Below are 72,089 nucleotides of genomic sequence, written 5' to 3' on the forward strand. Positions count from 1 at the left end.
TGCCTATTTCTCTAAGCAGCTAGATGCAGCAGCCAAAGGATGGACTGGGTGCTTCAGAGCTGTTGCAGCAGTCGTGCTAAACATCCAGGAAGCACGCAAATTCACCTTGGGCCAGAGAATGACTGTGCTGGTGTCCCACACGGTGTCCACGGTGCTGGAAGTGAAAGGTGGGCACTGGCTCTCCCCACAAAGGTTCCTGAAATATCAAATCATCATGGTAGAACAAGATGATGTAGAAATAGTGGTAACTTAAATTGTCAACCCAGCTTCCTTTCTCAGCGGAAATCAAGGGGAACCGGTACGCCATGATTGCCTGGAGACTATCGAAGCTACCTACTCCAGCCGCCCGGACCTAAAGGATACCCCTTTAAGCAACACAGAGACCTGGTTTACTGATGGGAGCAGCTACATCATCAGTGGAAAGCGGCATGCTGGGTATGCAGTTACCACCTGCCGCGAGGTGATAGAATCTGGACCACTGCCAACAAACACCTCCCCGCAGAAGGCTGAAATAATCACCCTAACCCGTGCCTTAGAGATGGCAAAAGGAAAGAAAATAAACATCTATACAGACTCAAGGTATGCCTTTGGAGTTGTGCACGCACACGGGGCCATTTGGAAAGAAAGAGGACTGTTAAATTCGCATGGAAAGAACATCAAACATGCACAAGAAATAATGCAGCTATTAGAAGCAGTCCAGCTACCTGAGAAGGTAGCAATCATGTACATAAGGGTGCATCAAAAGGTGAGCTCAGAATTGGAAGAAGGAAATGAACTGGCAGACAGAGAGGCAAAAGAAGCAACAAAACGTGAGGTAACAATAACTGGAGCCTTGATCCCAGATGGACAACTTTCCCTAGAGGGTAAGCCAACATATAATAAAAGAGACAAGAAATTGATTAAAGGGAAACATTTAACCAAGAGGGATGGGCTATCAATGCAGAAGGAAAAGTAGTTATTCCCTCTCATTTGCTATGGGCCGTAGTTAGAGAGGAACACCAGAAAACACACTGGGGAACAAATGCCTTATATAACTACTTAATTGGGAAAATTATCGCCAGAAACTTATATGAAACTGTTGTGCAAGTAACTCGACAGTGTAACCTTTGCCTCCAGACTAATCCCAAAAACACCCCCAAACCAAAAATGGGCCAGATTGGGAGAGGTCATGGGCCTGGACAGCAGAGGCAAATTGATTTCACAGAACTTCCAAGAAAAGGCGGGTACCAATATTTATTAGTGCTAACAGATACTTTTTCAGGATGGCCCGAAGCTTTTCCTATTAGGACCGCTAAGGCTCGAGAAGTAACCAAGGTGTTACTACAAGAAATAATACCGCACTTTGGAGTTCCGGCCACGATATCCTCAGATAGGGGACCACATTTTATTTCAAGGGTGGTACAACAAACTAGCCGACATTTAGGCATAGACTGGGAACTCCACACTCCATACCATCCCCAGTCGAGTGGCCAAGTAGAGAAAATGAACTATTTGATTAAACAGCAAATTGTGAGATTAGGGCAAGAAGCTAACCTACCCTGGCCCCAATCTCTTCCACTTGCATTGTTACGAACGCGGACCAAGCCCAGAATTAAGGAAAAGTTAAGTCCCTTTGAAATACTCTATGGGAGACCATATGGGGTACAGAAAGGCATATCTACCCAAATAGGGGAAGAGATGCTAACCACCTACATGATTGCCTTAGATAAACAGCTTAGAGAAATTGGAAAACATGTGGCTGGAACTCGAAGTCGAGGCTTGGACGGTCCTGTACATGACATTCAGCCTGGAGATTATGTATATGTTAAGTCTCTTACAGAAAAGACTCTGGAACCACAGTGGGAAGGACCATTCCAGGTGCTTCTCACCACTTACACCGCAATTAAGATCAGAGAACAGAGTGCCTGGATTCACCACACCCGAGTAAAGAAGGCTCCAGAGACCCCTTGGAAAGTGACCCCTGGGGATGATGAACTGAAATTGAAGTTTACCCGAACAAAATGAAAATGTCAGGGTGGCACGCAAGTATAACCCAGAAAATTGTTTTTCTCACAGTTATAATTGTAACCTTCAGCTGGGTAGTTATTCATAGGAGAGAAGACATATGGTCCCAAGCCTTTATGCGGGTTACTGGACTCATGGGGAAATATTCTGATATAAAAAATTTAAACCTGTTGACTGTAGTCATGCACGGAAACCAAGTGTATACAAAGCAAGAATGAGAAAAACAAAGAACTTGGCAGCTCCAGGGGACTGTAGGAGAAAAAATCAAGATAGGATGCCAAATGATTAACAGGACTACTCATAGAAAAGCAACCCAAATCAGTGTCTCAACTACTCCTACAGACAGACACTGTGAAATCTGTAGTTATTCAAGTGAAGCAGATTGTTGGTATAATTTTACATTAGTACAGACTGTTGAAGTGGTTTGTCTTTGGGGCCAAGACAGCAATGGACTCTCATTCAAATTCCAGATAAATGCCATGGCTAGGCCTACTACCTACTCTGACAATCAGATCCAAACCCAGGTCACATTACTTAAATCTGAGCCAAAGGTTTATGAGATTGGCCCTTATGTAGTGAGGAACATAGGCCAGCAATTACTGCTGTTTAATCCAGAATGGTCTCTTAAGCGTGTAGAACTACTAATGCAAATTAACATCTCTGAAATCCAACCAGCCTGTTCCCTTTAATTCAAACATCCCTTGAAGGGTGGACAGCCTGGCTGCAGAAGCAAACACCCCTCAAAGGCAGAATGCGGAGAGACCTGACTGGCATGCTGGGAACAGGACTGGGAGTTATAAATGGGATTGATTCAGAGATACTGATGAACAAATTGGCCACAGCGACCAGTGACCTGACCAAATTAAAACAGCCCCTACAATCCTCCCTATTAGCATTAGGAAACAACTAGTGGCAAGTCTCAAAAATACTCCCAGACCTAGCAAAATTCAGCAACCTGGACCACGAACTAATATTAAACACACTTGGCACAGCTCAAGACAACGTCTCATTAGCCCTTAGCTGCATACAAGCTCAATTATGGATGCAGTCCACAGCTTCCTTAATCATAAGAGAAGGTAATAAAGGTGTATTTCCTATTGAAATCCGAGAGGCGGTTTGGAACAATGCTACTAAATTAGAAAGAAAGCTCCAATCATGGTGGACCTTGGTAAATTTCACCTATGACCCAATGATTAACATAGCTACTGCCTTTATGCTTACTATACGTAATGCCACAGTTTATGTAATTCATCCTATTGTTGCATTGGGATTAAACCATAAAGGGACAGTTTTTTACCCCTCTGAACATAGAGTATGGGCTCGGATGGTAGGAGAAAAATGGCAAACGGTGAATTTAGAATCTTGCATCACACGGGAACAACAAGGATTTATCTGTGAAAGTAATACACTTGATGCTGAAGACATATGTCTTGATGCAGAACAAGGCATTTGTCACTTCGAGATCCACCCAGACACTTCACCAAAACCTGTACTTGTATATATTGACCAAGGCTGTGTGTGCTTAAGAACTACCTGCACTTCTATGATGATAGATAACAATGTTATTAATGTAACTGCCAGGAATCACTCTAATTTTTGTATTTGTAATTTTGCCAAGATTGTTGGGTGTGACTTTTCGTATTTAGCGCCAGTCGTATCTCATCAGTTAATAAGGTCTAACTACACCATTTACCATAAATTGCTACCCACACCTATTGGGATGGACCTAACATTAGTAAAGCAATTAGTGAAACATCAGGACCTAATGGAGATTTTGAGAGAAATCCAAAGAAACGGAGAAAAAACCTTAGTCACCGTCCATTATGACACACAAAAAGTCAGCAGAATCTTGCAAAGAGTAAAACAAGACGCAAGCCATAACTGGTGGGACTCGCTTTTCGGGTGGTCACCTACTGCAACTGGTATCCTAAATACGTTATGTCACCCCATCATTGTCTTATTAACCTTGGTTAGTACCTGCCTCGTGCTGTCTATCACGTTACTTATTTGGAACTATAGAGTACTAAAAAGGTTATCAGTTCTAACTACTTTGTCAAACGCACACGGAAAAACATTAAGGGATGCCTACCAAAAAATTCATTAGAAAAAGAATTCAAGTATTAGTAAAAGAATTTACTAACTCTTTAGAAAAGGGGGGACTGAATCATGGGGATGGGAAGCAGGAGAATTAGTTTGTCAGGAACAATGCATCCAGCTTGGTCAGCATACCAGGGCAGGAAGAAAAGATAAGAGACCTCTGATAAAACCAGGGGGAGTCTCAGACAGCTATCCTGCGAACTAGCTCAAACCAGTCTCAAAGGCCAGGGGTACAAAAGAGCATGCGCAGGAGAGAAAGGTGAAAAGTTCAGGACGAGGAAGACCTCCTAACTTCATCAAAAAGACCCTCGGAGACCCCTACCAAAAAACACCAAACAACACTGCGCAAGCGCAACGCAGATGCAAATGACTTTTGGGTTCATTATAATACGAAGTGAGGCTGGGCGGGGCTAGGTGATGAATATGTATAGTTGTGTTGCGAAACTTAATGAATATGGAACTTGTAACCCGATAAATACCGAGCTGAATGCAGCTGTCGGCACGCATGATTTTGGAGGAGTGATCCCCCGTGCGTCCCAGCGCTGGAATAAAACATACCTACTTTACTACTTCTTTAGTAGTGGAGTTCTTTCCGCTCTTCAGCCTGGTTTACAAACTGACCCCCCTACACATGGGCTTACCCATAGCCAATGTCTTGAGGTGCTCCAGCATGACCTCATGCACAGACACTGATGCTTTAAGGTGCACCTGCTGCAGTGTGGCTTTATCCACAGCCACCTATGCCTGATGTGTATGTTACCCTCTCCAGCGTGGGCTTATTCTTGGCCTACAATCCCTGCAGAGGTGTGCCTGCAGTGGCACAGACATAGCCCCAGATGCTTTGAGATGTACCAGTGAAGGGTTTTTGCAGCTTAGGGTAAGCTGAAGGGGGTTCTCCCTTCATGTGCTGACAAAAGGAAGCCTGGAGGTCAAAGCTGCAACCCCTCTGGAAGGTGGCAATCCCTGCTGAGACACACAAAAGGAAGGAGTAGAGCTCCTCACCCAAGGGAGCTTTCCTCCTGTTGCTGGAATGAAGGCACGAAGGCGAAGGCAAAGAAGAAAGAGAGGGGACTCTCTGTATGTGTTCCACGCAGGTTTATTCCACTGAAAAGACAGGGACGAAAAGCCAAATTTTTGACACGGTCCGGGGATTTTATAGTGAGCACGGAACAGGCGGGGAAAGGGATCTCAGCCAATGGGGTAAAGGCAAGTAGGTGGGAAGTAGCAAGGGAACCAATGAGGACAACACATAGGAGGGACTTAGGGAAGGATCCAATGGAGCGTCGAGGAACAAAGAACTTTCTAGAACTGGTACATATTAAACAAGGGATATGAATATACATAACTTCATACATAAAACAGGGAGGGGAAAACATGCGAACAGCAGAACAAAGGAATTACGGATTCTCACCATGACTGCGAAGTTATATGCTAAAATTGGGTTGCTGAGCACCACAGCTGGTTGTCTAAGTTCTCCTCAGAAAACAGAGTGGCTGGAGCCACTTGCACCACCACATACCAGCTCTGGTGTGGACTTATTCATAGCCACAGATGCTTTGGGGTGTCCTGCTCCTGCATGGACTCATCCACAGCTCACAGTCCTGTGGACTTGACTTCACAGTGGAGTTCCAGCCTGCCCAGTACGGAACCACAGGAATGCAGTGATGCCCTGGCCCTCTGCCACCTCAGGCATGTGGCCATGGCTGTTATCAAAATGTTCTCAGATGTAGCAGAGTAAGATGATGATAAGCAGTACAGTACTACAAGCAGTGAAACCAAAAAGCAGCTACTACTAAGCATTAGACTCTAATTAACATAAAGGCAAGTGAAAGGAATAAGATTAATTTGTCTTTACAAACAGACCATGTGAATCTGCTTGTAGATAGAGCTAGCAACTTATAGATAGGGAAGTAATAGAAGAAATTCTTAGTTCTAGAAAATGTTACTAATCAACATGGACTGTTGCTCAGCAAAGGCCATGTTACATTCCTGAACTTAGAGAAAAAGAACAAAGACAGAATAATGAATAGATTTTTTCTTTCTTTTATATAACAAAAGGGGGGTGCATATTAGAGGGGGGCATAGAGTAGGCGATTTGGGAAGTCTGTACCTTCCGAGTACCTCAGCCAATGGGGAAAAGGAAGAGGGAGATGCAGCCAGGAACTTAGGATAAAAAGGAGGCTGTGTCCCTGAACAATTTGAGAGACCCCATGGGAAATGCCCATGGTCTCTCCCTTTATTCAAATAAAGTTACAGGACTCCTCTGTCTGCTTTTTGGACATAAACCTCTGCCATCGTGGATTAATTTTCCTGACACAAGCAAGCCCCATGGTGTCCGTTTCTTGCGCTTCACGTGTCGGAGGAAAATAACTTTAAGGGATGGGACTATGCAATTACACGAATTTATTGTTTAAAATAACAAACGCATCAGTCGAGGCATGAGATTTTACAACACCTCCGAGTAATGGCGACTATTCACAAGATTTAGGGTTACATCATAATTTATAACTTTCTAATCCAATAGATACTTAAATCGACACTTTGTTTTAGATTAATGACCTATCACCTGTGGCACTTCTCACTGCAATGCAGCTATGTCTTGACCAATAACTTCTCATGTCACGTACACACAGTTGTCTCTCTTATACCATCTACATTGTTAACTTAAACTATATAAAATCACACTATTATATTTTAAAACCCTTCACCAAAACACCCAGTGTACAATTTTACTTTTAATGATAGGAACACAAGTTTGTAATCCTTTTGCTTAAAGTCCACAAATCTCTGTCAATTAAGCCAGACCTAGTCTCTTCCAGGGTTGTAAATCAAAGCCTCCTTTAATTGCAGGAGTTTCTACTCCCCTGTCTCCCACACCATGGCAAGTACAGGAGCCTGCTGATTAATAGTTAAACAGCAATAGCTATATATTTGATCTAGAACATTCCAATCAAATATGTTACCTTGAACCCTTTGAGCCCCACATTAGGGCCAAAAAGGACTGTCATGATTTAACCCCAATTGTCACCTAAGTACCACACAGCTGCTTGCTCAGCCTCCTGGTGTGGCGTGAGAAGCAGGAAAGGCCTTGGCTCTGTGCAAGCACTGCTCAGCAAGAAAAAAACATCCCTGCGTTATCAGCACCAGTTCCAGCAGAAATCCAAAACATAGCCCCATGCTAGGTACTGTGAAGAAAAGTAACTCTCTTCCACCCAAAACTTCATAGGTCTTAAAACGGACAACATGCCCCAGAAAACACTATTTCTGGTTTATTGCTGCACAAGGTCCCTGCAAGGTGAGCGTAGTTAAGAAGTACTGCTGAGAGCTGCCCCTTTCCTGGTGCCTTTTTCCCCTCTTACCAATTGTGGGTTGAAAATTAGTTAGTTAAAGTTCTCAGGTTTGGAATTGTATGTGTGGTAGGAAGGGTCAATTGAGTGAATGCTGTGGCACGTGAACATACAAGGGAGAGAGAGTTTTCAGTAAGACAAGTCCCTAGTACCACAAGACACACTTCACTGTTAGCGTGTCTGGAGGGCTTCTCCCGGGATGCTTGTTCGTTATGTTAATCTGTCCAGTTTGGATTCCCTGGTTGGCTGTTAGCCTCTACCCCTTGTCACTCCCTCAGAGCTTCTTCATTGGTCCCTGTTCCCTAGTCCTGCCTTTTCCCTGCCCCTGTCAAAACTGTGAACTCGTGATCATCGTTCGCAATTTGCCTCTGCACCTTTGACGGTGTAGAAGCAATAAATGCTCCTGCCGGAACGCATGCAAATGCCCTTCTCGACTCTTTGTTACCGACTATAATACTGAGCCCACCCATGCTTCTGTGGCGGCACACGAGACCCCACGGAGCCGGGCAGGGACATTATAGGTGAACTTCATGCAATGGAGGTAGAATTGGATGTTGCCACACCAACAGTGAGAGGATGTTGTCCCTGGGATCATGTGGGATGGCTGTGGAAGGATCCAGAGACCTTGGCAACAGCTTCTGGGGAGCTTTGGTGCCAGGCTGTGATAAATCAGGAGCAGAGGGGAAAGGGTACATCTGATAGCTCTCGCTGTGAATAGCACAGAGCGCTAAAGGAGCCGGGGTAAGTAGGCAACAAGTGCTCTGTACCGAGCCCTGGGATGCGTAGGTGGCGGAAGGGATGCGGGGGGATGATGAGACCCTGGCAGGTGGGGTTGTGTGCCGCAGTGTTAGACGAGTGGCTAGCTCAGAGGCCAAGCACTGGGCAGCTGATTTGCCTGCTGTAGCGGCAGAGGACGAGCACAGGCAGGGAGCGGGAGGCTAGGCGGGATCCTGAGTGAGACTCGCCTCAACCACCAATGGGTAAAGCGCCAGGAGAAGTGAAGCAACAAGGAGACTCTTCTTGGAGGAAGCAGGAACAGGTTTATTGGAGCTGAGGGGAGCAGGGCCAAGAGAGCACCTGAAAGCCCCTGACAGGGGATTTTATACCCCACTGCTCAGGGCAGAGCATACATAGAACAACCAATAACCACACAGTTTGGGGGTGTAACACAGGCGGAGACAAATACGTCATAACCAATGGGGACTGAGAGGGGCAGGGAGGGTGAACGAGGACCAATAACTAAACAGTGAGGTAACTAGGGGAGGAGAGTTCAGTGGCCATTGCAGACATACAAGGTGGCACGTCTTTCCCGCCTTGATCAACAACTTTTCCTGCCAAGCTGCCCGAGGGCAACCGTGTTGAGGCGGGCGGCCATCTTATGGTTCCTGGGCCTCAGGGGTGTTAAACCACTGGACCTTTTGTCCAACAGGGTCCAGTACACCATGCTGGGAGCCATGGCTCACCACAACAGTTGTGTGGCTGCAGCAGCCGTGACTGCGAATGGAGCTGCGAGGGGGAGCCTCGGCTGCAGGGCGGGACAGGGACGCAGGAGCGCCCTGCGATCCCTGCTGGGGCCAGGGTGCAGCGGCAGTGCTGGGCAGGATTGGTACCTGCAGGCGCTGCAGCATTAGGCTCTGTCTTTCTGGGACTACACCAGTCCATGTGTGACACGGATCCCAGAGAGACAGAGAGCTTTCCTTGATCCGGAATGTAGAGCCTTGTCTTCCCACAAGGCAAGGCCTGACCCTTTCTTCAAAATGCAAGCAGACGTTTCCCTGTAAGCGATGCCAGTGTGATGGCTGAACAGCCACTGAGGAGACCTTTTCATGCCTGTTACTTTTTTCTCCACTGCTGCTCAAATTTCATCTGACGTCTGAGCAAGATGCTGTATTAGTCTTCTGTAAATAGCCAGCTGGGATGCTGAATGTTAGTGGGCTTGAGCAAAAATCCCTGGAAATAGTAATTTTGCCCAAAGTGTTTTTCCCAGCTGCAGTGTGCATGTGCACCTCAGAAGGTGGAGAGGAGATGGGCCATCCCTCAGTGGAGCGCAGGGGAGACCGGGCAGAGCTGGGGGCATGAAGTGCAAGTCTTCCCTTTCTTTCCTCTCTGGTAGACTCTGGGCTGTCTACAGAGACACAGCCCAAATGCGTGCCTGACCCTGCAGCAAGGGATGTTCCTGGGACTGTTGCAGGGAAATCCCAACTGCAGGGCCCTGGGAGCCCTTAGCTCTGCAGGGCAAACATGCAGTTCTCCCAGCCTGTGGGGTGAATAGATATAATGGCCAGTCTCCGTTCTAAAGTGGCCTGGGAGGTGCGAGCTGTCCATGTGTGAAAAAGGTGCCTGCGGGGGCCTGAGAAGCAGCACTGAAAACTTCTTCTCAGCAAGGACACGGAGGTGACTCCATGTGCTGCTGAACCATCAGGTTTGAGAGGGACCGGCTGTGGCACAGGTCAGATCGCAGCAGGCACAGACACCACCTCTGCTGGGATGTTCCCATCTGGGAACATCTGCTTTCAGCAGATCTATTTCCTAAGTGGGATGTTTTTCTTTGGCTGTTGTTCCAGTGCAGGTTCTTCAAAGTCTTTATGACTCAGTTTTGGAATGAGAACAAAACCCAGAAAAAAACAAGCTTAAATCAGCTATTATTTTACTTCAGTTCTCTGTAAGCCATGTGACAAAAACCTTTCCAGCTTCAAGAATCAATAAATTAACATGTTTAACTAACTTGTCATCTTCTTCTTTAATTAAATGTAAGGTGCTGCTGGATTTATTAGTTCTGAGGATTTTGCACTTCATTCAGCATGATACAACCTCCTTTTAAAAATACAATTGACCCCGACTGGGTTTCTGTACCTGCTACTTGTGGAAACTCCAGGCAGGAGAAACAAGTTGTGATTCTCCCTGATGGATTCTTCTTATTTTCAGGGAATATTCTGGGAATATTCTTATTTTCAGGGAAGTTCTCTTCACCTAAATACATCCAGTAGCAAACAGCTCTTTTCTCTGAACTTCTTCTGAGCTTGAAAGTTTTGTCCATAATGTTTTCTTCCTAAGGCTGTTTAGGTGTTGTCTAGTCCTTGCCTATCACATTCCTTCTTAAATAATACACAACCTCTGAGAACTGTTTTTAGCAGCTGTGTGATCCTTTGCTTGGAGTAGAGCTTGTTATGTTTCCTTCCCTGGATTTTGTGAAGGAGGTTATAAATTTTTTTAAGGCATTTTAAATTGTCAGTTTAAGAGTCCCATTATTATGAAACCAAGACTTCTAGTTCCAAAGCTGACTTACAAAACTTTGCTGTGTAAACTAGTTTACAAAACTTCATTTTGGAAATGCAATTCCCCCTGCTTCCAGGAGCCTGCTGACCTCTCGAAGCATGAGTTAGAGAAAAAAGCCAAAATGAAAATGAGAATCGGAGCATTCCTGTGGAAGCCTTGATTCCAGCAGCACAGCACTTTTCTAAGAATGATTATTCCACTAGAAGATAATTAAAACTTGCAAGTTGCAACTAGGTTCCGGATTTTGCTTTTTACCTTCTACCCACTCTTGCTCCAGCCTTTTTTTTTTGTTCAGATAAGAAGTTCTCAACAGTTTCTTTCAAGGATTAAAAAGTTTCTTCTGAAGTGCTTTCTTCTGTGCATAGCTTCCCATGCCTTAGTCTGAGATTCTTTTGAAACCAGGAAGGATCTGGAAATGCTTTGCATTGAAATCTAGTTGCTTTGAGGAAGCTTATGTTCTTCTTCAGTTGTGCCTTGGTTCCCCCACATGGTGTGTGTGACCATGCTCTGATTCTTAAGTCTTTTGCTACAGTGATTTGATGCTTTGCAGAAGATTATTATCAAGAAGAGAAGACAGGCGAGGGTCTTTTGAACCCAGCCAATTATGTCTGTCCTCCAAATTTTTTTTCGGTTGGGATTAGCATCCTAGTTTTCTGATTAACACAGAGAGCAAAACGTCATTTGTCTTCCTAATATCTTCAACAGCATGTTTGAAACAGAGGACAGCATATTAGGAACTGGATGCTTCACCTGTGGAACAGCTAATCTTTTAGGTATTCTACCCTGTTTAGGAACCTGAAAAATTTGTGGGGGATTTGTTATCCATGTAGGGTCTCAGTGCTTGTATGACTGTCCAGGCTTAAGGGCCAAATGTTCCTGGCACTTCAACCAGGAGCGCAACATTTTTGTGTGGTGGGGAATACTGTCCAGTATCTAGAGTTTCATTTTCAACTCTGCCTGTGTGACTTCAGTACCTAGGTTCTATTTATAGGTGTAATTTTTGTGCCTGGAGGTACACCTAAAAAAGGACTGGGGCTTCTTTTGGATGTATCCCCAAAATGCAAATCCTCGGAATTCCTGCCATAATGCTGCTGAGCTGCGGTGGCACTGGTGGCTTATGGCTCTTCTGTTTGCTGCAGATGAATTCTCTGATAAACATCTGTTTCTAGGCAAGCAGCTAAAATCTCTATGCCTAAGCTAAGATGCTCCTTGGCCTCCTTGTTCTGTGGAGGCTGATGTGACTGTTTCCAGAGCAGTTTCATCTCATGTAGGATGCGGGCAGAGTGGGATGGCAGCTGAGGAGGAAGTGTTGATGTTTCTATTTCCAACAGCAAATACTTAAATGAGTGAGCAAGAAGCCAAGGTTCAAATTCCCTGATGCTTGAGGGGACTTGCAATCCTACTCACAGCTGAGCTGTTCTGCAGGACTCTTTTCAGCTTCTCCTGAGTGGAACTGCACAGGAGGCCTTGGTGTGTGTGCCTGGGCAGGGACGGGAGGGGAAGGGCTGGTGGCTTGGTGGTTGGGGTTGCAAGGAGAAGAAAGACTGGTTAGCAGATAGCCTCTGGATGGATAAAATCTTCCCTCCTTTGGGTTGGAGAAGAGGGGTCTCGTTTTCTCCCTGTTCCTGTCCTGCTGATGCTTTCTGCTCTCAGGCTCACTCACTCTTGGTTCTGGGTGCCTGGCTCCATGTCTGTGGCTGGGTGTCTGCAGTGGAAGGGGTTGATGTTTGCTGTCCCTCTTGCTCAGGGCTGACTCACTTCCTGCCTTAGTAACTCATTTGAAACCTTCCTGTTTTCTAACTTCTGACTGCAAAGTGAAGCCATTTATGAAGCTTGTGGCAGAAATTGTACCATGCTGCCTGCTGCTATTTTGCAGCACTTTCTTTTCACTTGAGCTGGCTGACAGGCAGCAGTGGAATATTTTTACCTGTTGAAATTCTGCATTCATCTCAGGGAGAACTGTTTGTCTCAAGGGCAGGGTGCAGGCAAGCCAAAGACTTGTCCCGGGGAGGGAGGCATGAGAGGAGATGGGGGCCACGATGCAGGTGTAGGGGCAGATCTCTGCGTGCACTGTGGTTCGTGTGGGGTCTGACTCTGTTGCACTAGCTCTCAGACTTGTTTTCACAGATGTTAAAGCCAGTCACAGGAAAGTAATTAAGAGAATGACAAACCTGAGTAGAACAACTCTGGCAAGGTTTCAAGGCACTGGGACAAGCAATCTGACCGTCACGAAGGACACAGAGCAAAGCTGCAGGGGCTGTGGGCTGTTCTGGCAATAATCCAGCCCTCTGTGCAACTGCGGAGCAAAAATCCCCCTTTAGGATAAGAAATATGTGCATGTACATGCACTTATGTACACAAACAGGCTCTGGGGGGAAGGTTAATGCCTCTGTATGAATCTCTGCAGGCATTTCCTACTGGGAACATTTCCCAGTTTAGAAAAACATGTAATGGAGGGTAGCTGCACCTCTCCTGTCTTGGCATGTTACTCCCTTTTTGTGAGCCCTGTCCACGAGCAGACCTCTGGTTTCTGGAGGCTGCACAGGTCATCAGGAGTACACAGAAGAGCTATTTCTACCATCCCCTCTCCTCTCTGCTACCTGGGCATGCCTGACAGCTCTTCAATGCTTGCATAAGAGGTAGGAGCACAGTGTCATAATTTATATGCCTGTCACAATGGGCTGTGAAATGGCTAATCAAATACGACCTGGCTTGTGATATGACCATAGCCTTTGTAAATGTGCAAAATGATCTATGAAAGGTGCATGCTTTATAAAGTATTTCCTCGGTTTCTCTGTCAGCCCAAGCTCTTTTCAATGTATTGGCTATTAAAGCAATAAGACAGAAATCAGAATTGTAAGTCAATTCAGCTTAAAGAAAACAGAAAATTAGATGTACAAAAATAAAGAATAATATGTGTATAGGCTCTGTATCATATAAAAAGATCCACAGAACTAACTTCTCGTGAAACCAAGTGAAAGTTTGCTTTTAAGAGTATTGAAGGAGAAATTCCAGTTTCTTCAAAATAATGGGGATTTTGCTGTAGTGTTCAATGGAACTAAGCTCCACCTCATGTTGGAATTCATAACTCATACCTCACTGCCTGTCACAAAGAAATACTCTAAGCAGGGATGAAAGATTTATGAAATCATGCATGAAATGGCTGTATGTCTACTCTGCTTTCTGAAGGCTGTATTTTTGTGAAAGATGTTTTATATACAAGACATGATTTATCTCTGATGCCGGCATGTTTTATACTCCTGTAAAGATTTTAACTACTTTGGGAGAGGTCTTCCCTTCTGGGAGGACCTTCTGCCTCAGTGAAAGAAGGAAGTCAGCCTTTTTGGTAAGGAATACAGGGAACAGCAGTAAATAGAGCAGAGTAGCTGGAACTATCAGGTGGTCTGGCACTTGGGCTGTGATTTAGTGGCCTTAAAATGCACTGCATGACCACTTCTGATAGTGCTGCACTCAGGGCTGTAGTGTTATTTTGCTTGGCCTAACATATTATTGCCTCAAGAGAATCCAGCCACTCAATTAGGCAGAGATCCAGACTTTATGTCAAAAAAGAAATTCAGTTGGTCAAAACTTTCCAGATGAGATGCAAAGATGTTAATAAGTGTCCTGACTGATGTCAGCTGTCAGGAGCAGTGCACAACATTTCCTCGACCCCTTTGGTCCCTGCATTTGTTTCACAAGCAAAGTGAAGAACCTGTCCTGTCATCCTTGCTCTCTAAAGGCCACTGTAAGTGTTTTGGCTTTACTGTACACTTTCCTGCTTTTGCTTCGAAGATGTGCCGAGGACTGAGGAATCTGCTGCTCTCACCAAGAGCTCTACAGCTTCTCTCTGCTTGAGGTTATCCAGCTGTGATACATGCACATAATGATACCCATCTTTTGGGACACAAGAAACTTGAATTACCTTTACTTAACGAACCAGCAAGGATGTACTGCTCAGCAGAGAATAGATTAATTTAGTTCAGTGTCTTTTACAAAGAAGTTTTTAAATCCGAGACTAGAGTGAGGATGCATTTTGGAAGTTGTACAAGTGAGCACTGCAAACACAGCTGAATCTCAGCCTGAGATATCACTGTTCCTCTCTTCCTGTGCAACGACTCATTCAAATTAAGTTAAGCGTCCACACTGATAAATCCTGCTAGAGCCTTGGCTTCTCTGTGCCTAAACATGATGCAGGGCAGCATCTGAGAGCTCAGGCAATGGTATTTTTTTAGCCTATCAGATCTCTCATGCTGCTGAAAAGCAAAATCCCAGTTTTACATGCTTTTAAAACGTTGGGATTATTTTCCATCTGGGTCTACTCAGTGTCAGTGGATTTGTTGTTATATATTTTGATGTGGATGTTAAAATGGTGAGTGGTTTGTGTCTGAAACCTCTGCTCTAGTGAGTTGTAACTTGTGTATTAGCCTAGTTGAAGGTCTGTAAACCAGATCTTGGGATGAAACAGTAGATGGTACATATTTCTGCCCTGAATATGGACAGCCTGAATTTCTGTACTGACTCAGAGGAATGCGGTTATTAACAATAAATATCTTGCAAGTTTTCCTCTTCTCCAAGGTAGCTGATCCATACATGTGCATTGCTTTTGTGGTAACCCTTGGGGCAAGTACAGCAGAAAACATCAGGGCAGTCATGAAAGGTGTTTGATAGGTTTTTGTGCTGGGAGTGGAAAGTAGATTAAGCTCTGTCTGCTTGCAGACATGCAATACATGGGAAAATGTTCCTCGATGCTTCCAGACTCATAGATGGAGCACATTTCTTCATCTTCAGAAGCTGTGTGAAGGAGAACCTCCTGGAATGTATCCTAGAAGAGTCCCCTGGCCTGACTGGGATGAAGACAACCAGTGGAGAGGGTGTGATTTCCGCTGGGTGAATCCTCACAAAGTACCCATCTGAACTGGAAAATGTTGGAGGTGGTGGAGGTTTACTCTTCCAAGGCTAAAGCCACAGGGTTAAATGGTGTCAACCTGTTCTGAGTCTGTGAACGGGGTTTGGAAAAATCTGTCTAATGCCTGGTATATGGGAGTCTACATGGAACAAAACAAGTCTTGTCACTTGCCAGCTTTGCCAGAAAAGCCCATGGGGAGAGTGGGCACCAGAGTTTTAAGCAACCCCTCTCTCAGAAACAATCTGCCTCGTGTCAATGATGAACAACATTGGAATGGAGTAAGCAATCCCTGCTGCTGCTTCTGCTGCGTTGTTTGTGGATAAATAAAAGCATTAATTAACCAGACATCTAATTCCACTCCTTTTTAGTAAGCTGAACACGCACTCTGATTATCTTGGTGCAGGTATGGAGAAGTAGATTCGTTTATGCTAGTATCTGTTGAGAGTCTTTCTGAAGAATGGCTAAAAAGCAAAGGTCATGATGACATAGCGGGCTTAGTAAAGGTGCAGACTTGGCAAGGACACTAAATCCTTGAGCAAGGAGTTGTACAAATGACAGGATGTGAGTCCAGATAAGTAAGTTGAAAGAAACCATATGGAAGAGAAAAGATAAGACCACAGTGATCTCATGGAATAGCTCCCACCAATAAGGAGCTCAGCTTTTGCAATATGTATGAGCTAATTAGTAGTACTATAAGTATGTGTAGATTATTACAATAAACGAGACTTGCTGACCACAATGCCGTGAGGCTTGTCTCCCGCGACTCCACCCAACATCTGGCACCCGAACAGGAGATGTTGCCTTATGCGATGGGGGAGTTGCGTTGGGTTCGGGTCCTGCAGCTAGAAGGACGGCGAAAGAGGTTGCGTACGGCAAAAATGCAGCACCCAGCCGCGTCGTGCCTATCACCTCCGCGCCCGAGCGACCGCACAGGCGGGCTCGCCGATACGTGCTGCCGAAGCCTGGAGAGCTAGCAACGGTACCGTAAGTATGGAAAGGCAAGCAGCACAGGAGCTTTTTAAAGCTTTTTTACTTAAGCGTAACTTTAAAGGAATTGATCTTGACAAAGACCTCCCCGTTCTTTTAACGCATGCGCGCTCTTATAGTTTTTTCACTGACCCCCACTCCATTCATGAATTAAGTCAGTGGCGCGCATATGGTGATAAACTTTGGGATCTTGTCTTAGATGACGATAAGCCAGCTAAAAAGATTTCTAAACTATGGAGAGTTGTCCACAATGAACTTTTAATGGTACAGGCAGAGAAAAAAGCGGCAGAAAAAATTAAAATTGCTCAGGATCGGAACCGTCATTACGGCGATCACAGTGCCTCTGTTTTCTCTGGCCCACCTAATCCCCCCACCTTTGCTACAGTTCAAATCCCGCCTGAGGCTCTTGCCTCTGAGTCGCCTTCCGCGCCTCCCCTCCCCCCACCTCCTACTCCTCCTACGCCTTCCTTGCTCCAGCCTGCTCTGCCGCGCCCCCCCCCGCCGCTCGAGCCGGGTGGGGAGCTGCCGCAGCCTGCTCCGCCGCGGCCCCCCCCCCCCCCCGCCGCTTGAGCCGGCTCGGGAACCGCCGCAGCCTGCTCCTCCACCGCCCTTGCCTCACCCGTCTCCGCCGGACTGTTCTCGTTCGCGAAACCCCTTTGTTAGCCCTGAGCCTGTCCCTGGGGCAGAGTCTGACCTCGCGGAGGCCATGGCTGGGGGCCATAGAGAACTCTGGGCTGCGATTGCTCGTGACGGCTTACAAAAGGGTGATTCTGACATGCTAGCGGCTGCACAAGACAGCATGGCGTTCCCTGTTTTATTTGTCCCGAATCCGCCAGGAGGTGGCAGTATTGCGCAGGTGACTAATCTTGATTAGAAGCTGCGAGCGCAGCTCCGAGCAACGGTGGGGAATTACAGTGTAACCAGTGAACCAGTTAAACAGATGCTTGATTATATTTTTAACGCTTTTACCCTTCTTCCTGCTGACATTAAAGGCATTACTAAGCTTATGTATACCCCGCATCAGCGACTGCTTTTTGAAGCTCGCTGGAGGGAGGAAGCCGCTATTACTGCTGCTGTCCTCAGGCCAGCGGCAGATCCCTTGACAGGTGTTACAGTAGCTGAGCTCATGGGTGAAGGGGATCACATGAGAGTAGAAGCCCAAGCGGCACTAGGACCTGCCAAGCTACGGGAAGCTATGGCAGTTGCTAAGAAAGCAATGGATAAGGTCCGAGCCCCAGGTGGAATCCCGATGTATATGAGCATCAAACAAGGCAGAGAGGAGTCTCTAGGCTCTTTTGTTGACAAGGTTATGGAAGCCATTTCAAAAGCTGGGGTTCAAGAGCATATGCATGACCCGTTGCTTAAACAATGCCTTTTACAAAATGGCAATCAGGCCACGTTATTACTTCCACCCCAGGGGATTGGACTGTCCAGCAACTTTTAGAAAAAGCTGCGACCATGCCCACTGGCTCGCAACTATTTTTAGCACAAGCCTTAGAAAAATTAAGTAAAAGGCTTAAAGAACAGGCTATCAGCTCTCAAAATCAGGTTATGGCAGCCCTTGCTCCTCTCCAAGCGGCAGCAGCACGTCCTCGCCCAGCTCCAGGTGGCCCATGAAGTGTCATCGCTGTGAGACACCCAGTCACATCCGTCAGTCCTTGGAATACTCCTATTTTTGTCATACGCAAGAAGTCTGGTGCGTTTCGCCTTCTACATGACCTCCGTGCAGTAAATCAACAGATGGAATCTATGGGGGCGCTACAACCTGGTCTCCCCAATCCGGCTATGTTGCCCCAAAACTGACCTCTTTTAATTATAGATCTCAAGGACTGCTTTTTTACTATTCCATTGCATCCAGATGACACCAAGCGCTTCGCCTTTACCTTACCTGCCCTGAATAAAGGAGAACCAGCCAAGCGATTTGAATGGACTGTATTGCCACAAGGGATGAAAAACTCACCTACTTTGTGCCAACTGTCCCCTATGGGTTCCGGCTAAATGGACTAAGCCTGTTGTCACTGATGAGCAACCCACAACAGAGGAAAGCGAGAAGAGTACAGAGGAAGATCTCACAAATCCTGCAGGAAGTTGAGCAACGGTTTCGCGTTACCTTCCTTGTGGAATCTGAACAGGAGATAGAGGATCATCTCCTTCCACATCTGCAGAGACACTTTTTACGCTTTTGCCAATCTGCTTCCTTTGCATGTAATTGTAGTGATCATAAGGCGTGGGTAAGATTGTTTTGCGGAGGTTGTAATTTACAGTGGTGGGTCCACCAGCGACATCTATCAGAAGGGTTTTGGTGTCAGTCTTGCAGTTTTCACTGGCACCGTGAGACGGCTCAAGGAGCATTAGTACAACTCACAGGCAAAAATATCATTGACAGTTTGCAATTAGTTGAAAATCTTGAAGATCTGAGGCTAAGAGAATTAGCGTGGTCAGTACAGCATTTAGCAAAAAAGATCTTAGCAGATAGTTACTCTGTAGTTTTGCAATCCTCCTGCCAATTAAATATCGGGGTCCCCATTCAGTGGCAAGTTGAACCAAGAAAGTGGGATCATGTTTGCCGGCGGTTTAAGCATCGTGCTGCTAATCACAGGCTCAGTAATGGGTCACAACCTTCCCTACCCTCCTAAGGTGTTTGACCCTAGAGATAATATCTGGGTTTCCTTGGCACGCGAATTAAACACCACAACATTCTGTGCCTCCTTAGCCACACCCAGTACTCCATTTTTAACATGCTTAGTTGGAGTACCTTTAACAGAAAATACATGGCGCAACTTTGTAGTCGAGACCCAGAAGCAGTTCAAACCTATTTGGCCGTTGAATTCCACAAAAAATATTACTCATGGCCTACTAGACTATGATATCTGGGATGATAGACTCCCGGTAGGCCCTGAGCCACAAGAAATAGAACTAGTTGATTCCCTTAACGCTACAGCCTGTATCTATATTAATAGTTCACGCAATTTATGCCAAGAGGGCAGCCTTCGTGGCTGTCAAATGAATACATCCAGCCCCACCTTGATTAATCCTGTTGGCAATGCTTCACAGTGGGACTTAGAATGGTGCAACGTTACCGTGAGAAATCGATCTCTTGCAGCCCCTGGAACGTTTTTCCCTCGAAAGTTACCCAGAGGGTTTTTCCTAATTTGTGGGAATCGTGCCTGGTCAGGTATCCCATCCAAGCCTATAGGCGGGCCCTGTACCTTTGGCCAACTGAGTCTTGCACTTCCACAGCACCATCCTAATGCTACACACCGAATACGATGGAAGAGGTCCTTAGCAGAAACTATAACATCTAAATGTGAGGATGACCTCACGTTATGGAGCAAATTAGAAGTGCTTTTTACCTCCCTTTTTGTTCCTGGTGCAGCTGCGGCACGAGCCCATCGTCACTTAGAAAAACTGACATGTTGGGTAGTTAAACAAGCAAACGGTACCAGCCGAGTGTTGTCTGACCTTGCAGCAGACCTGAGTTCAGTCCAGCACGCCCTGCTTCAGAATAGAGCAGCTATAGATTTTTTACTCTTAGCCCATGGCCATGGCTGTGAAGACTTTGAAGGAATGTGCTGCATGGATCTTGAAGATCATTCTAAGTCCATCCACGCCGAAATTAAGAATTTGATTGAACACTCCCAAAAAATAAAGAAGGACTCCGGATTTTTCGGATTAGAAGGACTTACAGAGTGGATGGGCTTAGAAGGATGGATGAAAAGTGTGATCAAATCTTTAATGCTATTGCTAATCATTGTCTTGCTTGGTTTACTTATGCTTAGCTGTATAATGTCATGTGTAAAAAAATTTAATTTTGAAGTCAGTCAATATGACTATGATCATGCAAAAAGAAAACGGGGGAAGTGTTGAGAGTCTTTCTGAAGAATGGCTAAAAAGCAAAGGTCATGATGACATAGCGGGCTTAGTAAAGATGCAGACTTGGCAAGGACACTAAATCCTTGAGCAAGGAGTTGTACAAATGACAGGATGTGAGTCCAGATAAGTAAGTTGAAAGAAACCATATGGAAGAGAAAAGATAAGACCACAGTGATCTCATGGAATAGCTCCCACCAATAAGGAGCTCAGCTTTTGCAATATGTATGAGCTAATTAGTAGTACTGTAAGTATGTGTAGATTATTACAATAAACGAGACTTGCTGACCACAATGCCGTGAGGCTTGTCTCCCGCGACTCCACCCGACAAGTATCAAATGTAAGTCACATTGTTTTGGATGCGAGAGATGTTAGGCTGCAAGTCTAATCTCTTCTCCTTTAGGGTCTCACTTTTTATTTAGACTTTGGAAATGTATTGAAACGAGGTTTTGACCGAAACTAAATCACTAAGTACTTGAAAGTTAAAGAGCTTATCAGGCATCTGGTAATGTTTTCAGGATGTCCCCAGATGAGACTGCGGAGTATACAGAGAGGAAGCTGAAGTATCAAGCTCCTGGCCAGAGCGTCTTCCTGCGCAAGAGTGGGGATTTCTCTGACTTAAGTCTTTAGCTTTGCATGCGTGGTCTAAGCCTTGAAATCTGAAGGATAAACAGAACGCAAATCTCCCAGCTAGGCCCTCCGAGCAAGGCTAATGGAGTGCTTTAGCATAGCCCAACTTGCAAGGTCAGCAAAACAATTCTCACCTCTCCCTGTGCTGAGTTACTTTCCTGGCTCTTTATCAGCCAAGGAATCAGAAAGGGACTTTCCAGAGCTGTAAACATGTGAGCTGAAGAGATGGAACGACCCTATATGCAAATGAGTTTTGATTCCCTTCCTTTTATAAAGTTTAAGTGTTTTTGAGAGAGAATCAGATCCTCCAGATTGTGGGAGTCTGAGGAGGTTACCTTGGGCCGGCAGTGTCTCTGTGCCTGCTGTCTGCCTTTCCATTGTAGAGAAGAAAATGGAGTGATGTAAAATAGAAAATGAGAAATACAAACCTGTGGTGATGGAAGATGAGGAAGGAACATGAAAAAGAAAAAGCTGAAGAGTGGCAAAAAGATAAAAATAAAATTAATTTCGGGAATTCCACTGTGACTAATAGGCAAAAAAAATGTAAGCTGATTTATTACGTTTATCTTCTGCCTGAGAGCCATTACGCTTTGTTTGTATAAGTGAAAGGTAATTTGCACATTAAAGATTGAATCAAAATGTCAAATTCTTCCTCAGTTCCTCCAGTTTTGAACCAGGGTAGTTCTGTCAGCTTCAATGGAGTTACATTCTGTAAATGCAATATAATGAATATCAAGTCTTTGAAGTAGTTTTGAGTTATATTTATGCTAACGGGATGAGAAATTTAGAATGACTTAAATATTGTTGTGTCAGGGAATCTGCACATTTTCTGGTGCTTCTCTTCACCGCACAGGAATTTTTTCTCTTGTCCTTCTAATGCTGTTGTGACTTTATTCCAAATCCAATGGAATTCAGAAATAAGGGGTGGTGGTATCATTATGTGCATTAATATTTTCTTTGAATTATGATTTATATCTATTCATTTTTTTCTTTTAAATCTGTATCTTAACCCACTTAAGTAACAACTATTTAAACAGGGAGAGGATGTGAGTTAGTTGATGTATGTAATGGCAGGATTACAAAACGGTGATTAATTGATGTTTGCCTCTTTGTTTTATAACTGCTTATACAGAGTGTAACAATTTTTTATTAGTAATATAGTCTAGTAGTTATGTAGTGACAAATACTCTAAATACCCAGTACTTTTTAATTATTAGAATGTGTAATTTGGGAAGGAATAAGAAATGGCCATCTACTCCTTCCTTTTTATTGTTTTTTCTATTTTCTTGTTTCGGGTATTTAGATTATTTTTGAAACATACAGATTGACAAGTCATTTCAAGCTTGCTCCATTCCACTATATTTATCAGGAATTAGTTCAGCTGAACAGTTACCACACTACTGGAGAAAGCACAAGTGTCACTTCCAGCATCTGCCCTGGGCATGGTGATCAGATATCCTGACAAAGGAAGGAAGCGTCACTGGGTTTGGGACAGCTCTCTATTCGAAGAGGTAGGAATTTCCTTCGTCCTCAGTCAGCTGGTGTGAAACTGCTTCTTTGTTTACAATACAATTTTATTCCTGAAATTAGAAAGATGAGCTAGAGGTTGAATTCCACACAGTTGCAATGGCTTTTAGCATCTCAGTCCTCATTGCCCTTGTTAGCACACTGAAAACTTGCTTTCCAATTTCTTACAACATCTGGGCACCATTAACTGTTACTGCAGTTGTGTCAGTGTGCAGAATATGTGCTTTAGACTGCTACATTCTTCTACACTAAGTTTCATCCTGTCATCTGAAAATACATTCTAATAAGCCAGAACATGGAGCCCACAAAAGTTTGTATTGTTCAGTACATAAAGCTTGCTGAAATTGTCTCCAGGGCTGTGACTTACTATGGCTGAGTATAAATGAAACTATACTATATTGCAACTACATTGTAAGTAAATTGTATAGTGATTACTAAAAAGAATACTGGTATTAGAAGCCTTTATTATTATTGCTGCTGGCCGGAGCTTTTAAAAAATATGAAATAACTTCTCATGATGCACTTTTGATACTAGTGTTTTAAGTAGCTGTAATGTATATAGATGGCTGATGGTGTAAATGTTATTTTTCTTAGTGATGTAGGCCTAGTGTGTATTTTGCCATGTATTCTTTCTCCAATTAAGTGAAAAAATGCAGAAAAAAAATCAGCAAAATTTGGTCGAAAAATGAAATGGAATTTGCAATCATTTTTATCTTTCATGAAGGAAAATGGTTTGTTGCACAAAATACAGTGTTGGAAAATGTGATTAAAATGGAGACGAGAATTGAACCTCAAGATAAGCAGAGTGGAATAATTCTACAGCAGAGGAAATTGAAAGTTTGTTATTTGTGGCATAGACATTGAAAATAGAAATGTAACTATCACTTAAAACTGAAAATGCAGCCAGAAAATAACTGGAAGTTCCATAAAGCATTTTGGGAAGAAATGCGCTTGCTTTTGGCAAGCCCAAAATATGTGCTTGGTCTACTCAGATTTATCATGAGATGGGATTTTTTTTTCATATAAGAATTAACAAGACCAGATTTGGTTTTAACTTTTTTAAAAAATGTTTTCTCTGTGTTGTGGGAACAATGAAAGTGTCTGTGCATTTGAAGGGACGAAGGCGTTATAGACCTGTTGCATTTATCATTCTGAAGGGTTCAGGGAAAGGAATATCTACAGTTCCTCATCTGGCATTGCCTGTAGTCTTTACTGATATGGGGACAACCTGGGACTAGGGCATGCTTGACACCAGTGTATCTGTGTCTGATGTGAGCTGTTTTATACTGGCAGAGCTCAAGAGCACAGATTAGGTGTGTCCTTTCTTTAAGCCTGCACTGAAACTTTGGCCTTGGGTTTTTCATGGGTGAACATGATCTTTATAGAGCATGGAAAGAGCTGTGTGTGAGCAATCTGCCTGTAAACTTGCATATAAGCTCTACTGAGAGAGAGTAACAATATTTAAAGCTAAGATATGGGAAGTGTTTGCCTTGTACCTAAGCACCAGAGTAAAGAATTTCTTGTGGATCCCTATTCTGTGGCAGAGCTGCTCTGCTGAGGATGGGAGTGAGGGAAGTAGATCTCATCAATGTAGGAAGGGTGTGATTGGTTTTGGTGTAAGTTAACTGCTCATGAGGGCAAGGCAGGCTCCCCACAGCCCAGCACACCAGGCAGCTCCTACAGGAATTGAAATTACCATGGAGAGCAAATGAAGCTGCCTGTCCTGAGCTGAGTGGGAAAAGGTGGGCTAAGGTGAAATAAAAAAATGGGTAATTTTTAAATGGAGAAGACCAAAGTTTGGATTTCAGATTTTGAGCTCTGGGTTCATTACACTGGGCAGAGGTTTTCTCAGTGTGAGGCTGATCTGGAGCTGCTGCAGTGGATTCACAAGGTCTGCCCAGCGAACAGAACTCCCCTGCAAGACACCACTGCTCTGCAGAGCACATGGCCCATGGCCTGCACTGAAATCTCAGCTCTGCCCTGCAGCTCAGCCAGAACCACTAAACTTGAGAGCTCCTGCTGTGCTCCAGTGTTTGTCTGCCTCTGGTGCCACTGTGCTCCTTTCTGGCTGTGAGTTTTCTGCTTTTTTAAAAAAAATTTCAAAATTTCTAGATTAATTTCATCTTCCATTTCGCCCTCTTGTTTCAACTACCCAGCTGTCAGTGTAGCTCTGAGACGTATTTTTCTGCTAGCTGTGGGGACAATGTGTTTAACTAAATAAGGGTGAAAAAGATATATCGTGGTCGTAATGAAATGTGACCATGTTGATATTTTATTTCAAGTTTCCTATCGGTGTAAATTAATTACCACCCACAATGAGCTCATTTGTGTAGTATCTGGATTTCATGTGAAGCTACAGTAGATAACTGACTAGCTAAGAAGCATTAAAATCTAACTCTTTGGTTATATGTTCAGACAAATGTAGATGCTTTATTAAAAAGGACAGTTGTAATAACAGCATAGGGAATAAAAGTAGGGAATGGTAAGGAAAATGCAGAGAATTTACACATTGCATTTGTAAGCCATCATTAATTTGATGGCTTTAGGATCTTTATGTTGTTTTCCTGTGTGTTCTGTTTCCCGTTTTCTTTAATTAAAAAGGAAACTTATGGAAATATATTCTTCAGGCAGTTAACATTATTTAATCACTCTGAAAAGGCCTTTTGGTGTAGCAGTAAAACTTTATAAGATGGTTGTCTATTAAGTATCTCTCCTGTAGGAATTCTTAAATCTGGTATAATAAGATCGCCAAGCTATCAGGTACTAAAAGAGTTTGCTGGAATAGAAAAAATAATGTTTTTTAAAGTAGATTCATGGCCCGTTGAAAAGACTCACCTCGCTGCAAAAGCAGAACAATATAATTTTATGGGCTGTCTTGTTTGCAAATGCATGAATTTAATCCTTGAGTAAATGAGTTCTCAGGGAGAGGGAATTATTCTGGGAAGGACACCGAAAGGATTGAGAATGTCACGTGTGAAGTTGATAAAGGGTCAAAGCAGAACTGAAGGCTGAAACTGGCATCAAGTTTTTTTAAGATGAGACAACTAGTGCACTGCAGTGATATTAAAATCTGCAGGAAAATTGAACGAGAGAAAGTGACATTTTGCCCTACTTAGGTAAAAAACCTGTAAAGCCAACTTACCTGGAAAATGGCTGCAGAATTATGAGGATGTTCCCTTCCATACCTTTCCTTAGGCTTTTCACTAAAACATCATGTGTGCTGGTAGAGAGCTGGGCTGTGCTGTCCTCCACTGGGACACCTGTGGGACAGATCCATCCCACAGTTTTAAGAGGGAGTGGAGCAATCTTAGAGCATTTTCACCTGTCTCCCTGTCTTGGGGATGTCTGCTCACCAAGCCCATCTCCCTGGAAGAGGGAGCTTGGCAGGACCTCACCCAGACAGGGGGGCAGGGGACTTCAGTTCCCTATGAGCAGAGGGTTTGGAGCACCTAAAGTGCTCAGCTGCCCTTCTGGCCTGGGGTAGCTTAGAGCTACTGAAGCCTTTTTTCTCTGTTTCATGGAAGGGTGTTTCACATTGTCATTATGTGCCTGATTGTGCAATGATGGTGTCTGTCCCCAGCTGGGGTGATAACCACACTGGTGCCCAGGTAGTGCCAGCTCCTCCTCTATAGAAATGACATGGACTTTTCATAGGATGGGGAGACTGTCCTAAGGGATAGGCACTTCACCCTTTCATCTTCCCCACCTTTTCTCTGCTTTTAACATATGATGTTTAATTGTTGACCATTAGGTTTTTTCCTGCTTGGGACTGGAAGAGGGATTGCCACAGAAGCGGCACACTGCTAGTGAAGGTCTTGCTTAATTAAGTCAGCAAAGATCTTAGCAAGCAGTATTCCAGTGACAAACTAGAAACATCAGACAAGCAAAATTTATTGCTACAGTACCTTATTTCAAAGTTGCAGATGAAGTTGTGTCTTATTTGAGGGCCTTAACAAGATGTTACTTTTGTTAATTTGATTTTTCTTTCCTGTCTTACAGAGTCAAATGACAGATGGGTAAGACTGAGCTGGGCTATGGGTACCACAAGACAGTTATTTTGCAAATATGCTTGTTCAGAGGTTTCCCTCCCAGCAAGAGAAAAAGAAGCATATTTTTGATTTCTGTTGTTTTCTTGACTGGTGCAGCAGCCTGAGAAGGCAATTAGAGCTGTAAAGACACAGGCACACTGCTGCCTGTTCTGACAACACTGCTGGGGCTGCATGTGGGGCTGAGGTACTGGAAAAGTAGAATGGGATGTTATCAACAATTGTTCTCTGCAAAAAAATACTTGTAATAAAATCAATGCTAGATCAAAATAATTCTATTTGAACCATTGTGTTAAGTAAATTTCCTAAATTTGATTTTTAAAGCTAAAAGATTTAATCTGAAATCCCCTTGAAATCCAAATATTTTATTTCAGACCAAATATTCTTTTCATTGAAACCAAAGGGATTTTTTTCTGACACCTCATCTCACTGGAACACAAAGAAGTATCTTTAAAACTTTAAAAAAAATCGGAATTATTTTTTATAACTTACCTGATGATCTTTATACATAGTCCTATATAACATCTAATTTATAGATCATCCAAATTTTTATCCAATCTATTTTTCCTCAAAAATTCCCTTTTTGGGATATGTAGTTCAATGAAACTTGTGACTTCTCTTAGGTTTGGCAGAACTGACCAGGTGTTTTCTTGTCGGAGATGTCAGCTTTTATCTCCAGTATGATTGAGCAGTGCTTTTCTGTAGTCCAGAACACCTGCCTCTAGGTGAGATTGTCACCCTGGGATAAGGCTGCCACATCTGACAAGGCTGTGTCAGTGCAAAACCATGCAGCTGTAACACTGAAGGCTTCTACTTGCCTTTTTAACACCCAGACTCTGAGGACTCTGCAGGGCTGCTGCAAGATTTCTTTCTTTTGAGCTTCTGGTTGTATTATTTTGTTAACAAGGTTGCTGTGTGACTCTGGAGGATTTTGCCTCTGTGTCTGTATTTTGTAGTTAAAAAAAAAAAAAAAAATCTATAACTCACCTCTTTGAAATTCTCAAAGGCTTCCAGAAAAGTGCAAAATGTTATACTGTTATAGTCCATGGCTGTAAATTTCTTTTCTTCTTACTACGAATTCTGCAACTTGTTAGGGCACATTATGCTTGTGTGTGTGGCCACTTCTCGTGTCAAAGGAATATATCAAATACCCTATTTTTCAAAATATGTGTCTTGGAGCCATTATTCTGCTTCTGACCTACAGTCTGGATACAGCTGATTTGGCTGCAGTGAAGGTTTAACTCTTTTGTTTTACAGCCCCTGGAAGAAGGACAGGCACTGGAGAGAGCCAGCAGGAGTATGAGATACTGCCGTTCATTGTGACAAACTGAAAATTAATGTCATTTATTCTCAGCTTTGAGAACTGAATTCCATGGGTTGTAATTGAATCTGCTCTCAGACCCATGAGTCTCAGTTCTTCAGCTTAGATATTTCTGTCTTCACATACATGGGAGATCAAAGAAGCACTTGATCATCTGCTGCCTCTTCTGGATGGTGACAGTAGCAAGCAGGAGAGGAAGACTCACTGATGTGAATCATTTCAATGAGGAGGGTTCATTGCAAAGGCCTGGCTCTCTCATGTTAAATACCTGTGTAGTGATTAAATCTCTTCTGAACTCATAGGCTCTGTGTTGCTGCTCACTGTTTGATTAGCTTAGTTCTTTCCTCTCATTGTTATCAAGGCTACATATAAATCCCTGAGATATTGTTGATTGGCTGATGGTCCCCAAACAGTGCTGAGTGTTGCAGTTCTACGGATAGCTGTGGTGAGCTCCCTTAGACCATGGTAAACCTGGATCTCCCTGGGCTGAACACTAAGTTTCCCAAATGATAATCTGCTCTGCCCTGCTCTCTTAGTACCGCTGCTGTGCATTTACTGCTTCTTTTGCTTTGTCTTATGCCAAACACCCATTTTCAACAAAAGTTGTTACCATAAAGAATATTCATTTGCACCAGGCACCAGCCCACTTATATAAACACAGATTTTCTTTCTTGACGTTGGTGATGTGATCCCAAATTTTCTAGATTAGAGAGTTTCCAGTGTAATCACTGATGGCAATGTGTGCGCTGTATGAAGGCTCGGTAGCACAAACATCCCTCTATAGGGCAATTCATTCAAGTCACAGGTTGATGCTTTTTCTTAGAAGACTTATGTTAAAATTTTTCATTCCAGGATCAGGAAAGTAATTGTGGTCTTTAAGCATGTAAAGAGGTATGATTATCAATGAGCTTTCCACACCACTTTCCTGCAATAAGAACACCTTCTAAATTACATTTTCCCAACTCAGTAAAGTGTATCATACACTGATCTTATCCCTACGTTACAAAGCTCTTAAAAGCATAGAAATGCTAAAATCCCACAGGTGCATGAAGATCCTGTTCAGCTAAGTAGCTTAAAACTGCCATGTGCCTTTCATTTTGAATATGCATTTACACTAAAAATAATGAGATATTAATCACTGTTGCCTGTGGATACAGATGTGCCTTCATATTGATGTACTTTAAACATAAATTTTTATCCTAGGTGTTGAAGAGTTTCAATTGTGGCTGTCTGAGATATATTGTGCTCACCAGCCTAGAAATTACATTTCTTGGAAGAGCTCACCATTTCCACCAGCTCCTGCTGTGGGAATATCCATTAAACAAAATGGAGAAACACACCGAGCAAACAACAATATCAAAATTTTGCTTTTTATTTTCCTCTATTATCCTTGTCAGAAAGAGAAAAAGAAATTTGAGATTAGATTTGGCAAAATCTACAGAAGACGAGATACTGATGGAACATTTTACAGTATGTCTAATGCAGGAAGCGTGGTGGATATTAGATGCCTTATGGTGCAAAACTTCATCCTCTTCCTTCACTGTGAAGCCCAGCCTCTTGGCAGTGATGCAGCAGAGAAGGTGGTGTGTGCATGGTGGTAACAAGGCCATGGATGAAATCAAGGAGTAGAGGAGTCTATGCAGTGCCATCTATGGGACAGAACAAAAATGTGGTATAAGTAATGCTTTTTTTCTCAAAAGAGTACACTAATTAATGAACTAATAATAGCACTAGTGATGTTGTCTCAAACTAAGCTTAAGTAGTTAAAACACAGAAGGGTGAACAAGTCACTATCATAAGGAGGCAGGGAGAAAATACGGGACTGTTGTTACTCTGATGATGGCTCATGCTTGTGATTGTACTCACAGGAGGGGCCAGGGGTAACCAGGGTGGGTGAGAGCTGTATGCGTACCCCCAGAGTGTGGTTCGTCACCCCCTACAAATTCACACACAAGGTTACCACAGCTTTGGTGAACTGCAAGTGGGATGTCACTACCAAAAAGTTGGTGGCCATATCTGCATGGGGCTGGACCTCCGCAAGTGCATGGACTGGCTGTGTCCAGGTGAAAGTCAGGAAACCTCTGTCTAAGCTTTGGGCTTCACCTCTCCATGAATGATGGCCTTCATGTAGGAAAACAGTCTCCTAGCCTGTGTGTAATGAAAAATATTTGTGTCCTGAGCAAATACATGTTCTGATCATAGCCTTCAGATGGAAAATGGTAGAGGAAAAAGATGTCCCTAGAGTTCATTATTCCGAAGTGGTTTTCCTCTCACAGCTGCCTGGATGTTTCTGTGCTCTACAGTTGCTGCTGGGTGAGAGAACAGATTAAAATGAACAGGTACAGAGCTACTTTGAAAGAAGATGCAAGCCTGCCTTTCAGCCCTGCAGTGACCAACCATTCAATGTGTTCTTCCTTAGGCCCAGGCTACTGTAGTTGCCTTTGAAGCTAGCTTGCCCTTTCATGACAAGGCATCTTCTTTTGAGATATTCTTGACATCTTTAAACCAGATAAGTTTTCAAGTCTCAGGCTGTCTTACTGACAGTGCTGTGTCTTTCTTGCAGAATATAAAGTATTTTCAGCTTGCGGTTTCAACCAATGTACCTTCTGTCTGTCTCATTTTACTGCCTCACAATATACCTATTTATTCTGCTTCACTCTAACTGGGGCAGCTTCAGGATGGCCCAGCCTGCAGGTCACACCCCCCAGCCTGCACATAGAAGCAATGCAGGGTCACGGTGCTGAAGGTAAAATGACCCAGTGGCTCCTTTTCTAGGGCTCTATCAAATGTACAACACATCAGGGTGTATTAATGGATATAAATCTTTACTGAATCCACCAGCTCTGTGCACAACCACCAGATGTTGAAGCATCACAACTTTGATGACGGCATCTCTTCTGGAGGATTTATCTGTTGCCCCAAATGTTTCATACCAAAGTGAAATTCTGATTTTTCATTGTACTTTTAAGTACAGAAGTGTTCAGGTGAATTCATCTAAATTTGTTAGTGCTGGCGTAGATTTGAAACTACTTTTTGTCACAAGTAAAGGTTTTCCTAAAAATATATACCCTCTCTATATCTCTTGATCTACAGCACCTTCTGGTGCTTATTCACAGATCTCAGACTCTTTATTTTGTTCTTAATAAATCCCGGGCTGAAACCCCGGCACAGCTCTGGCACATTAGCAGGGCTACCTACATTTTGCAGATGAACAAACTGGAAGACCAAACACTTAAAATGTAGAAGCCCTGAATCCTCTTGCATACTTCTTCCTTTGTCATTTTCTTCTTACTATTCACAACAAACAAATTAGGAAAAACATCTACATAGTGCTATGAGCGTGCCCCGGTGTCACCACACTGCTTGTGTGGTTTGTTGCCCTCCCTTCGCTTGACTGACATTCTGTTCCCACTTCTTGGTTCTTGATCCCACCCTGCCTCTATCAGGGCAAATCTCTTGAAATTTTTTTGCTTTTCTCTCCAGTATATAGTGTATTATCTTTCTCCCTCTTTATGTTATTTTTTTTCCCTTTTTTTAGCCCATCCCCCAGGATTCTGTTCTCCTTGATCCAAGACACTGCTTGAATCTGGTGAAAAAAGTAAACCTCTTGTGCTGGAGGGCCTGATGAACTGCTTCAAAACCAGAATGAGAACAAACAGCAAAGCAGCACAGAGAGAGGAGCTGCAGATGGTCTCTAGGTGCTGGTGTGTTTCACTTTGCAGGTAAGGGGAAAATGTGCCTTGTGGCATTGACCACTACTCCCTTTTGCTGCCTCCCACCCATCATCCTCTCCTTAAGCTTCTGCGTTTCTTCCTTAACCTGTTTGTGCCTTGCCAGGTGAGTGCTGTGGAGAGGCTCAGTACAGGCTGCAGGGAGGTGTTCTCAGCAGATCATTTCAGGTACCTCCAAACAGTGGCTGTGCATTGCACACTTATCTGAGGATGGCTCTGCACAGCCTGCCCTTTGGTAATCCAGGACAAGGCAGCTCTTGCCGACTGTGGCTCATCTTTTTGGCTAGCATCCCTTTTTGCTTCCAGGAAAATGGTGAGTTTGTGTCAGGTTCAGTAATCCTGATGTCTGCACAGTCGAGAGAAAAAGCATTTCACTGTGAGAGTGTGTGTGCCTGTACAGCTTTGACAAGCCTCTTGTCTCCCTTGGTGAAGAGACAGCAGGGCTGAAAATCTATGGAGTCATATTTGCTGACTAAGGTCACTAGCTGGCAATGACTCAAAATATGTTTTTCTGGCAGCCCAACAGTACGGAATGTTGTGCTTTTTCTGTTTCTTTCCTTGAAAAAATACTCTACATCAGAAAAGTTAATGCCTCAAGAGATCCAGGAAGGTCTGTTCCTTTGATAGGATACATACATGCACTCTAGTACAGAATTCTCTGTTCACTGGCATCCCTTCTTCACTCTGTTGTGCTAGCCTATTTTCACATTGGGAAAAAGAAACTTTTATAACTTACATTATAAACTATATTTACTAGATTGTCTTTCTGGTAGCTATTCTTTTTTTCCACTTTCTGATCACTTACTGTCAATGTGGAGAAGGGTGTTGGGCAAAGCCACCTGGACAGGCTGTACCAAGATCTCACTGAGTGCCTGAGATGTTTCTGCCTGCCATGAAGTAGCTAATTTCTAAAATGAGGAACTTTTCCACTTTTTAGAAAATCCGTGTTCCATGCTAAAGACAGTACTTAAACTGCCTCCACACCTATGAATCATAAAATCACAGTACCATAGAATGGTTTGGTTTGGAAGTAATCTGAAAAATCATGGAGTTCTAACCACCTGCCATGTGCAGGGCAACATTCCACAAGACCAGGCTTCTCCAAGCCCCATCCTGGCCTTGAACACTTCCTTGAGTACTTGAAATTAGTCAAAAAAAGCATTTTGTTAGAAGAATCTGCCATTATAGCTTTTCTTACTTTCATTTTTCTAACTTTTTTTAAAAGCTTTTTTCTGACTTTGTTCCCCTTTGTTTTTCTTTGTCTTTTACTCCAGAAGAATTTTGGAGCAAAAAAGAATACAGTCATTGGGAGAGGAAGCTGTTGACATTTCAAGATGGGAAGGGAATTTTAAATCACGTTTGAAATAAAATTACCTTGCCCAGAAGATCTGTCGATATGGAATAATATCTCTTGCTTGCCTGTAAACTCATCTGCTGTGCAGGTGATGGCAGGGTAAAATGAGCCTTCAAGCATCACCACCAAAGCAGGAGGCAGCACTTGCACTGTGCTGTGGAGGTACCCCATAGAAGCAGGTCATAGATAAATGAGGCAATGTGTATAAAAACAGTAATCATTTAGATGGTTTTTCAGATTCATAATAGTGTAAAAAATAATGATAATTAATTTGTTTTTTAGAAAAACACTCAAACCCAGACAAACATTTCCATCTTCTATACAAAGCAATTCAATTACTGTTTTGGTGGAGTTGAATCTCTTGGTATTCCTGTGAGAAATTTTGCTCTTTATTTATTTTTTTTTTTATGGACTGGGACACAGGGACATACTTGCCTGAAGGCACAAAAGGAATCTATTTGAAGTTTTGTAGGAATTTTGCCACAGTTAATAACTACAGGTTGAAAGGAGTCTCTCCATGTTGTCCTTAGATTAGGCTTCCCACAAACAGGCGCCCGAAATGCAGCAATGTCCATTTTCTGCTCACACTGCTGCAGAGAAGGCTGCTCTGCCTATTCCATCCAGGGAGAGCTCCTACAGAAGAAGAAACAGCCTCATGATGCTCAGCAACCACTGAACACCACTGGAGGCAGGGCCACCTAAATCACAGCCCCTCCTCAGAAAGCCTCCTGCCAGCATTTTACAGCTTCACTTGTTTTTCACGTTTCTTCTTTTCTCTGTTTTCCTGTACAAACTCAGGCAAGGAAGAGCTTTTCCTCGGTACAGAAATCTCTGGTTCTTGGAGCATTTTTAGGCCCACTGCTACCACTCAAGCGGTTCATTCAGAAAGCCCTTCAGAGCAATCCTAGGCCGCGGCACATCCCTCAGTGCCTGGGGACTTGTACCAGGTTGGGGCTTAACCATGGAAATTTTTATGTTTTCCAGCATGAAAACAAAGCTCTTCTCTTGACTGAGACCTCTGGCAGTGCTGACAGCATTTCCTGGGGTGCTGCCAAATTAAAAACAGTGGTATTTTCTCTGAAAAACAGAACCCATATTTAAAGTATCTAAGTTGTGTTTATGAAAATCTTGGACTCACTTGATTAGGAATTTTAAGTTGGTCAGAGTCCTTGAAGCATGCCCACTTCACCCTCATTTCTGTAGGAAACTGCAGCTGCTCTGATGAAAAACAGTTATTTAAAAAATTGCTTGTAGCTATGGCAACCTTCATGCCATGTATTTCAATGGAAAATATAAAACAGCATCAGATGTTTCTTAATAGGAAATTTATGAAGATTTTAGTCTTTGTACATTTAAAAATTGAAATATTCAATCTTTGAAAGGGGTTATAAAAATCTCATTAATTTTTGCATTTTTGTTATGTGAGCTGCTGCTTAACTTTTTGTTTTGGTTTGGTTTTTTGTTGTTTTTTTTAGGATTCCTTTGGTTGCTTTAACTCTTCAGAGCCTAACACCTGGAGCACTTTCCAAGTGACAGCCCCTCCTTTCCTGTCTGTGCCTGCCTCCCACTCTATCTAGTTTTTTACTGGAGGGACAGGCCAACCAATTGTGCTGGCACAAGGCTGGAGAAGTGCCAGTGATCTCAGACTTCGCCTTCCTGCAGTAAATAATTCAAGGGGGTTAATTTAGCTCTTTGCCCATTAATTGCCTGGTGTTTGTCTGCTCTGAGAGAAACAAATAGATGTGCTTGTAGTTGGGTTATTTTGTACCCCCATATTTCCATGTTCTTTCTCAAAGGCACAAACATTCACAGGGTACTCAATTTGCCTAAGAACAGCCCCAGTAGTATTTAACCTCCCAGACAACGCGTATTGGAGGGGTAAAATTTGCAAATCTGCTATTTTAATTTTGGTTTCTTCCCTCTTTCTTTCCTCTCAGCCTTCTTACTTTCAAAATCATGAGGATAAAATTAAGGAAGCCTTGCTGAAACATACAGCATAGGCTGCCCTAAATGCCTGGAGCCATGCTGATACCTTCTGGTGCCTCCAAAGTGTGGATTACATCTAACTAATACTATTTCTTGATCAGTGGTTTTGACACAAACGCATCAAAGAGATTTATTTAATTACAGCTGTAAGAGCAAGGGATTTTTTCTAGGCAGCTCCCAGTGTGGCAGCAGTGAAATTTCCTTCTAGTGATGGGATTTTTGCCTGCTGTAGGTGACTGAATGCCCCATCACTCTTGTGGGGTTTTTTTTGTTTTACCTTTTTTCTGGGCTGGTCTGAAGCTACTGGTTGGCACTGGAAGATGTCTAAGATGTGGGCACTTTCCTCAGGTGCCATAAGTTTGTATAACTGAGCATCAGCAGCTTTTGTCTAATTACTCCTGGCCCACGTGTTGAAATGTTCTTTTTTGAAAATGCCCCACAGTAGGTTATAATGAGGAGGTGTTTTCAAGGTATTCAAAGAGGACGTTTGTGTTTCTTTATTCCAATATGTAAAAAAAATTGAATTGATCTCATATCTCTCAATATATCTGAGAGGAAGTAGGCAAAGGCTGTGAAACATTCAACACCTTCTTGCTCTCCCATTTTGTGTTTTGGAGGACTGACATTTGCTCCACTCTCCTCTGGGTGCAATGGACTTTCAGTGTTGGATCCATCTGCCTTGTCTATTGCTGTAACCAGATGAGACATTACTGGTACAGAGAAGAATATCTACCTTTTAGACAGAGCTCTAGAAGGGGAATTGCACTACTGCGAAGAAGATTAAATGAAATTATGGAACTTCGCAGTCCATTGACTGCACTAAACCACCTACATTTTATTTAGAGTTGTGAAGCTCTAATGGAGCTTGGAAAAAGTTGCCAAAAGGGCTGGAACTCTCTATTGGAGTGGGAAGTTTCTGATACAATAAGAAATTAGAAGGGTCAAGGAAAATAAGGCTGTGTGGGATCTTAAGGAGCCCTCTAGTCTCTCCCATGCAATATGCTTAAAGGCATTAACAGAATCATGGAGATGAAGGTCTTAGGTTCAGGGCTGGATCTACACTTGAGCAGATTTATGTTGCAAAATTTCCTATCATAGAGCAATCACACATGAAAAGATATGTTGCATTCTTCTGCCATGAGGGGGAAAGTTTAGGAATGCTGAGACCTGAGGTCACCGAGTGCCAGTGTGATCCTTTATAAGCCAGCACAGCATGAAAGAGACTGGAAGTACAGGGCTGCAGAGACATCATCCAGTTAATATCTGCCTCTCTTCAACTGGATTTTATGCATGGAACAACTTGTTCAGTCCTGAGATTTAAGTTCTTCTTCCTTTTTTGGGAAGTTTCATGTGCAGCATGCAGACACGCAAGGCTCTACTGTGTTGCCATCCATGTGCTATGAGTATGGCCGGGTCAGTGCCAAACTGTGCACTAAAATAGCATTAGCACCATCTACTTTGGGACATTGTGCAGACGCAGTCAGACAATGAGCCAAAGCCTACTATTTCAGGAGAAATATTATCTACAATTTGCATAGAGGCAGCCAAAAAGCTGTTAGAAGCTCTAGCACATCTATTTATGCTTTTCTGTTTTGCTTTGGTTTTATAGTCAAACTTTAGTCAGGCTTCTTTCAGTAGTGTGACAAATTGAACACCATTAGCAGGCCAAAGACGGGGAAAGATTTGGGTTAATTTGTTTCAGGAGGATTTGTGCCCTATACAAATTAACTTGCAGATGGCACTAGACCTTGGCTAGGGTTACATTTCACTTGGAATTTTCTCAGTCACTTTTTAAGACAAGAAGATAAAGATAGCTCTCTCTTTTCAGTAAGTCAGTGCATTTAGCTACAAAAATATAATGGAAGAAAACATGCAGTTTGGAAAGGAACCAGCAGTGTTTGGTTTGTTCTAAATTTTCCCACTGAAAAAAATTAAATGTTTGAAGCCCCACTACTCTCCATCCGTTCATAGGGTCTCTCCAGGAGAGGTAAATCTGGTGCTGTGATAACTTTGAAATCTTTGTACATTTCTTAGTGAGTGTTTAAAGTTTCACTACTCCTTCCTAGTTAAACATCTGACAAGCTCTGGCTTTTCTACTGTGTGTTTTTACTTCCCTTCAGTGATTTTTCCCTTACTCTTGAAGCTCACATCCACAGGGAAAAGGAAAAAACTGCACCAGTTCTCTGAAATTCTGCTAAATAAAATCAGCTCATAAAAACTCGGTTCGAGGTCCAAGAAATCTTGAGATAAAGCCAAGTTCTCTGATGCATACTCTTCAAATTTGGCTGAGAGTGTGAAAACAGGCATATTTACTTGAGCAAAAAAAATATTTACAGGACCCCCAGTAGCTCTGTGTTTTGCCGTCTGGCTGTGCCGCTGCAGATGTTCCGCAGCTTCCCGGCGTGTGAGGGAGCAGGCAGAGCCAGCCAGGTTTTGAGCCATCCCAGGGATTCAGGGTTTTCGGTGATTTTCCCCCATTCCCCGGAATAGCAGGAACGGTAGGAGGCTCCCTTTGCCCACGAGAGGGCAGGAACGTTGCGGCAAAGCCCGCTCGGGGACCGCGATCCCTCGGTTGCTGGGAATGGGATTCACGGAGATGCGCTCCTTGTTTCCCAAACTATCAGCCTCCTGCTCTTAACAGAAGAAGGGAAAGCGGTCCAAGAGGGAGGATAGGCATCGAGTGGGACAGGTTGCTAAGGGTCAGCTGAGCTTTCTGGGGAGTGGGAAACAGAGAATGAATCTTTGCCAGTAATTATAGTAATTGTGAAGGAGGTGTGGCATCTTCAGGAGCTTGTATTAGCATGCTGTTTAACAACTTTGTTATGAACACGGACACGGGGATTGAGGGCACCCTCAGCAAGTCTCTGAGCTGTATGGAGCTGTTCACACAGTGGAGGGAAGGGATGCCATCCAGAGGAACCTTCACAGACTGGAGAGGTGGGCCCATGAGCATATCATGGACTTCAACAAGACCAAGTAGAAGGTCCTGCATGTAGGTCAGGGCAATCCCAAGCACAAACACAGACTGCGTGGAAGGTGGATTGGGAGCTGAGATGAAGGACTTGAGAGTGTAATCTGATGACCTTAACTTGACCCAGCAATGTTCACTTAGAGCCCAGAAAGCCATAAGTGTCCAGGGTTGCATCACTAGCAGAGTTGCCAGCAGATGAAGGGAGATTCTGTCCCTCTGCTTTACTTTTGAAACACCCTACCTGGCATGCTATATCCAGCTCTGGGGTCCCCAATGTAAGAAAGACATGGACTGACTGGGTTCAGAGGAGGCTACAAAGATAATCTGAGGCCTGGACAACCTCTGCTATGGAGACAGGTTGAGAGAGCTGGGGTGCTTAACCTGGAGGAGAGAAGGTTTCAGGGAGACCTTAGGACAGTTTTCAGTACCTAAAAGGGCTCCAAGAGTGTTGGAGAAGGACTTCAGAAAAGGGCATAGAGTGATAGAAAAAGGAGAATGGCTTTAATCAGAAGGAGAATAGGTTTAGATTAGGCGTTAGGAAGAAATTCCTCCCTGTGAGGGTGGTGAGGCCCTGGCACAGGTAGCCCAGAGAAGTTTTGGGTGCCTCATCCTGGAAGTGTTCAAGGCCAGGTTGGATGGGGCCTCGAGCAAACTGGTCTAGTAGAAAGTGTCCTTGCTCCGGGCAGGGGGCTAGAATTGGATAATCTTTAAGGCCCCTTCAACCCAAACCATTCTGGTTTTTTATGATTTTACTTTTAAAATACTAGTTTTATCAAAGAATTTACAGGTGTAGTGGAACAAGGGGAAAAATTTAAAAGGGAGTGTTCTCAAAACCATTACTTTCACAGACTGGCACTGGACTTTTTTCGCATTCTAGGACAGGAAGAAAGATTCAGTGATCCCAGTCATATTTATTCAAAATAGCTCTGAGGTTGCCTTTCCTTCAGGAATTGTCTTTCTGTACAGAAGATTGCTGAGCTGAAACTGAAAAATATTTGCTACATCTCCTTCCCCGAAGACGCCTGGTTTTCAGGAGTATGTCTGTCCCTTTTGTGAAGATGCCTGCAGAGCTGCTTGGGAAGCCAAACAGAACTCTTTACATTTGTCATAATGCGTTGATTGCTTTTTTCAATACTGCTGATGTTGGTAAGAACAGCAGGGCAAAAACATTAATATTAGGCAATAATGTTTATCTCACACACAAAACGTTTGGATTTGGTTCAGCTACTGCTGTACAGGCAGTGGTGGTATTAGTCTAGAATGATGTTGGAATTAAGGGTAGAAGTCTATATGACCGCTGGGCTTAATACTGAGCCAGTTGTCTCCAGGGCTAGACCCTGACCAAGTACTGAGCATCTCTACAAGTGCAGATCTTTGGGGCAGCACTGCAGCTAAGGAAAGCTTTTATCTGCCTATGGGTAGGACAGAGTGAAAAACCCTGTCACCATGGAGTGCTCTGAGTGCTGGTACTGTGTGTCTGCCACTCTCCATCCACAACAACAAAATAAAAGAGAAAGAGGCAGCTCTTCAGGTGCTGTGCTGGGAAAGCATATTACAGAAATAGAAAAAATTGACTTGGCACTGCCCTCTGTGGGAGCAGCTGCCTTTCCACAATACACAGAAGCACCAAAAATGCTTCTTCTCCACACATGGGAGAGACAGTAGTCTCCTCTTCTGTCATTACTGAAGAACTGCTCAAATTAGTTAATAATTTTAATGTAAAGGCATTTGTATTTTGATCTAGAAAGCTATGGCTGCTCTCCAAATATTCAAGGTCTTTTTCATCTGAGTAGATGAGTAAATATTACAAATACATGATAAAAAGCATTTCACTGAATACTTTAGCATTCACAGTTAGCATTACACTGAATACAAAGAGGCTGAAAGATAACACTGAATTGCTGAAATAAAATGCATCAGTAGATGTAAATGCATCTCACCTGTGAAAACTTAAATTGCTTTTGTCTGAATGTCTGGTTGTTACCAACTGAGTTTTGCAATCCATCTCAGGCATGGTAGAGCCATTTGTTTAAAATGCTTAACCTTTGTGTAGGAGTTGCTCCAGTAATGACTCAGGAGGAGATTGCAGTGAATTGAATCACTACATAAATTTTCTACTGCCTGAGAAATTCAGCTGCAGAAGAAAGGTTAGTGAAAAGCCTCTAAAGTGCAATGTCATTGCAGCCTAAAGTGCTCTGATAATTTAAAGTTGATAACTGCTGAAGTCTGGGCTGAGCCTCACCGCCGATTACTTTTTCACTGCAGGATTGTTTTCCTGCTTTTCTTTGGATTATATTGGTATTGCCCAGTGTCCAAATACAGAGAATGTTTCCATTCAGTGCTTTTTTTTGTATGCAGAATGCGTTAATCTGATCTAAGCAGCAGATCATGTTCTATAAGCTGATATTTTGACAACTCGTTTGATCCATAGCCACTTCAACTTTCCTAAAGTGTTTGAAAGGAAAACATCCTGGCACTGAAAGCAGAGCTGAAGAGGTCCCACTGCTTAAAGGCACTGAGGTACCTTCAGCTGATGAAACTTTTCTGTCAAAGGACTCCAGGCCTAAACAAATATACTGAAACTGTGGTGAAAATCTTGCAGATGATACTTCCTTTCTCAAAAGGAGGTACCTTGTTCCTCTCAGATCAGAAACTGAATCAGAAAAATTACACTTTTCCAAGAAGGTAGAAATTTTAGTCTTTAAGGAGAAGAACTTCTCTGCAGAAGATGGTTGTAAGGGTGGCAAGGGGATGTCTGTGAGCAGTCTCACCAGAGGGTATCCAAGATTGTCAGTGTCTCCAAGCAGACATGGGCAGGACTGCTTTATTTTAAGCCAGTTCTCAGCTTTCTGCCCAGCAGAACTCAGCCTTCCAGCACCTCCATTTGTACACAAAGAGAGGTGCAGCCTTAGAAGCTGTGAGGATGGTAATCAGCAACCAGCTCTCTCTGCTGTGGGCAGAACTCCTGGTCCTTTGCCTGCAGCCTGTGCCAGTTGTGGCTGTGGGAAGGATCGGCACAAAAACAGAGTTGTCCTGTATTCCATGGACTTCATCACTTACAGCAAACTGAGCATTAGCCATCTAAACTTGTTCAAACCAGGCAGCCTTACAGCCCCAAAGAAACTAAATGCAGAGACCAAGCATTTCATGGGAGTCTGAGAACCCTGTTGGATGGCAGAGGGGTGGGAACAACCTCATTTTCCCACAGAGAATAATGAAATAATCATATCAAAACACACAAAGCTACTGATTTTAAGGGAGTTCAGTTATCCAAGGGCGACAGTAAGACAACAAGCTTTTCCCTCTGTTTGACACTCACTTCTCTTCCTTGCCTGGTATTTTATAGCCGTTTCTGTGAACCAAGTGGCTACTTAGCAAAAGTAATGTGTCAGTATGAGAACTTTATATGGGGCCTGCAATATCATCACTGAGATTTAATGCATTTCAAAAAACATTAAGGTCAGGAGAAATAATTTATCACTGGCTTACCAGTTTGCTTCCCAGCACACACCAAAAAACAAGGGGTTTATCAAGGGGTTCTTGCACTGCTTCCGGGAGTTATTGGCAGAAGCAGCTCCTTGGAGCTAAAGTGAATTTAATATGACTAAAGTTTAGAAAATTCTTTCTAATTCAAATTATCTGTGATAAAAAAACTACTTGTCCTAGGGTTAGAATATAAGCCAAACATCTTATACCTGGCAATATTTAATAGCTGTGCATATGCAGCGTTTTTGCTCTGCAACCCAGAATATTCTTAATATTTTTCTTAGAGACAATGTTTGTGTTGGCTTTCCTCTAAATTCATAGTATTTCATTCTCAGACAAACTGCAATGAAACCTACATATCTATTAAGAAGTCTTGCACCTAGATAGAGAAAATGTAGTAACAAGATTGCTAAACAGAAATTGCTATATACTTAAATGATCATGAGCTTGTCAGCTGTTCCTTTGTTCGGATTATTATAGCCCCACATAAAATATTTGACTGAATGCTCAACTTTTCCCCAGCTAGAATCCAGATGGACGTCTGGTAAAATAACAAGCACACCCCACTCCACCTGTCCTCAAAATCCCCTTCCTGCTTTGGCTGCATTTCTCCCTGTGTCGAAGCCAGTATTTTAGGAACTAAATTGGACAAAGCAAGCAAACAACCTCTTTTGTGTTGATTTCCAAATCAAATCATTGTTAATCACATCAATAGTCCCAGCTGGTTCATCAGCCTTGGAATCCAGCTTTCTGGCTCTAAGGTCCTTTGCATGGATGCCACCTGTGTGCTCCCCAAGTTTGCTATTAATTTTTGTTAGAAGCATTCATTGTCTGATTCTTTCACCAATTCTGCATGAGACATTAGATTTCAAATCTCTCTGTGAAGGGAGGGAGTCGCTGATCAAGGGCACCAGTGACTCACCTAAAAGGAACAGCAGTTCATCAGTGACTAAGAAGTGTGGCACATGTTTCAGTGCAGTAAGCTGCTAATTTCTGGGGCTAAACCCTTCTCTTTTGGAGTACATCTCTGTTGGTGAATGTGACACCTTAGGCGGTGTCAGACTGCCTCCTCAGACTGTGCTGAAAATGTGTGTAGCGGGTTTGGTTCATAATCAGGTGGAAACACCAATTTAATGTAGGGGTTTGGTCCAGAATACTCTTTACTATTTACCTTCTGTGAGATAAGAATTAGGAGAAATGCAAAGCAGGCACCAAACTTGAAAGAATATAAAGAAATTTATTAACAGACCTAAAAGAGGGAAAAAGAAAAAAAATAAAATCATACCACACCTTCAGAACTCTTCTCCTCCCCCCACCTTTCTCCCTTCTCCAAGTGACAATGTAAAAAGACAACCCTTGAGATGTTCAGCCTGTTTACCACTTCCATAATAGCCTTGTTCAGTTCATTTAGGAAGAGGAGTCTCTCATGCTATGGAGAAATTATCACAATGAGACAGCCGCCCATGTTGGTTTTCTGTTCGCATCATGTGAGAGTCCCTTCCCACGACTTGTAGCTTTTCCCACAACTACTTTAGAGGGTCCAATCTTGAGCTACTGGGGCGCAATTTTAAGATTGAGCCATTCAGAAACAAAAGTTCTCTTTACCATCTCTGGGAGAGTTTCCTCTCTAAGAATAGAGGCTCTCCTCCTTCCCTGGGAGCAAAGGGTCCTCCTCATCTTCATCTCTAGGACTATCTCTGGGAGCATCTCTAGGAACTGAGGTCTTCTCCTTTCCCATTTGGAGCAAGAGTCCTCATTGCTTCCATCTCTTCCTGTTCAAACTTCTCATGAAATTACAGCTGCTTCAGCATCTGCCTATCTCAGCGCAGGTGCTTTTGCTCACGAGTACAAGTTGAACGCTCCACCCCCCATGCCTTCATGAAATTACAACGGGTACTCTGATACATCATAGCTTTACAACAGAATTTCAGCTTTAAGCATCTCCTCTTTCTTCTCCCTCAGGTTTTCAGCTCTTCACAGCACTAAAAGGGTTAATCTCACCCTTGCAGCTGGAATTTCGCTTATTGCTTTTGGTCACATGATCCTTTGCCAGACAGCAGGGCAGCTTTCAGCTGAATCTTGGCTGCACTGGAGAGGGGGAGCCAGGCTACTCCGTCTGCCCACAGTAGGGCTGGGGGGGGGTTCCGCGGGTGGAACAGGTCCATCGGCTCCAGGATGGCTGTGGCCCGGCCTGGCCTGGCCTGAGCAGGGCCTGGGCCGGACCCACCAGCCCCTGCATGGGGCCCACAGCCACCCGTCCCAGCGCCGGAAACGAGACAGAGCCTCTGCCTGGGGTTTGTCTATTCTTAAGTGTGGATCACAGAGGCGGTCACAATTTTAAATGGCTTGAAGAATTGTCCATGTTCAAACTGGCCAGCTGATAGGTTCTGTCAGGTCACAGAAGAAGCTGTAAGCACCCCTTTGCAAGAACATCACTTCCGAGACTATGCTTTGCTAACCCATGACAACGTGGCAGAAGCCTGTTCTTGATGACATTTGTCCTGAGGATTAATTTCAAATCCATGTGCTTCTCTTTGTGTTTAGTGAGATGCCTCTCTTGCTTTAAACGAAGCAAGTGCCTATGTTTTGGGAGGAAGACGGTCAGAGCAGGGACAGTGGAGCTGTGGTCTGACTGGCAGGGGCAGCACTGGTCCTGGCAGTGTGGGAAGGGATGGAACTCAGAGTCAGCAGCTCTGCCTGAGGTCAGATTTCACTGCAGGTGGTGAACAACTTCTTCACTCTGTTGCAAAAGAAGGAAGAGAAGGAGGGAGACACAAGTATGTCTATTTCCAACAACAACAAAAACCCCAGCAGCATGCACACACAGGCAAACAAGCACATAGAGAGTACACCCCAGTCCCATGCAGAAATGCCTGTCAGGCTGGATTAAAGTCTGCATAGGAGAGGATGAGCCTTGGAGCTCTCCATCCCTTCTTCCAGATTGACAGACCTCACGGGAGCTCTGTCTAGTCACACCTCGGCAAAGCTGGCTGGGAAAACATATGCTGCCCGTTTGACACAAATTTACCCTGTCAGAAAAGCAAGACTTCAGGACTGTATCTGTAACAACCATTAAGAATGGCAAATTAATTAACTTATTATCTAATTAACCTTTTGTGTCTCTGCCAGTTCTTTTCCAGTCCAGTGGGGCTCGCCCTGCCTGAGCACTGCAATGTCCTAGGCAGCCCTAGTTCTGTTAAAGGCCAGTGTGCTGCTCACCTGGTCAGGAAAACGAGGTGCTCTCTGCTTAATGAGGCCACAGACAGTTTGCTTCTCCTTTCTGTGACAGTACTCCCTTGTGCCTGCGCTGACATTGCCTGGGGGTTGGCTGAAATACAGCATCAGGCTGGTGTGTGAGCTTTAGAGCAGGGTCACCAGCCTAGACTGAGACTGGAATTTGGTTTTGAAGGGTCTCTCTGCCTTAAAAATTGAAACTGATGAGGTGACGATGGTTCTAGAAGGAGACTTAAATGTCTCTTAGATTGTTGAGATGAATTTAGGGGATATTGGTGTAACATAAAGCCCTTTGAGCTATGTTTTAGCAGAAGGTCTGTGGCCGCAAGAAAGCTTTGTTTAGCCAAGGGAAAACAGGGGCTAATTCCATCCCTGCCATGGCTAATCTGCTAGAGACCACGGTGTCCTCTGCCAGGGCCTGCAGAAACTGCTCAGCACAGCAGGAGGCTCTGCACCATCAGACCACGGCAGAGCCACAGGTGAGTTGACCCCCTGTAAGAGACGGCCCGAAGATCTCTCATCTGCCTCACAATCATCGCCAAGGACAGAGGCTGAACACAGGAGTCCCAGCCTGGCTGAGGTGGGATGTCTGCCAAGTGTTGCCTGCAGGTGTGCCTGCTGGGAACTGGTACGCATTCCTGAGGAAATTAGTGCAGGTCACAGTGGACTGTGCCATTCTTGCTGCCCAGGTGGGAAGGACTGTGCTGAAGTGGAAAGGAATGACCTGTCCTGTACACCTGTCCTGTACCTGTTTCCCAAAGCAACAGGCCTCATAACAATGGCTGTAGATTTCCCCCACCTCTTCGCCAGTTGCCCTTTGCTAAATTAACCAAGACAATATCTCCCCATGGAAAGAAGATGAATCTATTGGCAGAAGGCCACGAGGACTTCATCTCATCCGTTGGTAGCTATTACCCCCCTTTTCTTCCTCTCTACCCTTTTACTTTGTTTTCTTTATCTCTCTTTCTCCTCTATCGCATTACTGTGTTGTGGGCACTTAATAAAGGTGCACTGTTTTGATTAAAACTGAAATCCCTTGTGTCCTTTTGCACTCTGAGATCTATAAATGAACCATCAACAACCCTTGCTTGTATTGGCGGATCATGACACCCCCTTAGGGCTTGTTCCTATTCTCTTGCTGTCACACTTCCATGTCTCTTCATTTGTAAATCAAATTGCCATGTTTTCTGCTCAAAATGTTTTGCGCTTCTGAAAATTATTGTTTGCACAGTGGCATTGGTATCACCCTATTTTCCCCTCTGAATAAACATTTTCTCTAGCTGAAAACAAAATAAATCCCAAACTACCATGGAAGAACAGAAAATTCTCTTGGATTAAATTTTCACAGTCTCAGTTAAATTTCCTTGCAAATGCATATTACTTCTGGAGCTTTCTATGAAGGCAGCAATGAGATTCTAATTTTTTTTACTACTGACCCTACAAAACTGTTTCTGCAGCATACTTATCGGGGTGTCATAGAGCTGATATATTCACTATTTCCTGTTTAATAGAGCTGATCTTCAAATTGACTGATGCCCCTTGTTACAAATATAATTTTACCCTTCTACTGCAGTGAGCAAGAGCAGGGCAATGGCCTCACTGTTAGAGACTGTGCTTGTTTCATTATTTTAAAATATGTTGGCACTTTGTTCATAATAGATGGCTTAAACAATATACATGCTGAATATTAATGGTAACAATAAGGTATTTATTTTACTTGTATTTGAAGAAGTAGGAAGCACAAATACTTTGTGAAAAAACTTGGGGTTTGTGAGACTGAGTCCAGTTTTGCAGCTGTGCTGGATTACACCAGCATCCTTTTTTGAAGTGACTGGGAAAATACTGCAATTACTGCAGGTAATTGTTCACGTAAGGGTATTATGAAAGAACTTCAGAGAAAAAATTACTTTCAGAGCACACGAGCTGGTTTTATCTTTATCTGGCCAACCACAGGGTCTAAGACACATGCAGAGGGATAAAAGCTTGCTTTGCCCAAACCTTTTTAATCAGTGGCAGAGGCATTTATTATGTGTGTGGTAAGTTTGATGCAGGAGGACAGGCACATGTTGGGGTTTCAAGGCCATGTGGCCATTGGCAACACCTCCCATATTTCAGAGAATCATAAAATCATAGAAAGGTTTGGGTTGGTTTGGGTTGGAAGGGACTGAATAGACGATCTTTGGGTAAAGATTATCCCATTCCAATCCCCTGCGATGGGCAGGGAAATTTTCCACTAGACTAAGCTTTTCAGAGCCACATCCAACCTGGCCTTTAACACTTCCATGGATGGGGCGGCCACAGCTTCTTGGAGCAACCTGTGCCATGGGCTCACATCCCTCACAATAAAGAATTACTTCCTAATAATTAATGTGAACCTACTGTGAGTTTGAAGCCATTCTCCCTTGTCCTATCACTCCAGGCTCTTGTAAGTAGATCCTCTCTATCTCTCCTCAGGTAAGACACAATTAGGTAATCTCTAAGACATCTCATTTCCAGGCTGGAAAATCCGAATTCTCACAGCCTTTCTTCATAAGAGAAGTGCTCCATCCTTCTAATCAACTTGATTTCCTCCTGATCTATTGAGTATTGATGTGTTATCAGGTCTGATGTATCGTATTGTCCCAGAATTATCCTGCAAGGAGCAGAGCAAGAAGCTGCAGCAGGCCAGGAGGGAGGGGAACAGCTATGACTCCTCACAGCCTGGAGCAGCTCACAGAATCCAAGGCTGCCAAGCGGTTGTGCTGGCTGGGTCCTTACTGAGGCGTTTGGAGCTACAGCCAATGCTAAATCAGTTATGGTATGCTTTATGCGTAAATCATCACTGCCTTGTGGGGCACCAGGCTTCCTGAGAAGTGTGGCATTTCAGGATGTGGGGGTCTCTCTGCCCCTCTGCTCATGGTGGGCTTCAGCTCTCCCTGCATGGCTGCTGCCCTTTTTTCTCCTGGCCTTGACCCACACCAGCCCCTTTCCTCAGGATAGCTACATGTTCCTGTTCACATGCCAAAAAATATCTTCCCCAGTGTTTCCCCTGCTCAGAAAATTTAGGAGGCTGGAAAAAATTTCCATATTGCTACTGAAATCAGAGGGTTCCCCTGGGAAGGACTCCCCAGTAATATAAAAAAAAGATAGGAAATCTTTTAAGGAAAGAACATTTGAGAGTATTTCTGCAAAATGGAAAATATTTTATTTTTACAGCCTTGTGCACAAAATTTGGCTTCCTCCAAAACTGGAGATTTTCTCACAGCAACCTATGCTAATTCATTAGATGATGTTCATTCATGGAAATGTGAACTACAGTAATTTCTTCCTGCTTTTGTATGACAATTGCAATTCAGCCCTAACTATGGTGGTATTCCCATTACATGAGGCTGAAGAGTTTAAAATATTTACTCTTACCTTTAACTTAATAAAAGCTTTTCTCAATAAGCTTCATCTGACCCACTTCAAATTTGCTCCAAGGTGTAACAGCTGAAAACCTCTCAGGCACCTGAGGGGTCCACATTTCTTGCCTTTTTTTGTCCTGGGGAAACGGAGTCTATCCAACCTGCAGCAAAGCGGGGGTCTGCTGAGATGTAGTCAATAGTTGGCTTGTTTTCACTTTGATTTAAATTAGCAATTAATTTTGTGCTGCTTACTTCTGAAGCAGCCACGCCAGAGAATGCTCCTGGCATCCTGGGTACAGGACATCTCCATGTGGTGGGCATTTCTCCAGATATGTGGGAAGAGGGAAGCTCACCCATGGGTTACAGTGACTGCTAGCAGAAGGCAAACTCCTTTTTTGGTTCCTTATCACCAAATTTAACATCTTCTGCCTTTTATCTTAGTCAGGAAATGGGAAAATTTGCTTCCAGTCTGATTTTTATTTAGTATTACTAATTGTTCCCCCCACATAATAACATTTTTTAGCATCAGGACCTCTTTTTGGACTGCTTATGGAAATGCTGTATAACCTCCCTCACTACTGATCTCGTGTTGAGCAGCATAACCATTGAAACGAGAAATAGGAAGAGGGAGAGAGAGTGACAGTCACTTTCACCCACACATTACATTGTTTATTAAAAATCCGTTTGATAAATTTTCTCCTGCTCATTCTAGTCTTGCCTGTGTATTTATGTGTGTCATTCTCTTTGTATGAGGCTAAAAACTGCTGGAAATTGGTCACTGAAAGCAATTGTTTTGACATCAATTCATATATTTTAAAAGGTGATAAATTGTCAGGGTTTCTTTATTGCTCAGCTCACACCTGGGGTCAGCTCCAGCCCGTGGTTTACACACGAACTCAACAGCCTCACTATATAGTCCACTAGCATCTTTTCCTTTCCTGAGCTCATCCTGTCTGACTCGATCCTGCCAGGTGGTGAAGACCCAGAAAGAACAATGTGCAGGGGAGTGCACTTGGGTTTCTGGTAGGAAGACGGTGTCAGGAATTAAAGCTGCTGCTGTGAGAGAGATGGCAACAAAACCAGAAAACTTCCTCATGCAGAAGGAGAAACATTCAACTCAGCTATTCAAAGGTGATGCACAGGTATCAAGCCATGACTTTCACAATAATTTCCAAGGTGCAGTTAATCTCTGCCTAGATCAGGACTGGAAGCTTCCTCACCAAAGTTGCTTGGCAAGGTTGCTTCCCGTGGATGTGTCTGGCTGATGGCATTTGTCCTCACCTACTTTTTAGCGAGGAGAAAACAAGTACTTTTTTAATGCCTTGCCCGCCCATTCCAAGATCTTGGGGATTTAAGTGTGAAAATTTTATGTCATACCCAACATTCACTTCCGCATGGTGGGGACAATCAGAGCCATGCTACCTGTCAGGCAGTGGGAGCTGCCTGTTGGACAATGTCATTTCCCCACCCTGTAACAACATCACCCTTGCAGCCTCTCACTGCCGTCATCTGTCTCCAAAGGGCTGTGACTGCCCAGTCTGTGGATGTTTGGTGTAAGCAACTATCTCAAGCTGAGAAGACTGCTATTGGTACATTACAAGAGTATCCCTCAATCTTCAAATTGCTTATGGTAAAAAGCTCTAATTTGCAGGTATCACTCCTAAAGGTCAAAAAATTTCAAGCATTTGGGAATAAACCTCACATGCACTGGTGTGACTGTTTATGGGGTGAGGGAAGAGAGGCACAAAATATAAAGAAGCTGTGTGAGGGGCATTTTAACAAACATTCTTAACGTTTAAGTATTTAAGCCACAGTGAAGCTTTCTAGCATTATTAGAGCAATTAATATCCAATTACTTTCTCATCTCTACTTCAGTTCTTGAGTAATTAAAGCTGCTTCACATCAAAAGTGATATAAAAGCAAGGCATTTTGCATGTGAAAAGCTTCAGAGGGTGGGAGATTTTGGGGTTTGCGCACTCAGCAGTCAAACAGCTGAGGCTGGTGACACTGAATTGGGCTGCCTCCTCTGAGCACCCCTACAGGATCATGGAAAGACGCCAATTGTTGGATTTCTGTACTGTCTCTTGATTAAACGGCTGTTTCAGTTTGGTGTCCACAGCTTTCATATTTGTAATATCTTTGAGATTTTAATTTCATATTATTCACTAATTTAGCTTCTTGTCTCCTGCCAAGTCAAAAAAAGAAAGGTTTTTCTCTCCCTTCTTCTTCTTGTAATAAAGGCAAGTGTTTACAGAAAATTAATTATATATTTAAAGTCTCCTAATATAAATCTCTGATTCCTTTAAGTACTCAGATCTGGTAGGTAGTGCAAATAGTTATTGGAGTGAAAGACGCTGAGCTCTGAGGGAGGCTTAAAAGTGTTGCAAACACATGGGCAGCAAAATGGGTGTCCCTGAGGCAGTGGGTGCAACACCCTTGGACCTTGAGTGGGTGCTGCCTTCAACGTCTCCTGCAGCCCCTGGGAGTGGTAGAGCTCGATATCATGGTCATTTCTCCAGAAATGTGGGAAGGGGAAAGCTCCCTCATAGGGCTGCAATTGTTGCCAGTCTGCTAGCAGCAGAAAAACAACTCCACTTTTCCTTTTCACCTTAATTTTACATCACCTGCCTTGCATCTTAGCCAAGGTAGCTGGAGAAGAAATACGTACCAGCCTAAATATGCTCTAAAGGACGATACTGTCTTAAGTTTTAATTTTATTATTAGAAGCTAAGGATATTAGCATATTCTAAGGCATTTCCTGGACTTTTATCTTTTATCACACTTGTCAACAATTTTTCATTGGCATTGAGGGCTGTAGTAAAAGTGAGCAGTAGGAAAACTAGAAACTATCTGAGGGGGGTAGCTGTGGAAGGAGGACAAAAAGTAGTGGGAAGACACCTGTGGCCAAGGGGTTCTGCTATTGCAGTCTTCTTGGCAGGGAAAGGTTTTGAGATTCTCAGTGCTGTTGGCACTGAATTGCTGGAGAAATCAGCATGGAAGGATCAGCTGGCAGCTTGCCGTGGGCAGTCCCAATCCCACATGTCTCAGCAAAGGAAACCTCAAAGGTCATAACTAGAAATGACGCCTGCAGATATAATCATTTAGTTTAAACATAATCTCAAATTTCAGCCTAATAGCTGGAGCAAGACCAGGCAAGTTTACCTGTCCTAGAACTGCACTGCATTGTAAATTCTCTATGATTACTAAATTTTAATTATAAATTGCTGTTAAGAATTGCTGATGAACTGTGAAACTAAGTTGTGAATCCAGCCCTAGAGAAATATTATGAACCACTTTTTTTTCTCTCCAAAATTGCTAAGTGGCACACAGCTCCAAGTGGCACAGGGAGGGGAGAAGGACTGCCCAAATAGCAGACTAGCAGAAAAATCAAATTTATCCTAAAATTTGGCTGGCCGCAAAACTTTATCAAAAATAAAAGGCAGATGTGACACAGCCATGCCACAGCAAACACACAGGCAGTGGGTTTTGCTCAAGTCTGCTGAGCCTTCATACAACTGCAGAGTGGATTTTGCTGGCCCGGGTGTGAGAGTCTCATGGTTTTGGGGAAAGGAATACAGAAAGAAACTTTGGTCTCTGGATGTATATGTTTATATATATTTATATACACACTGTCAAAAGTGAAAAGCACTCGCATAAAAAATGTAACATCATAAGCCTGTGAGACATTCAGATTTAAAAGCTGAACCTGGTCAGGATCTGGATCTGGTTGGGATTTTTATCTGATTGTTTTTAAGACCGCCAGAAACTGCTCAGTCGTAGTACAAATCTAGTGTAAGGACCAAGACTGTCTGACAACAGGGACTGGGTTTTCTACATTTTATCGACTATCAAAAATTTCTTTTTCTTTCTGAATAAATAAATATATCTGGGAGATGTTAAAAAGACCAGTGAGTGGCAGGGCAATAAGTTGTGAATTTCCTGCATCTTGATTTTCTTAAGTTACAGTGAAAAGGATGATGATGACATGAAAGACAGATACTGTGAGAGGAAATCTAAAATCAGTAAGACTAGTTCAGCTAACAATGCTGGGATCCAAAGGGCTCTTACAACCAATGTCTTTTTCATATTCAACAAGGAGTAGTGCATTTGTGGCCTTGACATTCCCTGAGATCTGAAAATTCTTCCCTATCCGTTGTGTGGATTTTCCTCTAGCCATCTAAATCTCAGTGATATGAATCAATCATACCTGATCACCTCTGCTGAAATCTCATGTCCTTTCCAATGTTTCATCCATTACTCCATTTTCAATCAATAAAACAAAAGCCATTGTCAATCTTTGTTGGGGAAGATGAAGCAGGAAAGCCTTGGAAATATGATTGCCTGACAAAAGATTTTGGGAATATGAAAACTACAGGCAACATCGAAATGAAAGCCACTTTTGAAATACCAAGTCTTAGTTACTGAACAACTAGAAAACAATGGTATGGCCACTGAAGTAATCCCCTCTTGATGGAACAATACCCTCTGCTTGCAAACAGGTCCAAGGGTCAGAGCAGACCCTACTAGCTCAGCAGAAGGGGTCCAAAGAGTAGTTTTTAGAAGTTAAGATGTAACACTCTATGGTAATATAAGAACTCTTATAGGCTGTATGTAAATGCTATAGGATTTGTATCTTGTATTAGATTGGTTAGTGACAATTAGAATACTCAGTACAGAAGATGATTTATTGTATTGTAACCAGGACTTCAGACACTTCTATTCATTCTCTCTTCTATTCACTCTATTCCTCTCCTCCACTTCTACTCTTACTTCCACTCTTGCTCTTACACCCTCTCTCTCTCTCTCTTACCTGCTTACTCTCTTGGGCCTGCTCAGAGCTGAGTCAGGCAGCTCTGAGCAGTGCCCCTATACCCACGCCTTTACAATAAACCGACTGTGTCCCAAGACCTGCCTATAGAGATCTCTCCGTCTCCGTCCCGACCGAACCCGTCAGTAACCTACAAATCTTCATCCATAACTGGGGCAAAAAAAAAAGTTTCAATTTTGAAGAGTTTTGATCATTTTCCTTAGCTCACCCCCAAATATAGCTTGTTTCTGAACAGAATAGTAATGAGAGAGTCCTTGTGGGATAGGGTAATCATAGGGCTTCTTGCACAGTCAGAAATAGCATCAGCCTTCCCTTCTGTCATGCCATAACTAAAAACCTCAAAAGCATGTGTGTGATCAGAAACCTTCTGAGATTTACAGTGTTGAATGACCAAGCAAAATCTGCAGCAGTCTTCTGTCTTCTGAGCTGGGTCTCTAGAGACACCATCACTTCTAGATCAGAGACGTTTTAGTCTCTTCAGCTCTGTTTCACACTGCTCTGCTTTTTTCCAGCCCTTTGCAGTAACACAGAGCAGCTTAAGGCTTCATTACATCAGACCACAGGGAACAGCACCCTGAGCTTTGTGCCATAGAGAACCTGCTCAGGAACTCTGATGTACCTCACAAGTGGTAATAAAAATGGTTAGAGGGGTCTGTAGAATTTCAGGGATGTTTGGTCTTGGGGGATGGAATTTCAGGATTCTCATGACTCTTTCTGGCAGAATGAGCATCATGAAGTATAATCATGAACACCATATGGTGGCTGCAGCTCAGAGTGATCTCAGGGTTATTCATAATCATAAGGAATTGGCCAACCTTCCTGCACAATGGAGGTTTGACTTGGTTGTGATTTTTGATTCAGGGAGGAAGGTTAAAAGGCAGTTAAAAGAATATAAAGACATTTACAGTTGATTGAGCTACAGAGTCACCGGAGCCCAAGAACTTTAGGTGAAAATTAGAGAAAACCTTGGATATTTCTGCATATTAAAATTAAGGCTGGCTGACTTCTTTACTCGATCTGACCAGACCCCTGCCTGTGTTCCAGGAGCACCACACAAATAACCATCTTCATGGACAACCTCTAGTTTCATTCACTGACTTGTTTTCCAGTGCCACAAGGTATTATCTTGCTCAGTTTTGCAGTGAAACCATAATTCTCTGCTCTATATCGCTGCAGGGCATGAAGGTCCTCAGGATACAGTCAGGGATGACATTTATATCCAGGCTGCCAGGCCTGGGTGCTGCAACAGAAGTAAGGAACCAGAAGTGATGGAAAATTACCTGCCAAGTCATTTGGCTTCTGAAGGAGTTGTTCCCTCCCTGCTCACACTGCTGCAGAACTTTTCTCTAAACACGTATTCCTGCAGCTTACAGCCAATTCAATTCACAGCTCCTCCTGCAACTTCTCCTGTCCTTGAATTTGATCGACCCAAGCTGTCATCAGTGTGACATGCAGGACTCAGAAGACATCATTCCATGAGGTGCATTCCAAAAAATTAAAATAGTTGACCTGTCACCCCTCACCTCAAACATGTTGCAAGGCCTGGCCTTGAGTTGGGGAGCTGCTGAGTTTTTATTATCTTAGACAATTTTCCCTGCAGATTGATTTCTGTGAAACACCTAAGTGTACTTGCTAGCATAAACTTTGGTCCTATGGCACAGGTTTTTATTTACATTGATAGGAAGAAAAGAGCACTTATTACTGAAATTTTCCCTTCTTCCCTCAAGCTTCCCCCTGCTCTGTGAGGCAGAATGGAGGCATAATTGATACTTGCTTTTAGAAATTTAGGGTTGTTTTATTTTAGAGACAAATGTGATGATGCATAAATAATACACTACTTTGCTGCCTGGATTTTTTTTCCAGACCTCATTGGCATGCACAGCACAGGCAAACTGAAAGCTTCTCTGGATATATGTTGTCAGATATCTTGCCAGGTTGCTCCCTTGAGAAAACCATTCGGCACAAGGACTTTGAGACTGTAAAGTCTTTTAGCCTTTCAATGAGCTCTGTGCTGGTACAGCAAAGTTCAGGCTGAATCAGCACTCCCATTAGAATTCCGCATTTTCAGGAACTTATTAGTTTCTGGTGAAGTGAAAGAGCAGGATGCGGCTGAGAGGGAGGGAAGCCCCAGGGATGGAGGAGTTCGCATGAAATTTTAAGATGCACACAAAACCAGAATTACAAATGCCTGCTGTAAAAAGCAAACATGGTGCTGTGCACTCTGGGGCTGCAGGGCGGTAAGGGGATCTCCCTCTGCTCACCTCCAGGATTTGGCCCATTCTCTGCCCATTGCCACTGCCTCTGTTTGTGCCAGCACGAGTAGGGACCCTGTGCCTTCCAGGGATTTCTGGGCTCCGCAGGCACACAATGCCTGAGAGCTTGTTTGCTGGAGAGCTGATCATGACGCATGATGAATTCTACTTAAGTAGATTATGACAGGCCCAATTCTCCCATTAACTGCAAAAGTCTCAAGAACTTCACTATGAGCAAGATTTAACTGTAGATTTTAAAACCTTAATCACTAGATATGCCATATGCCCTAATCTAATGAGAGCAAAACCCTCTCCTGAGTGCTTTATGAAGAATTCTCTTTGAAACTTATACCAAATAATTTTTAGTTTTTCCCACTATCTTACTGCTGAGACATATCTTCTGCATTTTTCTACAGAAACACACTATTTAATCTGCTGAAATGCGGAATGAAAGGAGCTGGATTTAGAGATGATGGATAATAAACTCTGAATTACTTTTAGTCTGAAGACAGCCTCGGTTTTCTGAAAATATGGGGAATGGTGACCAAATCACCTGTCTCTGCCCAGATCACAGAATATCAGTTTTCATAATGACTATGTATTAGATTTATTTTAGGTCTGTAGTTTATCATAGTGCCTGACTGACTCCATAATGCATGGAAGCATCCTCAGTATCCAGGTCATGATTTGGAACCTGCATTGTGTTTGGTGTTAGCTGTTTCAGGATCACAAGAGCTTCTTCCACGACCTACAGGTGACGGGAGACATGCTACCCAGTACGTTGTTATTTTTAAAAATGTTTGTTAAATTTTGCAACATACAGGCCTGAAAGGTTTAGGCAAAGCAAGCCTATTGCCCAGAGGATATTGCAGCCATCTTGCAAGTATTACCACGGCGAAAAGGAAAAAAGAAACAAGGAAAAGATAGTTTGTTAAATGAGATATGTTTGGGGTGTCTGCTGGAGTTTTTTTATGTGTTGTTAAATAATTGCCAAGCTACTCTGAAATAATAAGAATACAAGTATGGTAATGAGATAGCAGGTGCTGAAGGAAATTTAAATGAGTAATCTGGGGTCCTATAAGAACAAGATGCCCTAGTTAATGGGTAGGAAAGCTAGGAAAAATGAATTTGTAAAGTATATGGAGTGAAACATTGAGTCAAGTTAAATGCCATAGAGTTTGGCCATACTTTCTTCTGCATGGTTGCCATCAGCATGCTACAGTGCTGCGCTGTGGCCTCCAGTGATGAAGCTGCGGGGCTGGACATGTTGGAAGGGTTGAGGTCTTCACTTCTGCATCTCAGCTGGAGAAACCTGGTTTGATTTCAGTAAAAAAGTTGTGCTGACACATGCAGCTGGGTTTATGATGCATATACTTTGGGAGGGCTTGGAGCGACTGGTGAAGGGGGGAATGGGAAGATTGGCTGCTTTATGTTTTAGTTTTTTAGGCCCACCAATTCTGTGTCTGTGTTAGCCAGGCTTTTGGGCTCCCTCCACAGTCAAATATGGGGAAGTTTTCTGGGTTGGTTTTGCTTTTCCTCATCCTTCTTGACTCAAAATCTCTAACCAGATTATTGAGAAGAAATTAAATCTTTTCCCAGTGCTAGTTACATTTTCCTACCCATCCCAAATCCCTCTGGCAGGCAACCAAAGTTCTTGCAGGAGTAGAGGGAGATACTGGTTGAAGAGTTAACACATCACACTGATACAGCCTGATATCAAAGAGCTCCAAACAAAAAACAAACAAAATGTACTTCTAATCTAGATCAGTTTATTTGGATCCATGGCTTTGCTCCTGTAGTAGCAGAACAGGCTCATCTGCCTGGATGTGTGCTGGGAACTAATTTCTTCTCTACTTCTTTTATTTTAAGTAAACTTTCATTTTCAAAAATTCCTGGCTGATATGTTTGGCACATGGATGGCAACACAAACGAATGATTATTACCAGAAACATAGAAGCCTCTTTTTAAAAAAACAGCTTGAGTTGAGGAACTCTGAGAGGAGCAATCCCACAGCCATTGTCCCAGCTGGTCACTGCCAATAGAACTGTGTGAGATTAAGGAACTCCCATGGGCATCAGGACGTGCAGTGTGAAGTGTGCCTTTTTAAACAGAGGGTTCGGAGGTGTCTATGGGGACTGCAGAAGGGTGGCAGCCAAGGAAAAAAGAGAGCCTTTTTCCCACAATATCTTCATTGCAATGTTCTCATCACAGGCATTTTTCGTGAGGAGGGCTTCTATAAAAGAGGCTGCAAGTGTGGTACCAAGTGTGCCAGGATTTCTACCTTGTGCTGACTCCTTCTGCCCTGAGTCCTGCCCTGAGAGAGGCCGAGGGCTGTGGTGTCACCGTGCTTGTGGGAGTTGCCTAGCTCCCCAAGCCGTGGTGGGTCACTCGTCACAGCCCAGGCACCAGGGTGAAGCCCCCCCCGTCATGCTGTCAGGTGTGCTGGGACCAGCTGGATGAGTCTGAGCCCCTGGGGGGGGACGCAGTCAGGAGGATGGTTCAGTTATGCTCTAAAATGGATAGGGGCAAGATGCCTAAAACAAGGTGGGTGCTTGAAAAATACCTTAAAATGCAATTGCTTGAGGTGCCAGTATCTCTGTGAGGTTCCCTAAATGAGAAATATTTTTTTTTGGTGGGATAATCTGTCATGCATGAAGCATTCTGTAAGGCTGTATCTTTCTCCTAACCATCATTATCATTTTAATTTAAAACCTTTTAAAAATTATCACCTAGATGAATGATAAGTAGTAATAGGGTAAACTGCTCTGAGCTCTTCATTACTGCAAACAAAGCAAAGGGACTCTGCTGTATTTACAGAAAATTAATGAACTTTAAAAAGATGAACTGCATGTCATTCTAGTGATCGTAAGTTGCTTTTCATGCAAGGAGGTTTGCAGCTTTACACATTAAATGCTGGGACAAAAGAAACATCCCTGCAATATTAATAGTTGTAGTATATGATTGTATATTAAGGGAATATAAATAACATTTATTTTCTTTAATGAAGACTAATGAAGATGTTCTGATCTTTCCATTACAATTTCAACAAGTTTTGTTAATCAAGATCCTGCTTTTTGAAAGCTAATTTTTCATTTTAAACTCCTGAAATGTCAGTGGAACAGTGAAATGTAAATATCGTAGGATGTCAGTACATTTTCAGTTCTAATGGGAAATTGATGTATTTCAAGTGTTTTGTTTTGCTTTTGATTTAAAAAAAACCCACAAGCTATTACAGAAAAGTTTGTTTTTCTATCACGGTGTTTTATCAATATACTGACACAGCAGATACTCTTCACTGGGTTCATCAAAAGCTGGATGGATAAACTGCCTTTTCCCTTAACCTGACTAGAGTAAGAGACCATGCACGTCATGATAAAGGACACTGTGTTGAGGGGTAGGGAGAGGGAAAAGAGGTCATCACTGAAACCAAGTCCCCTGGGAGCACCACAGCCAGCACAGATAAATCATCTTTTAGAAGTACCCCTAAATCACTGAGCTTGGTTACAGATACTGGATAACAAGTAGAACCTCACTTTTTTGAGGGTGTTCAGGTTCAGATTCACAAACTAGCACTGCTACAGGAACCCAGTTGTCTTTGGAAGGAGACAACTCTACCCTTTTTTTTGTCACAGGCAGCTATGCTCTCAGAACCCCTTGTGGGACAGCCTGGGGGTATTCCTGCTGATGAAGCTCTCTCTAGGTGGACCTTGGACCTGCCCAATATCCATCCGCCAGCTGCTGGGTTTCAGCACTAATTCCAGAAGGGGAAAATTTTGGGGTGCTTGCACAAGATTTTTTGTCTTAATTTCTTTCATATATTTTATGCTGTGCAGGTGCTGCAGCATAAATCTGTTGTCTAACACCTTCTCATAGCATTAATAGGGTTGTTGAGCCTTCAACATTTTTCAGCCCTGACAGTTTTTAGAATGCATCAATTAGTTTCCTACCCATGTTCACACTTTTGATGTCATTTTAAAGAAAGAAAAAGAAAGGAAACATAAGGATGTTTTACTTTTTATTTAAACGGAAGAACTGGATTTGTTCATAGCCTTTATATAAGCATAAGCCTGATGACTTCCAAAGCTAGTGATGAAATCTGGACAGGTGAACTACCATTTTCAGGCCAGTAAGTCTGAAGAAGAAACAGGAGAAGAAATTCATACTGAAAATCACTACCTGTTAGTGCCATTTCTAGCTGCATTTATGCCCCAAAGAACATGTAAACATTCACAGACAAAGAAAGTGTTTCTCATAGTATTTAATTTCTGCGCTATGGGAAAAATCTCCTGGTATCATGTGTCTTGACCTGAGAAACAACTGGCTTCTCTCCTTCCCCTTCTTCTTCCTTACCAATTCAGGTTTATTTTGCCACCTGCCTTGTACCCCAGTCCCTCTCCCCCGCCCTCTATTTTCATTCTCCTGGTTTCACAACTAGACACCATGTCTCTTCCAGCTTAATGCTGGAATTTTGCTCTGAAGTTTTCAGCTTGCTGAGACTTTCATGGCCCCTTCTGCTGAACTCTGCTGCTTCTGGAAAAGCACCATGGCACCCAATCAAGGCAGATTCTTGACATATGCAGGAGCTTTGATGTCATAATCTTTTTTATTAAAATAAAAAGTACAAAAGGGGTTTTTTTGTACTCCGTGTGTTCTCTCACCAGTGTCACCCACACAGTTACTTGACTTCTGTCGTGCCCTTACACATATCAAATAGCAAGTTAGTAATAGACTTTTCTGCCTAATTGAGATTAACACACATATTTAGACCATTAGCTCAGGAACTGAACATCGGGGTCTTTCAGCAATCACTCATCTATTTGCTGAGTCAGGTCCCAATTAGTTATTTCAATAGTTACCTATTTGAACTGCTTTGCCATGGGACAGAAGTGCTTATGCCCTTCAGTGCACAGGGAGAGGCTTCCCAGGTGTACACGGACACAAATGTCCATACATTGTGCTACCCCTTCTCATTGTGATTTACAGGCTTTGCAATATTATTTATTTGACTTTGTTTGCTGCTCAATTCTCACTCTAAAAAGGGCACAATGTCACTCCATTTATCAACATCAGCAAGTCATTATGTAAAGAAAAACATTGTACTTCTGACATTGGTACTTGTGTCGAGCTGAGCCCAATAGGTGGACCACTTGAATTGTGTGAGGAATGGCACGGCATGATGCGAAAAGCTGGAAGGGTTCTTCTGGCTTCAGCTAAGGTTGTTATTTTTTCCCCAATAATAGAGTGAGAATAGAGCAAAAGAGAGAAAATCAGCTGTAGAAAAATCAGCTCCTCTTTGTTGAATAGACAGTTTCATTTATTCCTTAGCACAATGTACATGAAGAACGATAAGAAACAACTTTGATATCATGCTAAATAAATAAAAATGAGGTTACATAACCTAATTTTCTGTGGGTCTTACAGAAGTCTCTAATTTATCAACTTTCATTCAACCAGAGCAAAATTAATAAAATGAGAAATGTACAGCTATCTGCAATACTACAAGATTTCTTAAAACAAAAATGTCTGCGAGCTAATTATTTTGTCTGCAGGTTGCTCTGTGGCGATTTCGAAGGGCAGGTCTCTAGCAGAGCAGGGGCTCATGATCCCCAGGCTGCTATTTGCCAGCAGACAATTGTGTCTACACATGGGACCTTGCAGCAGTGCTGGGGCTGGCTGGGCTGCTTGGGCTTGCATGCAGCTCTCTGTGGCTTGGAGGTGGGGGCCCAGGAGAGGAAGGATGTCCATGTGCACCTCAGCCACACTGACTGGAAACTCAATGCTCCCAAGCACTGCCAACACCTCCAAGATTTCAGAGGCAGCTCATTAAAACAAATTGAAATTATGTACCGTGACTGAGAACACCACAAGCGTTCTTGTTCATAATTTCCTTCCAGTCCCCTTTCTTTTTCCCCAAGAACAAAAACTAAGGAGGAAAGATGAATAAATAATTATGAGAAATGCATTTCCAGGTTTTGATTCTGCTTTTTATAGAGATTAACTGATACTAGAACTGCAATAGGAGGAGATGAGAACCACGTATCTCCCTCCCCATAGTGTTCAGGAGCCCAGAGCAATTCGACCTGTCACCAGGCTTAAGACATGGCTTTGTGTGCATTTTAAAAATCATCTCAGAATGAGTAATGGATACGGGACTTTAGATGTAAAATTCTCAATTAAACAAAGCAGGAGGAGCTAAATTTTTTTTGTTCTAGTTTCCTATTGCAAAGGAGCCCTCTCAACTCCCCCTCCCCTATTGCAATTCAAATTCGGAGAGGGGCAGTTGAGAGGGTTCATTTGCTGTGGTTTTATTTCTGATAAACACAGCTCAGGTGAAACCAGACGGAGGGATCGGTTCCTGCCTGCCTCTCTAATAAGGGCAAGGGGGGTTTAATTCCTGCCAGAGCTCAGCCTGTGGAGTGCTGGAGCTGGCACTGCAGCAACATGGATTGGATTAGATGTATCTGAGATTCTTGAACTGCCATCGTGAAAAGGGGAAGTTCCCACCTGTTGGGGAAGATGAAACAGGAAAGCCTTATAAATATGATTGCCTGACAAAAGATTTTGGGAATATGAAAACTACAGGCGACATCGACATGAAAGCCATTTTTGAAATACCAAGTCTTAGTTACTGAACAACTGGAAAACAATGGTATGGCCGACTGAAGGTAATCCCCTCTTGATTGAACAATACCCTCTGCTTGCAGGCAGGTCCAAGGGTCAGAGCAGACCCTACTAGCTCAGCAGAAGGGGTCCAAAGAGTAGTTTTTAGAAGTTAAGATGTAACACTCTATGGTAATATAAGAACTCTTATAGGCTGTATGTAAATGCTATAGGATTTGTATCTTGTATTAGATTGGTTAGTGACAATTAGAATATTCAGTACAGAAGATGATTTATTGTATTGTAACCAGGACTTCACATACTTCTTCTTCACTCTCATTCCTCTCTCTCTCTCTCTTTCTTTACTTACCCGCTTGCTCTCTTGGGCCTGCTCAGAGCTGCGTCTGGCAGCTCTAAGCAGTGCCCCTGTACCCACGCCCTATGCAATAAACCGCATGTTCCAAGATCTGACTTCAGAGATCTCTCGTCTCCGTCTGTCCCGACCGTCCGACCCCCCCCAGAGCACCCGCAGTCTGGCACACAACGTGATTGAAGGCCTGGTTCAGCTTTTCCCATCTGTGGGAGACTTCTCCATGGACGGTAACTAAAAGACCAGTTATAGCCACCTAGAACGTGTCGTGAGCACGGCATACCGTTGCTGCGCATCGTAAAAGCCGGGGCTCTATAATTCTGCCGAGGCAGCCCTCGAGCACGGGGATTACCTGGAGCTCTTGGAGGGAATTGCCTGGCAGTCCTCGAGCACAGGCGGCCACTGCTGCGCAGCGGCTCCCTGGAGCTCTTTGAGGAAGTTTGCCTTGGCACCCCTCGAGCACGGACACGCTGCTAAGCAGTGCCGACCGGAGCTCTAAGGAGGGACCCTGCTGCGCGCCCCGAGCACAGGCGAGTAGTGCTCAGCACCGCCCGCACTGGAGCTCAGTGTGGACCCACCCGTGAGGTCCTGAGCACGGAAAGCCGTTGCCAAGCGACGCCTAAAACCGGAGCTCTGAGAAAGGACCCAAAAGCAGCGTCCTGAGCGCCGAGTGGAGTGCCTGGACAGCTCCCCACGACGGACCTCTGACTAAGGACACTGCTCCTGCAACATCATCTAAGTGAGTATCATACTGGTCTAATAATGGGACAAACTCACTCTGCCCATGACAGAGATCTCTATAAGCAACTTAAGCATTTACTAAGCTCTGGTTCAAGTCAATTACCTAAACAGGAGCTAAAAAACCTCTTAGAATGGACTCTGATTAATTTCCCAAATGCTGACCGTTCAGCAGTCTACACCAGAGACTTTTGGGACTCAGTGGGAATCAAATTATTTAATGCCATATCACGCTGGGACAAGAGTACCGCAGAACTCATCCCGGCTTGTGCAGCGTTAATGGAACTATTCGCCGTGCCCCCCCCACCGCCGCGCAGCTCCGCCCCGCCCCCTCGCCCGCCGCCGCCTCAATCGGCCGTGCCGGAGTCACGGAGCGAGTCCCCAGCGGCCCCACCGCCTCCTCGCCCGCCACCGTCTCAATCGGCCGCGCCAGAGTCACGGAGCGAGTCCCCCACGGCCCCACCGCCTCCTCGCCCGCCGCCACGGAGATCGGCCGTGCCATCGCCGCCCCCGCCGGGCCCCATCCCTGTGCCGCAGCTGCCCCCGCCGGGGTCCCCCGACACCGCACAGCCGTATCCCTCCGCCGCCCAGCAACATCCCTCCGCGCAGTGCAGCCTCGCCTCACAAGCTGCGAACAGAGGGGGAACGGATGGGAATGATGCAGCTCCAGTGGCAGGGGAGACAGAGAGCCGCTCTGCCGGAGCTGATGTTTTAAATCTAACACAAGTAAACACTGAAAAGCAGCCAGATTTGTTTGCAATGAGCCCCAGAGTCCCGCCAGCGAGCGGCGGGGATCTTGCAACCCAGAAAGAGAAAACAAGTTCTGAGAGTTTGTCAGCGCTACCTTCTGAATCAAAAAATCCTCCAAAGTGCTCAGATTATTCTCAATTAACAGATTGGCATGAAATAAGACTCCAAATCTATAAAGATGAAAGTCTTAGTCTATTAGCTAAGCCTGTGATAGCTAGCCAACAGCCTGACAGTCCCAAAACGTGGGCTCCCATCCCCACTCTCGAATTTAAAGAACTAAAAAGGGCTGTAAGATACAGTGGCATTTGCTAACCGTATCTTAAACAACTGCTAAAAAGTACCCTAAAAGGAACACATCAAACTTTAAAACGCATTTTAAATCAACAGAAAGGGGGAAAAGCCCAGGCTACACCTCAAAGAAGGTTGAATAAAGCCTTGTATGTTTATAATTTCTTGAACAGCTCTGCAGAAGAGCCTGACACCCTCATTTTCAGACATTTCTTAAACAACAAAAAAGCAAAACTGAAAGAGCACCCCCCAGTTTTAATTAAGAATCTAGAATCAGGAAAAATAGAAGGACCATACAATCTTATAACATGGGGGAAGGGGTTTGCATGTGTTTCCACAGGTGGAGAGCTCAAGTGGGTTCCAGCAAAAAACGTGAAGCCATACCACGCACCAAAGCCTGCCGACGCCTCCACACCAGCCAGTGACCCTGCAAGTGGAAGCCAGGAAGCAAGCACCCAGACCTGAAGTGTGCAGAATCACCAGAAGAAAGCAATCTGCCAAAAACAGCTCAAGAAAAGAATGGAGTTTTAGCATTATTTGTGTAGATGCATGTTGCTTTTAACCTTTTGTTTTTGTTTTTGCAGTGAAGCTTTGCCTGTAAATCAACCAAAGACAAATGTCTGGGTTGCCTTAGCCAAATCTGCAGGCTCCGATACCATCTGTCTATCTGACACAAGCCCTGACAAACATTCTCAACTTATTGAGTGCTTTTTCCAGAAGGTTTTGGTAATGTTACTTTTGATAAATATTGGCCATATGATAATCATCACATTTCTCCAACTCCCAGCCATAGACACCAAACTTACATTGATTATCTTTTATTAGCACATGGGCATGGCTGTGAAGATTTTGAAGGATTATGCTGTATGAACTTATCCGATCAGTCTGTTTCCATTCACAAACAGTTACAAAACCTAAGGGACCTAGCTAACCAAACTACAACAGATGACTCGTCTTGGCTAGACAGTTTGTTTGATGGTTGGAGCTTTGCACCTTGGCTAAGGGAACTCTGTAAAATAGGCTTGATTATTCTAGTAGTAATAATTATAGTTTTAGTAGCAGTACCTTGTATACTTCAGTGTGTGCAAAAAATGACGAGTAGGACTATGTCTAATATCTTAATTGTCCATCAGAAAGGGGAAGTTCCCACCTGTTGGGGAAGATGAAACAGGAAAGCCTTATAAATATGATTGCCTGACAAAAGATTTTGGGAATATGAAAACTACAGGCGACATCGACATGAAAGCCATTTTTGAAATACCAAGTCTTAGTTACTGAACAACTGGAAAACAATGGTATGGCCGACTGAAGGTAATCCCCTCTTGATTGAACAATACCCTCTGCTTGCAGGCAGGTCCAAGGGTCAGAGCAGACCCTACTAGCTCAGCAGAAGGGGTCCAAAGAGTAGTTTTTAGAAGTTAAGATGTAACACTCTATGGTAATATAAGAACTCTTATAGGCTGTATGTAAATGCTATAGGATTTGTATCTTGTATTAGATTGGTTAGTGACAATTAGAATATTCAGTACAGAAGATGATTTATTGTATTGTAACCAGGACTTCACATACTTCTTCTTCACTCTCATTCCTCTCTCTCTCTCTCTTTCTTTACTTACCCGCTTGCTCTCTTGGGCCTGCTCAGAGCTGCGTCTGGCAGCTCTAAGCAGTGCCCCTATGCCCACACCCTTTGCAATAAACCGCATGTTCCAAGATCTGACTTCAGAGATCTCTCGTCTCCGACTGTCTACGCCCAGTGCAGACTGAACCCCAAGCTCTCGCACCCACCCTCTTCAATAGAGGGGCCATTCAGCTGCGTGCCACACACGCGGTGTGTCCAGCTTATGTGCCTTTGGGCTGAGCTTAAAGGATTCTGGTATTGGGAAACCTGTTGCCAAGAGTGCCCAGGAGCAGCTAATCCCACCCACAGCTGTTGGTCTCAGGGCACAAATTACTCACCACGGTCTGGCATGGAAATAAGCTTCTTCACATGTGTCTCAGCCCTGTTGCAGGGGTTAAACTTTTACATGCAAATTGTACATCACTACAGTTACAAATATCTCCTTATACTTTGGGAGTTAGGCATGAACATTTATGTCGTTTATGCTTTGGAATGACAAAATGAGAATGGGAAAATAAATTAGCCAGTGTCACGGGTTATTCGCTTGGACTTAACAGTTGTACAAAAGGTAGAACCTCCCTCGTTGTGCAGAGTGTTGAGAGACTCTGGCTGTAAAGAGGCAATAGGTGTTTTTTGCTGCTTCCTGCAGTGTTTGCTGCTTTCACTTTACTCAAATAATGTTATGTGTGCTTGAACTACCATGTGTGTGCTTGAGCAAGTCATTCCATGGTTCCCTCTGGTATGCCAGTCCCCCTGCTTGTCCCCACAGAGCCAACAGACACAGAGAGGGGTTCCAAATAGACATTCACTGTGCAGTACTTCCATCAGGCCAAGAGAACCTCTAGACTGATACAAACATGATAAAGCAACTGCAGCAGGCTGGGGACAAGCTTAGGTTACACCCACGCTGAAAACAACGATCTCTGCCATATATTTCCTCTCTATCAACAAGCTGTCTCCCATAAAGAAAATGCGAAGCATAGTGAGATGCAGAGACACTTTTCACTATGTTGTGGTATAGAAATATATTGCAGATGGTTTTCACTTAGAAGACAAGTAAATTTTTATTCTGATGTGTGCTTGGAATAAACTTAATTGAAATGTAAAGAGAGTATCTTCTTCACTTAAAATATTACAATAAATGACAACATTGCTGTTGCACAATTTCTTATTTGCATGTGAACTGGTATAAAAGGCCCTTTCCCAACATTAAAAAATGTTGTAAAAAAATCATGGAAATAACTAATAACAGCATTAAAACACTAACTTATTGTGGTGCAAGGTATCTCAATATAATATGTTCTCTTTAAAACATTTTTCTTACTCTATTAAAAAACCCCACGGATACTGTGCTGTGAGGTGATTTGGAGGAGGGTGGTGTCCTTCTACTCTCTATGGAATGTATAAAATACAGTGTGATGCTTCAAGTGAACATTTTTGTGATGCTAGAATTGGAGAAGTGTCATGTGAATGGTCCTTGAACCAAAAAGATTTGAGTGAAGCCTTCAGGGAATGATGGTCAATTGCTCTGAATGACAGGGGGAGACCTCATCTCTGTGCCTATGGTAAGTGGTGAGGACAGTAGCTAAAGATGTGTTTCCTCTTCTAAGAGATGGCCCGAAGATCCCTCATCTGCCTCACAATCATCGCCAAAGACAGAGACTGAACACAGGAGTCCCAGCCTGGCTGAGGTGGGATGTCTGCCAAGTGTTGCCTGCAGGTGTGCCTGCTGGGAACTGGTACGCATTCCTGAGGAAATTAGTGCAGGTCACAGTGGACTGTGCCATTCTTGCTGCCCAGGTGGAAAGGACTGTGCTGAAGTGGAAAGGAATGACCTGTCCTGTACACCTGTCCTGTACCTGTTTCCCAAAGCAACAGGCCTCATAACAATGGCTGTAGATTTCCCCCACCTCTTGCGGAAAGGAGGAAGATGTGGAGATAGAGCTAGAAAGCAGAAGTGAGAGCACTGCTAAACTCATGTCAGCTAACGCTGCTAGGCTGCAAATCATGGCAGGCAGTACTGCCTATGAAAGGCGTGCTTGGTATGTACCTGTGATAGTTAGTGCTAGCTTGTAGTTTTGCAATGTTATTATGAAACATAGATATGGTATTGGCCAGTTGCCCCTCGCTTCTGAAAAAGACTATAAAGGGACTTTCTAAAATAACTGAGATGAGATCTCCCCATGGAAAGAAGACGAATCTATTGGCAGAAGGCCACGAGGACATCGTCTCATCCGTTGGTAGCTATTAGCCCCCTTTTCTTCCTCTCTACCCTTTTACTTTGTTTCCTTTATCTCTCTCTCTCTTTCTCTCCTCTATCATATTACCGTGTTGTGGGCACTTAATAAAGGTGCACTGTTTTGAGTAAAACTGAAATCCCTTGTGTCTTTTTGCACTCTGAGATCTATAAACGAACCATCACGACCCTCGCTTGTATTAGCGGATCGTGACACCTCTCTGGCAAAAAATACTATTTTCCTATAGATTTTCGTCCCCGGAAATTACCTAACATAGACCACAATAGGAGTCTACTCTGCAAAGTCAAAAGAGTTGCTCACTATTCTTCTCCTTTGACCTGATGTTGCATTCAGTGTCCCTCTTTCCCTCTCCCCTATTATCCCACATGAGCCAATGCCTTGAACACTGGCCTTCACTTCCACCACTCTGTTTAACCCCAGTGGTGGTTGCAATCTCCTGGGAGGTGTAGTGCTTCCCTAAGTTCATTAGTCCCAGGCCTCAAGGTGCATTGCTAGGAAGGTAGAGGCACATGGGAACAGCTCATCCTCCGGTGTCTGGTTGGAGCTTAAGACACCCAGAGAGTGACTCACATGCTCAGGGAACTGATTAAGAACAGGAATACAATTGCACGTCAAAGCCAAACTATGACCTTGATTGTTACTGGCAGCTTAAACTGGCGCCTTTACCCAGAGGTAGACCAAACAGGACTGTGACTAAGAGCAAGAACAGTTGAGACAAGAAACTCCTTCTCTAGGGAATTTCATCAGAGGCTCTCTCCCGTCTGCCTCTGTGTAACTTGACTGCAACTCCAGCCCAGCATCATAGAGCTGGATGGAAATGCAATATCAGCATGTTGGCAGACCCTCTCAATCAGCTTGCAGGCAGGACCCTTCAGACCATGGCTGCTGATATTAGGTGGAGTAGAATGGTGTAGTGTTTTCCACCATTGCAAACAAATTTATCAGGAATTGGGAATTGATCAAAATCACTAGGCTTACAATTTCATTTATTTTCCTTCTAATTATCCTTCATCCTTCTATTAGGAGCAGAATGGGAATATATCAATAGAAGGTTTCTTTTGGAAAAAACCACTGTTAGTCCGTGGACACTCAAAAGGAGGTTTTTTCGTCTCTGTGCCTAAAACCATTGTTGTGAGCTCTTTTTTCAGCTCTGAGAGCTGATTGCATTCCCAATCCTACTTAAGGTGGCAGATGAGCTTTCTGTAGCCCGTTATACCAGCCAGTCATCTAAATTACATATTTTGCATGTTTTGATAAACACAAAGAGGTTTCTAATGGTTTACAAGAGAAACTGATTTTCTGTTGCTCTTGCACACACAATGCCTGGATACAAACCTGTGCTGGGTTTCCTGAGCCTTCTAGTTATCTCCCCTCCCATCCTGTGGCTGGTAAAAATCAGCTCACAAGTACCTCCCTCTGCTGTCAGCCAGGCACCTTTAAGGGTGTTTCGCCATGATTCCCACCCACGAGCAATACTTTTATCAATATTGAATATCCTGTGCACGCACATTACATTCCTTCTATCAATGAGAAGACAGAAAAGTAGCTGATGATGTTATGTATCTTCGGGGGGAAACATTAAAAGGAAGCTCATCTCCATATCAGCCCACAGGTTGCAAAGTGTTTGTACAAGTAATTAAACTTTTTTCCGTCTTTCACGTAAATGGAAACACCTCTCTGATAAAGAAGTTCTTCGCCTTACGTTGTCCGGAAGAGAAGGCGAGTGACTACATTGAACTTTGCCGCTTTTCCGCGGGCGTGCTGCACGCAGCCACGGTGTACCGTGCACGGTTTCTTTCCTCGGCTCCAGCTACAACGGCACCCTTTCGGTTTCACTGAGTCCGCGCTGCCCATGTAGCTCTCGCTCAGCGAAGTGTGCCAGGGGAGAAGCACTTGCCGGAGGAGTCTTTCAGTGTGCAAGATGTCTAAAGCAGCACCACAATTTGGGCCACGAGAAGAGCTGACGAAGAAGGTGGTTTTGTCCTTGCACCTCTCTTCTGTGCGGGACGGCTACCGAAGACTTTTGCTCCTTGCGAGACTGCAGTGTGGGCCACAGTACGCTGGAGGCGAGAAGGAGCGAGCAGACAGCACCACCATCTGACAGGCGCTTTGCAGGTTGTGAGGGAAAGCGGACTGCCCCTGGAAGGTGCTTGCAGCTACGAGTTCCCGCAAGTGTCAGGGGCAGACGCCGGGCGAGCTTGTCGTCCTGTCACTGTTCATTGTGCGAGAGGCTTTCCCTTTCCATTCAGACGACCAGAGAGGCTGTACATCGCGCTCAGAAGGAAAGGGGCACGGCTCAGGCGTGTTTCGGCAGAAGCAGTGGTCTGGAGCACTTCGCTGACGGGCACAGTATTCCGGGCAACAAGCAGACAACCGTCCGCCTCCGGGAGAACCAAGGTGCGGTGTGTTCGAAAAGGCGAAGAACGAAGCCGTGGAACTCCGGGCTCGGGTGTGCGGCGTACGGGCTGCAAGACGAGCGTCGCTGCCACTCTCCTGCCTGCTGAATTCACCTTACAGAGTTGGGAAGGAGAAAGTTCCACGGCAGTTACTTCTGCTGCTGCTGCTGCCTAGTCCTCTTGCAGATGTCTGTGCAAGCCTTTGCACTTCCCTTCAGTCTCCGAGTTTCGGAGAACACGATGGAAGGACGCAGCGGAGGAGGGTAGTGCAGAGTACACCGGTGAGTTTGGTGGTGTTTGCATGCGGAAGGCGAAGGTGCAGCCCAGCACTAGCTTTTACTTCTGCGGCCATTCTCCATGAGAGCAGCTGCTGGAGGCTGCCAAAGGAGGCGCGAGAGTGAAAGCAAGACAGACGTCTATCCTAGAAAAAAGGCACATAGGCACAATGTGGTGTGAACATCCGAAGCTGCGAGAGTGAATAATGGGACGGCACATCTATCTGAGAAGGAAGCTGCCGAGGCGCAGTGTGTTGTGCTCAATTTCAAGGCTGCCTAGAGGAGGGGGGGACTTAAAGAACGCCTTCTTTCTGCGTGTGCTCAAGGTGCATGCACTCTGCAGCACTGAAGGTTTAGGAACCTGCTGCTGGCCAGCTTGTGTCCAGGAGTGCAAGGGCTGCGCCTTCCTTTCTGAAGCAGCCAGAGCATTCTCAGCTGCATGTGCTTGTGAAGCAGCTCTTGGCTGGACATTTGAAATTGGCTCCCCTGAGTACATGAGCCCGGTGCCCAGCTGCTTGGTTCTTCGCCTTCTGTGCTCTGGACAGAACTGAAGCCCAGCCATGGCTTGGAGCTTTGCCGCTCTTCAGCGTGAACACTGCACGCAGCCACAGTGTGCTGTGCAGGGATTTTCCTTCAGCTCGACGGACAAGCATTTTCTTGCTGTTTCACAGAGTCCAAACTGTGCGTGTAGCTCTCGCTCAGCGAACTGCCTTTGGAGAGAAACACTTGCTGGAGTAGCTTTTCGCTGGGCAAGACTTTCAACACAGCACCACAATTCGGGCAAGGAGCAGGAGAAAGGAGGACCATCTTTTGGTCCTGGCACGTTCTTCTGGGCGAGACGCCTATCCGCCACTTCGCTCCCTGCAAGGCTGTAAGCTTGGCGGTGGCACTCGGAAGTGGGAAGGCAGGTGCAGAGAGCACCGCGATCTGCCGGCGCTGTGCAGGCTGGAAAGGAAAGAGGGCTACCACTAGGATGTGCTGCAAATACAGGTTTCCACGCGTCGAGGCTAAGCTCCGGCTAAGCTCGTTGACCTAAAACTGTTCTCTGTGCCAGACATAGCTGAGGCTCTTTCCCTTTACATTTGGACGAGAAGAAAGACCGAGTATGCTGGTGTATGTCGCTGCGAGGGAAAGTGCATATTCCAGGCGTGGTTCGGCAGAAGCAGTCGTCTGGAGCACTTCGCTGCCGGCAGAGTGCTCTGTGCGCCAAGTAGACGATGGTTCAACTCCGGCAGAATGAAAGCACGACATGGTACGAAGAGCATAAGAATGAAGGCAGAGCACGGAGCTGCTGTGCACATCGCACGGGCTGCAAGAGGAAGCGTGGCTGTCCCTCGCTTCTTTGCGGATTCACGTTAGCACTTGAAAACAGAAAGTTCAAGCTGCGGCTACTTGTGCTGCTACCTATTTCTCTTCCAGCTTTCCCTGGAAAGAATTGTGCCCAGCTTGATGCTTGGAGATGCAGAGATGACAGTGGTAGATGCAGCGGAGACTGGAAATACGGAGGGCAGCCGAGAGTTTCTGGTGCTTTGACGTGAGGCAAGGGGAAAGTGCAGCCCA

General features: G+C 43.9%; 1 long non-coding RNA gene across 1 annotated transcript; it reads left to right on the top strand.

Moving 5' to 3' along the window:
• Positions 1 to 13,142: 13,142 nt before the first annotated feature.
• LOC116451623 lies at positions 13,143 to 34,586 on the top strand. Its single transcript, XR_004243256.1, has 3 exons — positions 13,143 to 13,363; positions 22,487 to 22,628; positions 31,550 to 34,586. It is a non-coding gene; the product is annotated as an uncharacterized LOC116451623 (long non-coding RNA).
• Positions 34,587 to 72,089: the final 37,503 nt, after the last annotated feature.

This window comes from Corvus moneduloides, chromosome 15, assembly GCF_009650955.1.
Source record: "Corvus moneduloides isolate bCorMon1 chromosome 15, bCorMon1.pri, whole genome shotgun sequence".
Lineage (NCBI taxonomy): Eukaryota > Metazoa > Chordata > Aves > Passeriformes > Corvidae > Corvus > Corvus moneduloides.